This window comes from Ambystoma mexicanum, chromosome 1p, assembly GCF_040938575.1.
Source record: "Ambystoma mexicanum isolate Mex_15411 chromosome 1p, UKY_AmexF1_1, whole genome shotgun sequence".
In the NCBI taxonomy this organism is placed as follows: Eukaryota; Metazoa; Chordata; class Amphibia; order Caudata; family Ambystomatidae; genus Ambystoma; species Ambystoma mexicanum.
Window position 1 is genome coordinate 1,330,072,063 of NC_090921.1, and position 72,089 is coordinate 1,330,144,151.

At 46.5% G+C, this 72,089-nt stretch overlaps 1 protein-coding gene across 3 annotated transcripts; it reads left to right on the forward strand.

Moving 5' to 3' along the window:
- The first annotated feature begins 1,907 nt into the window (after positions 1-1,907).
- LOC138453710 (transmembrane protein 11, mitochondrial-like) lies at positions 1,908-50,346 on the forward strand. Of its 3 annotated transcripts, XM_069606836.1 has the most exons (3): positions 1,909-2,018; positions 46,550-46,881; positions 49,893-50,346. In XM_069606836.1, the coding sequence occupies exons 1-3, from the start codon at positions 1,987-1,989 to the stop codon at positions 50,063-50,065; spliced, it is 537 nt and encodes a 178-aa protein (XP_069462937.1). In that variant the 5' UTR covers positions 1,909-1,986; the 3' UTR covers positions 50,066-50,346. The 3 variants fall into 3 exon arrangements, with proteins under 3 accessions (XP_069462923.1, XP_069462937.1, XP_069462927.1); XM_069606822.1 differs by having other exon boundaries at positions 1,908-2,018; positions 46,550-50,346; XM_069606826.1 differs by having other exon boundaries at positions 1,947-2,012; positions 46,550-50,346.
- The last annotated feature ends 21,743 nt before the right edge of the window (positions 50,347-72,089 follow it).

The following is a 72,089-nucleotide window of genomic DNA, read 5'->3' on the forward strand; positions in this document are numbered from 1 at the left end:
GACTGAGAAGTGAAATCGTACGGAATGGAAAGCGGATGCGGAGCCCTATCTCCACCCGACGTACTACGAAGGACATACCTAAAAGAAAGAAGGGGAAAAAGGATACTAGGGGTGCTCAAGTTAATATTGCAGGTTTTTTTTTCAGGGGTTAAGAAGGTGGGTGATCAAAACCCTGTACATACATCCAACTGATTTCCTCAGCACCACACCCATCGCTAAGCAACAGCTATCACCCAACAACTACACCAGCTGCACACATATCCGGTGCACCCACGCACCATACGACACTCTCTCTCTACCGACTTGAACTACAGTTCCCGAGGGCGTTCAACCTACAAGCTCTTTGAGATCATACCAATGATACATAAGGCGCTATATAAATGCCAAGTAACATAACATAACATGTTTTGCAGGTTGTTTTCGCATGTGTAAAAGTGAGGAAAACCAAGGTAAGATGCATAGAAAAGTTTTTTACGATCGATCACTGTATGCTAAAAAACACATGCCCGAACGATCGGGACAATATTTTTGAGCGCACTATCCCTTTAATACTAAGGCTCCCACTGGCTGTGCGACACTCTTAATTCTGGTGCATGAAAATTAAACACACCTTTCCGAACAACAGACCGTCAGTACAACAGACAGTAATCCATATGTATGGAAATTAAACCAACTCTCAGCACAACGAAACATGGTAATTAAAAGATGAAAATGCTGCCGTGCGCCTTTTTTAGGAGATTTGCGATGCACAATGCATGTAACTTACACACGCTTTAGGCGCCACTCCCAAACTATTAACAGACGGGCATAGCAGCACATCACTAACACTATAAAAGACAAGTTCAAATTCAATCAAAGTATCCATCCTAGGGTGGCCAACTCTTTGATAGTCTTTCGCGGGACACTTGCCCACAAGGCGGTGATGACGTCCCAACGTCATTCACGTTTGGCCCGTGCTTAACATCTCTGCATACTTATCTCATTAAAAAAACTCACACAATCATCTCTCGCACAACAACCCGCACGCACTTCACAACACTGCAACAACACATAAGCCGCACCAACAGCACACGAAGACTGACATCGATCCAATACTCGCACCAAAGCTCAGCACCCGGTGTATACCGAGTTGAAGCTGCCAACAGAACACCACTCCTCTCACTATCCTACTCCCTCTTCACCTCACTAACCCATCCCACCTTCTCATTTGCAGATCCGCCAGAGCGCTCCTGGGGACCAACTCCGTTGGTGACGGTGCGCGGTACAAATACTTTTAACATTTAACCTGTAGGCTCATAAGGAGCAGGGGGCTAGACTAGCCGCCCAGAGAAAGAAACCAAGAGGGTGCAGCGCCATGCTGTATAAATGGCCACTTCATTTTGCAGAGTGGCTGTCCGCGCAGCCACTCTGCAAACTGCGGGACAGAGTCATTGCGGGACAATCCCTAAATTATCCATCCAGACGAAATATTAATGGCAGCATGAAAAGGACTACTACTCTAATCCTGTATTTTCCCATTGTAAATCTAGGACTACAAGTCAAGTGCCAAATGCAAAAATAAAACCGGAACTGGCCTGACAACTCCCGCCTGGAATTGCGCATCATAGCATGTACGTGGGAGGGTGATACCTCAAAAAGTATTGGTTGGAATCTGCTATTCCTCTATACCTATGAGGGAGATTCCAAAAGGTTTAAAAACAAATGTCGCTATTTTAATAGTTTTTTTTACTTTTACAATTGCCCTCAGCCCACCCGATGTCAAAGCGGAATCCAATAGTAAGCGGGAATTTCTATCATCAGTACTCTCGATATGTAATTTCTGAGATGGCTGCTAGGTTGGAAACGGCCACCATTCGTCTTTCACGGTGTGAGTCCCTCTTCTTTGTTACTGGCAAGGTAGTTCGAGGTTGGTCTCACGGTCTCCATGGGGACACATGACGGAGCATAGAACGGTACGTCAGTGATTGGAGGTCAGAGAGCGGAAAGATGGCGGCGCTGGAAGGAGCCGAGAGGTCAGGGTGTGTATCCCATAGCCGAGCTTCCATCTCTGCAAAACACTGTTGCTTTCTTGCCGACACTTCGCTGTTGTACTTAGCACAGTAATGCTTTCCTATTGAATTGTACGTTGAATGCCGTAATCTGGTTTCTCACGTAGTCTTTCGCAAAAAAGTTATTTAATATATTTCATTCACTAGAACAATCTCGTAAATATTCTATTTTAGGAATACAAATGTTTCAAAAATAGCAATACATAAATATTAAATGATGATGAAATGGGGAAAATCCCAAATTGCCTGCAAACGCAATGTAAAGAATAGTGTGTGTGTGTTTTTTTTTTTTATTTTGTCCTGTCGGACATGTTTACATAAGATTGAATACGTACTGTAAAATAATTCGGTTTCTGTAGAGTTTTCACTTGTTTTGTAATCTTGCTATTCACGTGGTATTCTTTTCACTGTTTGATAATTAGGCTTAGGAACATAGTAGGAGTGGTTTCGTAAGGGATGTTTTGTGAAACATTTTTCTTATCACATGCCTTGTCTTTGGAAGCAGGCTACAAAATAAAGCATTATCAATAAAATATACGTACCCTTGGTCATGTAAGTAACATTACAAACCTCAGATTTGTAATTACAAACTTGGAGAGACACTAACTCAAGCCCACGAATAAGAAGGTGGCCAAATAAGAAGCCAACGTCAGCGCCATGAGAACTGTTACTTAACTTAAAAATGCTGAAGTTCACCCTTTTAAGGTTCTTTTACAAAGTGCAGTTCACTAAAGCGCCACTGCTTACCCCTGATTAGGGTTTTGTGATTAACTGTGGTGATATGTTTACTTGAGACCTGAATTGGTGAAGTCAATGATCCTTGAGGTTTGGTTTCAACCCTCCTTCTTGTAAGTATTTTATATACATTTCAAGGGTTTGTAATGGACTACCAGGATTATACTTTTATAAAGCATTGGTGACATCTCTTATGTTATTTGTCTTTTGTACTGCGCACATTACCACCATAGTGGTGATGTACCAACTATTGTCCATGTAGAGGCAAATTGTGGAACTGCCCCCCCACCCTTGAGGGCAGCCAAACCTGTGATATGTGGCTGAAAAGGAAATGGAGCCAATGGGAGCATTAACGGGGAAGAATGGGATACGTCACAGAGACAATTTACAGACTCGGCTCATAACATGTAGGGAAATGTGTGAGTGATCATCATTGTTGAGGATGAATGTATAGCAGTTCTAGGAGTTTTGACCATAAGAAAATGTAATCAAACGAAGGGACAAGAGCTTCCATTATTGGCCAAAAGGACTTTAATCGAGGCCGGTACTGGTGTGATGGTGATAGTAAGGGGTGTATGCTCAAGAGTTCCTAGATGTTGTGCAGGCCACTAACCATATCATGATTTTGGATTTCTACCTGCTGATAGTGGGGTAGGAGAAGAACTCTGGTAAAACATAGCCTGCTGATGGAGGTGTCAGAGAGAGTAACTGGCTGTGTGCAGAATGAGTGCTAGTGGACACAAAAGAAGAGTTTGACAAAAAAGACCCCACCCCAGCAACCTAAAGCCTTACCAGATTGATCTTGGGTGGAGAACAGAGAACCAATGTTTCCTTTATGTGTAGTGAACTGGCAAATAAGACACTGGAATGTAGTATGAAAGAGAAGATTATAAAATAATATATGGCAGGATAGTTGGGTCAAAGGAGATATTCACTTTTAGGACACCACTAGGAAGGCAAATGTCCATTATAAGGCACCCATGCAATGGCTGGCACCTTAAGTACAGACTTTGAGTCCTTCCTGCACTGCCGAAATGTATTTAAGCAATGCCCAAAGGAGCAGGAGAGCACACGTTTACTTATTCCCTAGGTCACAGACGACTGGGGTGTATAGACAGGAAAGCTCAGAGGAACTACATCTACTCCCAAATGAAGGTGGGTTTTAATATGTAGCTCCACTGGGATCAAGGCCCTGTACCAGGCTGCCTGGATGTTTTTGGGACTGCTTGGATGTTTTTGGGACTGCTTGGAGAATTATGGGGATGGTAATCGTGGTGTGGGAGGTTGGGTTCCTCTTGGCCTGGTTGTTAATCTGCATAATCTAGCCTTACCTACCCTACTGAACCTTGCATGCAGTTACCTTGTCCTGTTCATAGTGGGCAGCAGGGTAATTGCTTCTTGTAATCACGATTATAGGACAGGTACGTAATTTGGCTATTTTATTGCTTAGAGCTGCAAGCATTATGGGATATGAAGGTCCTGGAACACTGGGAGGGTGTATACAGTGGTTAAGGTGTCATAATATCCCCTCTTGTCCAGAAGTGCTGAGACAGTAAGGCTATTGGCACCCAGCCACGGGTTGTGTGCAACTTGCAGACTTCAATTTGTGAGAGGAGAGTTAAAAAAAATAAAAGTACATTCACATGGCCTTCAACCAGTAAGCTCTGCGGCTTCTAGGTGGGAGACAGTTTGTCCTTAAGTGATCCAAGCACTAGAGAAGGGAGAAGAGTGCCCACAGCAAGGCTGCAGCCCAGGGCCCTCTAAAGGTGTTCTGAATGGAGGGATTGGACATTGCAGAAGGGGATGCACTGCAAGAGGAATGGGAAGGCAAGGCTGGTACATAGCGGCTGTAGGGTGGAAATGGGTGGAAATGGATTCCTTTGTGCCAAAGGAAACCGAAGCATACTGGTAATATCTGGCATTTATCGATTCTAATTGGCCCACAGGAATTCCATTGTTAATTGCTGATAAAGATAATTGGATACGTGCGTGGCTTACTTTGAATAGCTTAAACTGGATTTCAGCAAACCAAACTTTATATATGCATGGGCCTTATACAAAATTTGTGTTCATGCATATACAGCATGATATGCTGATGAAAGTGGTTTAATAACCAGTGGATCCCTTCATAATACTTCACTCTAGAGTTGGTGCCACAAGACATTCAGTTGTAGGCTATGGAGTGATAACTGATGGAGAGGAGAGATTTGTGCTGGTACATGGATATTTAAATGATCAGAAAATTACATGTATGCATCACAATTCTTTGGGCATACTAGATAGAATGTTAACCTTCACAGATTTGGCATGTCCAGAAAAATGCCCTCTAAGCCCTCTGCAATGCTAAACAAACTGAGTTTCTCACACCGTCTGATAATTGTTGAATTAAACATGGGAGAGAAAACCAACTATCCTTTGGCTTCTTGGTGCATGACCTCAGTGACACAGTGGACTACTCTAGTGACCCCAAATATCCTGCAGCAGATGTATTGTTAGATGTTTCCCAGAGCTCTCTTGGATATTTTGCCAGTTGAGATTGCTGATGTTGAGACCTCTTTGGAGGTTTGAATCTTAAGCACATTTTACTGATTTGGTTTTCTGCATGTCTCATCAAAAGAAGATTAGAGTCTTCGTTGGAGTGTAAGAAGTGGCTTAACAATCCTTTAGTGGTCTGGGAAACATTCTAAGTCTAGGGCTGGGTTATATGTGTTCAAGGTGTTTGGGGCTGTTCAGAATTCAGTTTGGCACTTAGAGAATATGTTGAAAACATTAGAATCGATGCAGTGCTAGAGAGCCATGGCCAAAAAGGCCATTTGAAAGAGGCTCTCTGGCTGAGCCCTGTTAAGAAAAACATCTCTTACAACTAATTTTCCTCTATGTTCGTGGATCCCCGCCAAATGTTTTGCTTTGGTTTCAGCAACCTGACCTGACTTTTGCCAGGGGAGCACAGCCTTCAGCTGCACTCCACTGAACTTTCGCTATTTGTTACGGGGAAACTGAAACATCCTTGAGGCTGCCAGTACTGAGTAACTTTGTTTCTCTTCGTTTTTCGACGACGTTGCCCCTTTTTGTAACATTCTATAATTTTGAAAAGTACATTGCTGTACCGTGCAATGGGCCCCTTCGTTTTCTGTCCCTAGTTATCCACTAAGAATTTTTGGTGACTGGACAATGTGCGTAGGAGCGGACTGTTGGCAGCAGAACCTTTTTTGTGTCATTTTATAACTTTTTACCGAGCCATATAGCGCTTACCGTGTCTGGCTCATGGCTGTGGCTACTGTCCGTCATGGCCATGCCGCGAGGTCTTTTGTCTACTCCTTGGCCATTTTGTCCGTTGGCCTTCCCCCTGCGCTTTGTGACCTGGGAATTCCTTATTTGGGCATGCAGTTGCCCACGAATGCCGCTTCTTTCGCAGGCTAATGCAGGTCACGTGTGTGGGTACCCAGGAAGTGGCCTGGGACTGTCAAGCCACACTACTGGTGCCAGGATGTCTGGTGTGGATGAGAGCCGCAGTTGTCCCTGATTGGACCACTGCTGGCGTGCATGAGTGGAGCAGATCTCCTCATTGGCCAGTTGGGTGCAAGCACTCTTCAGACTTGTGGATATGAGGAGGGCTCATGAATGCATCTTCCTCGTCTTCTAGTTCACCAGAACGGGTTATTGCCCCACTAAATCTAGTACACCGGCCCAGTGGGAAGAGTTTAGGCTCCGAATGTTAAGGGTTTTCGAGACCATGGCCTTGCCCCCCTTGACTACACCTAAAGGCGATGCTCCGGTCGAAAGACCTCGGAAGCACAAGAGCTGTGCATCCTCGGACCCAGCAGCGAAAGACTCCTCGAGGGCGATTCCCATCCCTCGAGTGGAGAAAGTCACCTCGAAGACTAAACCATCAACGCTGAAGGACTTGATTAAGACAGGACTGAAAAGTGCGTCATCGATGCCAGTGGCCCCGATAACTGTGGCCCCGATAACTGTGGAGAAGCCATCGATGCCTCGAGTGTCGACCTCCTCGACGCCACGTGTCGAAGCCATTGACGCAACCGTCAAAGCCATCGATGTCCATGTCGACAATTTCGGCACCTGTGACAACAAAAATGTCAACTGTGGTTGAGAAGACTTGAACTACTTTGCTATGCTCGGAATTCATAAATAGAAAAAGGGGATTTTAAGAAGAGAAATCCTCTGATGAAGGGAGGCCCTTTTGTTTACAATATGGAACACCACTGATATCAGAGAACTCACGGATGGAAAAACTTGCAAGAATGCCTTCATGAGGCTAGTGTAATAGACACCTCTATTGTAGCAGAGCAGACCCTGGTGACCAAGCTGAGGTAACATACAGGCAGCTAATGTCAAGGGTCATGGAATACATGGGGTGGTCAAGACTTGCACCTGTTTTTGAACAAGATAATCACACTGACCAATTGTCCCTCCTCATCAAGCCTTACAAAGGCGAGTGGCTTCTAATTGGGAGGCACCAGAGGTTATTCCAGCTGTAAATAAAAAGCTGATGGATAATTACAGGGTTTCTATCTCTGATCCTAGCTCTGACCCTTTTTACCTCTCCAAGCACCCAACACCAGAAAGCCTGGAAGTTCATACAGCCACACTACTACTAGGCAAAATGCCTATCCTACAATGCCTCGGGATACAGACGACAAACGTTATGACTCCATGGGCAAAAAGGTTTTTTCGGCCTTCAGTAGGGCTTTGAAGTCGGCCAATGCTACGTGCATGTTAGTGAGGTTCACACACATCCTTTAGGAGTGCATTTCTATGGCGGCTGACCAAATCCCCGAAGGGGAGGAACAAGACAGTGTCAAACACAATTTTGGAGGAAGGTGTGTCGACACTCTCCCCCGAACCACTGAAGTCGACCCTCCACCCGTGGTTGGCACAGATACCTGATATATATATATAAACACAGGATATCAGGTGGCAGTCAATGGGGGGGGGAGAGGGTTAGGAAGAGGTTGTGGACGGGGAAGGGAATGTTAGGAAAACCGGATAGAGGGTTAGGAAACGCCTAAGTTGGACAGGACGGGGGACGTAACGGGGAAAAAACCCTACACTGTGTAATATCTGATAGGGTACTATAGAACCAATATCTGATAGGGTACCATAGAACCTAACCTAAACTCAGGTGACCAATAATGTTAATACAGGCCACTACTGCGCCTTCCTATTGTCCCTGCGCCTCCTAGTACCCCCTTGATACAGGTACCAGTCATAATACAATTACATGGACTACATACATGCAAGCACAAAATGAAACAAACTCATTGGAGAATTTCCCACCATGAAGAACATAACACATGGTCCTATGGGCAAGCAGTAGCACATTGACACACCTAAAACATGTAGGACCAAGTGCTCTGAGTATCAACACCAAACATAGTACTGTGTTTCCGAGAACCCACACGGGGTGAATAGTTAACAGCCCTAACACTCAAATGCAGGCTGTACTTCTTGCCAGGTTTAGTGCCTGTTCACCATACAGACACCAAGTGTTCACTTCAAACCATTGCTAGTGACAGTCACAGAGTTCAGTTCTGCCCATATGCAATGCCCGATGAAAGCAAACAACAACAAAACCCAACCAGCACTTATCTGAGTGTCTGGGAAGCTTGCAAGCCTTCCCAGACGTAAACTGATGATGCCGTAATCGTAGCGCGGGTCAGTCCTCCGCTGCCTCGCGTTCCCTGTGCCAGTTTCAGAAAGGAATGCAGAGTGGCATGGGAACCACGCGTAGCCTCAGTGCGCTGCTATTCCCGTATTACAGATGCCTGCTTGGAACTGCAGGCGTGCATGACTCCGCTCGATCCTCCCGCATGGTTTTGCCTCGAACATCAAAATAAGCCACATAAGCCACACCTGCCATGCGCCGTTGGGCCCTTGATAAGCTGTTACTAATTAGACAGCTGGCTCAACGCACGCACGCACGCACGGCAAGAACTACACTACACTATACCCAGAGGCTGCTGGGAAAGGTAGTTTTCTTGTCATTATCAAGTTTTTATAAGCGTTCTGAAGACCCTCACACCTCTTCCGCCTCCACCACCCCAAATTCCTGACATTACCTCCTCTCCCAGGGCCCTTCCAAGGGCCTGGTTTATCCAGATGTTGCCGATGAAATTGTCTGACCAACCTTGGGGCATGTACCTCATCTGCGGGTTCCCAAGAACAGTCTTCTGGTCCATAACCTTTCCACTGAATCAAATACCAACATTTCCGATTCCTTTTCTTTACATCCAGAATACGCTGAACTTCATATTCTTCTTGGCCTGCTTTCATGATAGCTGGAGGTCGTTTCGTAGTCATGCCCGGAGCTGTAGGTTTAAGTAAAGAAATATGGAATACTGGGTGTATGTGCAAGGATGTAGGCAAACACAATTTCATAGCAGTTGCAGAGATGCATTTACTAATCTCATAGGGCCCAATGAACCGAGGTAGAAATGTTCGTGACCCTATTAAAGACAAATTTCGAGTAGACAACCAAACTCTGTCCCCCACTTTATATTGAGGACCTTTCTGTCGGTGCTTGTCAGCTTGCCCTTTGTACTGCCTCTTGGCGCTCTGCAGATTTTCTCGTGCCTTCCGTCTCCTCTCAAGAAGCAACTGTTTGCGCTCCTGTAATACTGGCATATTCCCCATTTCCGGCAAATGTTCCGGTATCATATTCAGTTCATGACCATATAAAAATTCATTGGGTGCCATTCCCAAGGAAGTGTGATAGGTGTTGTTATAGGTAAATTCTGCCAACCATAAAGCCTGCACCCATGAATCCCTGCCATCACTCAGATAACCACGTAAATATTGCTCAAGGATTTGATTCTGTCATGCCGCCGAGTTCCTGGCGTCTATGGAGCCGCTGGCGACACGGAACTTAGTCCCGTCCGCCAGCAGCTTTCAGTCACGCCCCCTATTTCCTGGTTGCACTTTCCTTCTGTTCTCATTGGTTGAGCGCTCCGCGACTCGGTGTTTTAACCAGCCACTTCCGGGTCACGGACGTGTCGCAACGCTTCCGGTTTCATCCCGTTAGCCCTGAGTTGCTTGCTCGCTGTTGCTCTCTCTACCTTGGTAACTCGTTTTCCGCCGGTTGGGTCCTCGTGCCCAGCCCCGCTCCCTCTCTGTTCATCCTTCGTTCCTCTGATGTTTCCATCTGCCCATCTCTCGCTCCCTTGGCTTTGCTTCACTCGCCCGCCTCCTCTGCCCTCCTTCCAACTTGCTTACCCTCCCTCCTTCCCATCTTCACTTACCGCTTTTCTTCCTCTTGACTGTTCCGCTTGCTCCGTCCTTCTGTATCCTTCTTCCTCTCGCGCTGCTCCGTTTCTTCTGTGTACCAGTTCCCTGCTTTGTCCATTGGATTTGCTCTCGCCTTCCACTCGGAGAAGTTTGCTGTGACCTTCCCGTGTACCAGTCTCCTGCCTGTTCCCCCAGACTGCCTCTGCTTAGTGTTTTGTTACCTCCACTTCTAGCCTCCCGTGTACCAGTTCCTCGGACCGCTTACTGGACTGCCTGTGTCCCAGGGGGGTTCACTCCCACGTGTTGCCTCCAGATACTTTTTACCAGCTCTAACCCTTCAAGGATTCCTGGTTCCACTCCTCCAAAGCACCCGGCGATAGCACAGGGGTTTTTTGTGCCAAGGGCTTTTTCCCCTCCTGGTCGTTCCCGGGGGAGGGGCCCTTGGTCTCCCTTCTTGGGGGGCACGATGGCCATCTCCCGGGGTCGTCCCTATCTACATTAAAAAAAAAAGGTGTGATCACGAAGAAAGGAAAAGAAGGGTTCTTGGAAGGAAGAAGAAGGTGAGGAGTCGGGGGAGATCTCGGAATTTACACTGTCAGACAAAGATATCACCGACCCCGGTGACAGATTCACTCTTTCTGTCTGTCCATCTGTCTGTGTCACGGAATTCCCCCTTTCTCACCTGGGAGCGATCCTTGTAGGATTTCCTGGGCGGTGTCTTACGCACGGACCTGGTCTTGTATAAGCCCGCGCAAGCCTCTTTTCTGGCTCCAGCGTGCCAGGATTCAGACACTCCGGGATCCAGGAACGAAGAGGGTAAGCACACAGCACACGAGTCCGGGAAGCAAGGAGGAAGGAAGAGGGTAATGGGAATGGAATTAGGAGGTCCAGGAATAAGGACAACAGTGTAGCGAACTACGGAGCACACGTCTAGTCGCTGCTTGCACTAGCATTGAGACGTGCGGGCCCGCAGGGGCGTGGCCTATTTGTAAATATGCTACGTCTGACGTAAGGACAAGGAAGATGTTAGATGGCCATGTTGGGAGTATCAAGGAGTGCAAGCCCCGTTGTGACAAGGACCATGAGGTCCAAAAGGGGCGTGTTCTGCGGATCATGACAGTCTGGGGGTGATAACTGGTGGAAAGAGCACAGTTAATTCCCAACATTTGACAAAAGGCACACCAAAATCTGAAGGTAAATTGTGAACCTCTATCCGAGACAATACTTTTTGGTAACCCATGCAGCCGTGCCACATGTTGTAGAAATAACTCAGCCAATCTACCTGCCACAGGTATTCCCTCACAAGGAATGAGTGGGCTTGTTTTGACAGAAAATCTACCACTATCCATATGGTATCACATTGCTTATCGGGCGGCAGATCAGTGATAAAATCCATAGAAATGTGTGTCCATGGTTGCTCAGGAGTGGGTAATGGCTGGAGTAAACCTCTTTTCTTAACATGCTCTGCTTTGCTACGTGCACAATTCTCACATAATTCCACATATCTTTCCATGTCCTGTTTTAAGGAAGGCTACCAAAAGTATTTTTTCAACATGGTCTGCATTTTTCTCAACCCTGCGTCTCCTGCTAAGGGAGACTGATGACACCAGAATAAAGCCTTGTCTTGTAGTTCTTTCGTTGGTAAATATAGTAGCCTCTGATGATACAGCAACCCTTCCCGTATAGTTTGTGCCAGATGACTGTTCCACCACTCTAACATTTGTTGGGAGTTCAAAGCTTTCTTGACTAAGTCAGTGACCTGTGTGGTAAGGGCCCCAACAATTTTATCTGGTGAAATAACAGTTTTAACTTCACCTACTGTATGATCCAAGTTTTGTTGTCTAGAAAGCGCATCTGCCTTTCCATTTTTGCTACCTGGCCTAAAAGTAACCACAAAATCAAATTCACTGAAGTATTCAGACCATCGCAATTGTCGAGGACTAAGTGTGTGAGCTGTTGTGAAATATTGCACATTTTTATGGTCAGTTACCACCACCACCTGATGTCTTGCTCCCAGTAAATAGTGTCGCCACTCAAGGAATGCAGACCGAATCGCCAACAACTCTTTATCCGTTATAGAATAATTTTGCTCACACCCTGACAATTTTCTGGAATAAAATGCTACTGGGTGCCATACCTCTTTCTCATCTTTTTGCGACAGAATGGCTCCTATCGCCACATTACTAGCATCTGTTTCAACTTGAAATACTGTGTGTGTTGGGATGTTTTAACACGGGAGCAGTAGTGAAGGCTACCTTCAACTCCTGAAAGGTGTTCTCCGCTTCAACACTCCGTAAATTTCACCGCTTTTTAGAGAAATTGCTGATAAATCGCCTATTAAAGTTAGCAAAGCCTAGAAAAGATTGTATGTCCTTGATGCATTGTGGCGAGGGCCAGTCTCTAACTGCCTGCACATTCTTAGGATCCATCACAATTCCTGTATTAGTCAAAATAAATCCCAAAAATTCCACCTGTGTCACATGAAATGCACATTTCTCCAATTTGACACACAGTTGACAATCCTGTAACCGGTTTAATACTGTCCTTACATGTTGTACATGCTGCTCCGGAGATTCAGAATAAATCAAGATATTGTCAATATAAACAATAACAAAAACATCAATGAATTCCTGCAAAACTTCCTGCATAAAGAACTGAAAAGCGGGGCATTGCATAAACCAAAAGGCATGACAAGATATTCAAACAAACCAAATTTAGTTCTAAAAGCTGTTTTCCACTCATCCCCTTCTTTGACCCGTATCAAATGATTCGCACCCCTCAAATCCAATTTGGTGTAAATCTGGGCGGACCTACTTGATCTAACAAAACTGAAATCAATAGCAATGGAAATGTGTTCTTGATAGTTACCTTATTTAAGTCCCTATAGTCAATGCAAGTGGGTAAGGTACCTTCTTTCTTGGGAACAAAAAATAACGGTGAGGAAACTGGGGACGTGGAATGTCGAATAAAACCCTTAGCCAACATCTCATCCAAATATTCTCGCAAATACTGATTCTTCTTTTCTGTAAGTGCATAGATTCTGCTGCAATTTTGCTCCTTCCTCCAAATCAATAACACAATCATAGGGTCTATGCGGAGGAAGTTGTTCAGCAATTCTTTTATCAAAAACTTCACGAAACTCTCTGTACTGTGCAGGAATTCCCTCCGTCACTGCTCCCACAATCTGATCTTCTGACCTCTTTTCAACTTAACAGGTCGCTGGTCCCGCTTCCGAAAAAAATATGCTCTTGACATCTCTGCTCCTCAAACCACACTCTTTACCTTTCCCAATCAATCCTGGGATTATGAAGCACCAACCAGGGCATTCCCAAAATTAATCCAAATTGAGGGGCTGCTATTAAGTCAAATGTGATTTCCTCTCTATGCCCAGGTCCATGAATCATTACCAATTTTTCTGTCTGCTTTCTTATAGGACCTGATACCAAAGGTGAACCATCCACTGATTGTACTCCTTCCACCTTGGTATTGTCACACAAAGGCAATCCTAACTTCTCTGCCAAAGTAATATCCACGAAATTAGCAGTAGCCCCTAAATCCACCATTGCCAGAACCTCCTGTTTAGTCAAAGCAAAACATAACGTCACCAATATGTATAAGTGTGAAGTCTTACCCCCCCACTGTGTTCGCAACCCATCTGGGGAACCTGATCTCCATCGGGCCTGTCACCTGTGTTCCCCTTAAGGCCGGCCCATCTCTTTTTCCGCTTTCTTCGTACTCTTATCACCTCCTTTCTGCGGAGTATTAGGACATGTACGTATGAAATGTCCTGCTTGTCCACAATAGAGACACAATTTGTTAGCCTTGCGCTGTTCCTTCTCTGCTGCTGACAAGGGTCCTCTTATACTACCAATTTGCATTGGTTCCACTTCACCTATCTGATCTCCTCTACTTCTGTCTAAACGCACAAAGGTCCCTGTTTCCGGCCTCTTTTTATTTCCTTTCCTTTCATTCATGCGATGATCCAACCTTAAGGCTAAATCAATCATGGCTGTGCAATTGCTTGGGTGCGGCTCCACTTGGGCTATTGCATCCTTCAGTTCCTCACGTAATCCCTGATAGAATAACACTGTTTGGTTAGCCACTGGCCACTCGGTCTCAATTAACAACCTGTTAAACCGGGTAACGTATGTGACTAAATCCCGACCGCCTTGTCTCAATCCCAACAACTCCATATCTTGAGCTAATGAAACCTCTCGGCGATAAAATAACCTACCAAATTCTCCTAGAAAGACATCGCAATTGTATAATAAAGGATCGTCTTTCTGCACCAACGGCATAGCCCATGCAGCTGCTGTTACGAACTTTTGCTTTCACAGGATTTCTCGCCACATTTCCTTATGGCGCCGTTGGCGTCACTTAGCAAACATTCAGAGTACTACCCCCAACATGGCTGCTACACTACCGGGCGTCCGTCTAGAGGTTCAGAATGAGATTGAACAGACTCTGCCCATTTGTCACGGAACAGTATTTCCGGCATCCGGAGCAGGACGGCTTTGCGTTGCTTCTGTTTTCAGAGCCTGCGCTCCGTGAGTATCGCAACTAGGTTATCCTAGAATTCTCTACCCCCCTCCCAGACTTATAATTTCTTTTTCCCACTCTTAGGAACACTTACACTTTGAGAATCCCTCCCGGGTCATTCCTTCAGGAGGTTTGTGCATCGGAACCCTTTCAAGCTCCTCGTAGCTTAGGTAAACATACTACCTTTTCCCTTACTTTTTCTCCTAACTTCGGTACTTCACATATACATTTTCACTTCCGTTTCTATCGTTTATTTAGCGATCCCGGTGGGCACGAACCTCAGCAAACCAATCGCCATTCATACCCAATCGCGGGACTATTTCCCGAATCTTTCTTTCCTCCAGCCAGCAAAGCTTCCGGTACGAGGATCTGCATCATATTTCTTTTTATCCTTTTAATTTCGGACCACAGCTTGTTTAAGAGTCTATCCTTTTCATATTAGTTTTCAGCCCTCTCCCTTCATTGGACTACTACCAACCATACATCCTACTTTACCTGAACTTCAAAGGTAGGATTTCCTCCAATATTCTCCTTACCTGTTTTGTCTTCTTTTCAGCGGACTAACGGTCCTTTCTCATTATAGTTGAATTCTGGGACCTGCACTCTTCCCATCCCAGGGACGCCTTGACTTGACCTGCTTTCCCCGGAAGACGTCCATCTGAGTGAGTCTCTACATCCGACTCTCCACGAACTCCATCTATGGGGTTTTCTTCCCCTCGAGGGTTTCCCCGGAGTTTTCACACAGTGCGAGATTCATCTGCACGGTGGAAAAGCGCCGGGTATACTTCTCTAATCTACAAGCAGTTACACTCGAAAAGGTAGGATTTTTTATCTTGACACTGGTGTATAGACTTGGAGGTGATTGGTGCTTATCTTTGCGAAACCCAAGGTTATAACAGCTGCATCCCCTGTCAGATATGAAATTACAAATGCTGTTCTAGCCTGAATGGATTCGAACGCAGTAGGTTTACACAAGAAATGAAGTCGGCATTGGGTCAAGAATGTCATGTACTTCCTAGGATCACCGAAAAAGCGCTCTGGCGCTGCCAATTGCACACTACTAGGCGATTGGACAATGACAGTGGGATTCTGATTCTGAAAACCTCTCGCCGCACTAGCCCCTTCCAACGGGTTTCGCTGAGCTACCAAACTCTGTACTTGGTTTTTTAAGGTATCAGATTCCTGTCTTGATTGTACTAACTCTACCTGAATATCCTGAAGCGCCTTAAGCACGTCTGCCAAGGCCATATTGGTCGCCTCCATTTGGCTCGGGTGGTTAAAAGTATCCCAATCTGGGGGTGGCTTATTATGTCAAACACAATTTTGAAGGAAGGTGTGTCGACACTCTCCCCCGAACCACAGAAGCCAAATTAAGTCGACCCTCCACCCGTGGTTGGCACAGATACCTGAGAGATTATATATATATATATATATATATATATATATATATATATATATATATACAGGAAATCACGTGGCAGCCAATGGGGGGAAGAGGGTTAGGAAGAGGTTGTGGACGGGGAAGGGAATGTTAGGAAAACCGGATAGAGGGTTAGGAAACACCTAAGTTGGACAGGACGGGGGACGTAACGGGGAAAAAACCCTACACTGTCTAATATCTGATAGGGTACCATAGAACCAATGTCTGATAGGGTACCATAGACCTTAACCTAAACTCAGGTCACCAAAAATGTCCTCTTAATACAGGCCACTACTGCGCCTTCCTATTGTCCCTGCATCTCCTAGTACGCCCTTGATACAGGTACCAGTCATAATACAATTACATGGACTACATATATGCAAGCACAAAATGAAATGAACTCATGGGAGAATTTCCCAACATGAAGAACATAACACATGGCCCTATGGGCAAGCAGTAGCACATTGACACACCTAAAACATTTAGGACCAAGTGGTCTGAGTATCAACACCAAACATAGTACTGTGTTTCCGAAAACCCACACGGGGTGAATAGTTAACAGCCCTAACACTCAAATGCAGGCTGTACTTCTTGCCAGGTTTAGTGCCTGTTAACCATACAGACACCAAGTTTTCACTTCAAACCATTGCTAGTGACAATCACAGAGTTCAGTTCTGCCCATATGCAATGCCCAATGAAAGCAAACGACAAGAAAACCCAACCAGCACTTATCTGCGTGTCTGGGAAGCTCGCAAGCCTTCCCAGATGTAAACTGATGACGCCGTAATCGTAGCGTGGGTCAGTCCTCCGCCGCCTCGCATTCCCCGTGCCAGTTTCAGAAAGGAATGCAGAGCGGCATGGGAACCGCGCGTAGCCTCGGTGCGCTGCTATTCCCGTATTACAGATGCCTGCTTGGAACTGCAGGTGTGCGTGACTCCGCTCGATCCTCCGGCATGGCTTCGCCTCGAACATCAAAATAAGCCACACCTGCTGTGCGCTGTTGGGCCCTTGATAATCTGTTACTAATTACAGACAGCTGGCTCAACGCGCGCACGGCAAGAACTACACAATACACAGAGGCTGCTGGGAAAGGTAGTTTTCTTGTCATTATCACGTTTTTTTTTTTTTAAGCGTTCTGAAGACCCTGACACCTCTTCCACCTCCACCACCCCAAATTCCTGACAGACAGATTTCCTTAACATTGTCAAGGATGGGAAAGATGCAATGTGCGAATCCCTCCGGACTGGTCTGGACTCGGTGGACCGTATCAGCAGAGCTATGGCGCTAGTACAGTGATGCGCAGATTTGCCTGGCTTCTCAACATGCCCTTTGACGGCAGCCCTTTATCTGGAAACAAAGCTAATGAGAGTATAGAGAAACTGCAAACTTCCAAGGTGGCGGGCGTATCCCTTGGAGCTGCAATAAGACCAACTCCAAACCGCCCCACAGGTACACCTTGGAGGGGTAGGTCCTTTCGTCATTACTCCACATTTGGATCTGGCAGAGGACGGCCAGCTCAAAGAGGCCAAAGGAGATTCCCCCGTGGTGGACTGGGAAGAAATAGCAAGACTGCAAAAGCAGTGGCTGCCTTACCTTCAGCCACTGCGTCAGCCGCTCCATAAACTCTCTGAGGTCTTCGTTCACAAGACTGCAGTAGGAGGCAGGTTGTCATAGCATCTGGCAGAATGGCAGGCTATTACTTCAGATACTTGGGCATTGGAAACAGTTGCCCAAGGTTACTGCTTACCTTTCCTGCAAAAACCTTAGTCATCCACTGGGGAACAACTCTTTGAAGGTTTCAGATCCATGCCTTATGCAGGAGATTTTAACCCTACTAGAGAAAAGTGCTATAGAACCAGTATTTGTAGCGGAGAGGAACAAGGGTTGGTACTCCCCATATTTTCTAATTCCCAAAAAGGACGGAGGATTGAGACCCATCTTGGACTTCAGAGACTCGAACAAGTTCCTCAGGAAGGACAAGTTCAAGATGGTAACCCTTTCTCAGATCCTTCAGGGCCTCCAGCTTCACGATTGGATGGTATCATTGGACCTCCAGGATGCTTACTTTCATGTGCCAATCCATCACAGGCACAGATAGTACCTGAGGTTTGCCATTTGCGGTTCTCATTATCAGTTTCGGGTTCTGCCAGGGCTGACCTCCACCCGAGTGTTTTCACCAAGCTGATGGCGGTTGTTGTTTTGAGTCTCGGGAGAGGGGGGATTCACGTCTACTCCTACCTAAATAATTGGCTGATCAGGGCCAGTTCCCCAGAACAGGCCATGGAACATCTCAGCTCCACCTGTCACTCCCTTCACAGGCTGGCCTTCTCCCTCAACTTCAAGAAGTCCCACATGATACCATCACAAAGACTCCCAATTAATCGGAGCAGTCCTGGATGCATCCCTGGGGAAAAGCCTCGCCACCAGAGGCGAGGGCTCAAGACATTCTGCAGATGATGACCAAATTCCAGAATGCCTAACATCAATGTTGCTCGGCCTAATGGGATCCTGCATTTATCTGGTGCCAGAGGCTCGCCTGAGAATGAGATCTCTCCAGTGGGCTCTTGGGACACAGTGTTCACAAATTTCAGGAAGAATGTCAGATCTCCTTCAACTCCCAAACAGTCTCACTGGAACTGTTTTGGCAACCATGGCTGGAAATAACAGTAGTGACGGACGCCTCAATCACAGGTTGGGGAGCCGATACCAACGATTTGGCCATCCGCGGTCGTTGGTCTCCATCAGAGTCCAAACTACATCAACCTTTTTGCGCTGAAGGCCTTCCTGTCATCCGTGCGGGGAAAGAATGTCCTGATAATGACAGACAACACAGTGGCCATGTACTACCTCAACAAAGAGGTTGTGTAGGGTCACTACCACTGTGCAGAGAGGCAATGCAGCTCTGGTTTTGTGCAATACAAGAAGGAATATCTCTGTCGGCAGTTCACCTAGCCGGAGAGAAGAACTCGACGGAGGACGCTCTGAGCAGGCAGAGAACAGTTTCCCACGAGTGGTAACTAGCTCAGGAAGTCCTTTTAGAGATCTTCACCCTTTGAAGAACCCCTCAAGTGGATCTGTTCACAACCAGTGCCAACCAGAAGTGCGAACTGTACTGCTTGAGGGAATTTCCCCCGACAGGAGCTGTAGGAGCCGCGTTTGTGGTGGACTGGGAGTTTCCACTCCTATGTGCGTTTCCTCAAGTTCCTGTCATTCCTCACGTAATCGGCAGTTTGAGAAGGTTCAGGAAATCATGATCCTAGTTGCCCCGGACTGGGCCAGGATGACGTGGTACCCTGACCTTCTGGACATGTCCATCTGCCCCCAGATACGTCTTCCACAAAGAGAGGATCTTCTCTCGTGAGAGGAGGGTCAGGTTCTCCATCCGGATATCGGGACGCTCAGCATGGTTTCTGAGAGGCTGAGATACAAGGATTGGTACCTCCCAGACAACGTAATGCAGATTTTGCTTTCGGCCAGAAGGCCAGCAACAAAATCTTTTTACCTCTGCCGTTGTTCTACAGCTGGTTTAGAGATAAGAATGTTGACACTTTTTCATGTAATACACTATTGGTGTTATCCTTTCTATTACATCTGGCAAATCTAGGGCTCCAGATTGGTACCATCAAGGGATATCTGGCAGCGCTTTCTATTTTTAAGCGCACTTCAGAGGAAGTCTCCTACTTTAAGATTCCTCTAATAGTACAATTCTTAAAGGGACTGACTAATATTTTCCCTCCAATCCCACTTCAAGTCCCACTCTGAGATCTCAACTTGGTGTTATTTTGATGGGAGCTCCTTTTCGAGCCTTTACACTCTTGTCTCTTAAGACCTTTAACTCTGAAAAACATATTTTTATTGGCAATTACATCAGTCCGAAGGATGAGTGAGCTACAGGCTTTATCCTGCAAGCCCCCTCATACTTCATACTTTCTTTTATAACGACAGAGTGGTACTAAAAGTGAAGCCTATCTTTCTCTCCGAAATATTCTGAGTTTCATATTACTGAGAGGATAACGTTTCCATCTTTTTATCCTCCTCCACAAAGACTTCACAGGCTTCACCTAGATTTGCACTGAGCTTTTACATCACAAATTGGGACTGGCCATTACCAAGCAAACTATATCCAGATGGACTATACTAACAATATCGGAATGCTACAAAATGGCAAGTAAATATCCTCCATAACACCCAAGAGCTCATTCGACCAGGGGCATTGCAACTTAGTCTGCCTTGCAGAGGGGAGTTCCGATAAAAGATATATGTGCAGCTGCCACATGGTCGTCTGTGCACACCCTTACTAAACATTGCAGTTTAGACTCTTCCTCAGGTCAAGATTCCACATTTGCAATACGTGGGAGGAACATCCAGTCGAAAGAACGTTACCAGGGGTAAGTAACTTGTTCTTTTCCATCGTGTGGGCCCTTAGGAAGCTGAGGCCCTACGTCTGTGGGACCCACGTCACTGTGCAGACTGACCATAAGCCCTTAAAGTGGCTGATGAAAATGAAACCTGAGAATCCTACGTTGCTCAGGTGGTCTATTAGCCTCCAAGGCTTTGACTTCACCATTGAGCATAGGCTAGCTGTCCGACATAGTAATGCTGAAGGGTTTTCCAGAATGTTTAACTGACCTGAACATGAGACTCATCCAGGGGTGGGTTAGTTCCTCCTTAGTCTGGTATGGGTGAGTGTTAGGGAAATATTCTCTTTAATTGGCCATGCCACAAGGTCTTTTGTTTACTTCTTTAGCCATTTATGTCAGTTTGCCTTTCCCCCTGGTCTCTGTGACCCGGGAATTGCTTATTTGGGCATGCAGTTGCCCAGGAAAGCTGCTTCTTTCGCTGCCTAATGCAGGTCATGTGTGTGGGTACCCAGGAAGTGGGATGGGACAGTCTGGTCCCAATCCACACTACTGGTGCCAGGATGTCTGGTGTGCACGAGAGCCACAGTGGTCCCTGATTGGACCACTGCTGGCGTGCATGAGTGGGGCAGACCTCTTCATTGCCCCGCTGGGTGCAAGCACTCACCGGACTTGTGGATATGAGGAAGGGTCCTGAATACAGACCCACATATTCAAATGTAGATGGAGCCAAGTATCCAGAAGAGCCAAGCTGACCGAAGGACTATCCGGAACCATGGAGAAGAAGGTTGGCACCCTGAGCCTGCTGTTGTCCCGTTTGGACAATCGCTCTCGATGCCTCCTGGTTCCTCTGCAAAAGAGCATGTTCGGAAGTGTTCCTGAGTGATCCAGTGCACTGTCCAGCTTGAACCTTGGCACCCGTGCAGGAGCGTTGCTGCATCAAGTTTTGCCTCGAAACTTTGGGGAGTCCTGGCTTGCACTGCAAAGCACCTATTTCGTCATCCCAGCTGCTTTGGGAGAGAAGCGTGCGCCAGATGGCGAGAGTTGGGTGCCCCAGCGTCACTGTGTGACTGTGGTGGTCGCTGAAAGCGGTTTTCCCACAGTCTTTCTCATGCCCTGAGACCAGTTGCATCAGTGTTTTCTTTGTTCTTCAAGAGAGACAAGAGATGCAGGCCTATTGTAAACCAGACCCGCATCTGCACCCACCGCGCCTGTGCACTTTGAAGCCAAATCAAGGGTCGGATATCAAACCTCTGGTGACCCCCTCCAGGCCTGCTAAATTGTGAGGAATAAGGGCTGGAAGCGCACAGGAGTCCGTTTTGTCTCTTAATCCTTTTTGGGCTAGTTTTGGAGGCAAAGACTACAATTCCCAGCAAGCCACGGGAGGTTGGTAGTTCTGTGCACAATCGGGAAGAAGGTCACGTGCGCGTTGCCAGCTGCAGTGATTACAAACAGCATAAAGAGCAACGGCGCGTGAAACAGGTGTGGCTTATTACGAATCCAGGAGCGGTAGGCGTATGTCGGCGAAACGCTGAGGAAACCATGGACGGCGAAGCTCTGCCCTAAAGCTACACGAGGTTTCGAGCGTTCTCTTGCACTGAACTGCATGTGGAACTGCGGCAGCATTTTCAGCGTGCTACTAATCCTCCGAGGAGTCCCGTGGGGCCCTCGGAGCTCAGGTAAGTGCAGAAGGCATTGCGGGGTGGGAGCTTGATGCATATGTTTTCTCTCGCATGAAGCTGATACTTGGCAATCACGGAAGGGCTGAATTTGGGGATAAAGCAATTGGTTTTGTGTAATAAGACACAAGGACATTACGGAACATTTTTGGGGCATGTTCTCTTGAATACAGCTCATTAAGGGTGACAAGAGTATTCACTCTCAAGGGGTGATGATGTGTATTAGTTTGTCTGGTTAAACCGCAAGGACATGCATTTATGTGTTTATGTATTGCAGTAGCAAGCTTGCCCTACGGGCCATGTGTTTCGTTCTTCATTGATGGGAAAAGTTCCATTGTCCTGTGTTCATCCCACTTGCTATTACATGTGCATGTTTTGTGCTCTGTTTGTTCTGAAGTCAGGGGCATACGTATTAAGGTGTGTCCTGATCTATGTTACTGGGTATTCATGTAGTCAATGTTACAGTGTGTCAGGAACTAGGATATACAGGTATATGAAAGGAAGGGTTTTTCCCAAGTGCTTCCCCCTACCTATCCAACTTAAGTTTTGTCCTAACCCTTTTCCCGGTTTCCCTAACTTCCCCTCCCCATCCCCAACCTCTCCCTAACTCCTCTTCCCCCCATTGGCTGCCACGTGGTGTCCTGTGTTACACTTCAGGCACCTGTGCCAACCACGGTGGGAGGGTCGAATTCATTCGGCTTCTGTGGTTCGGGGGAGAGTGTTGATTCTCTCCTCCAAGTAAGTGTGTGTTTTGACATAAGTCTGGACCCAAACCAAGCTAAGGGCAGTGAGTACTGAAACCACTTACCGGTGGCCCCTTGTTCATCCATTGTATTTTATGCACAGAGGATCCCTTGTGGTCCTTTCTTTGGCTTCGGTAGCCTCTGCTTCCTAAAGTCCCCTGAAAGTTGGGAATAGCTTTGTTCATAGCACTAGATCCTCCCCTGGCTCTTGGAACCTGTTTTCACCCTTCAGAATCCTGTCTCTAACTTTACCTGCTCCTTCGAATTTGTACTTTGTGACTTTACGCACGACATAACGGTTTTACGCGCACATCGAACATTGAGCACAAGGCTACATTCATCGTAGGGCTGGGCTCCTCGGAGACTTCAATATTCACCTTGACTCTCCTAATTCGGCCACTGGACTCTTCTGCAACCTCTGTGACTATCTTTCCCTTGCCATTCATGCTTCCGGTCTGACGCACTCAGCCGGACATACGTTGGATGCTTTAATCTCAGCAGACATCCCCATCTCCAACCCTCTCACTACACCTCTCCTTGTCTGACCATGCTCTCCTGTCCTCTCACCTGGATCTCTTAGGTCCCCCGGCTAAGCCTCTGCCTGCACTGCCAGTTTCCTTCTCCTTCAGTCGACCAATGAAGCGAGTGTCAGTTGCTGCTTTTGCTGCTACTTTCATTCCCCCTCCCCCAGACTGCCACACTGACTATGCCCTTTCTAATCTTCATATCTTTACCACCAACACCCTGGACATCCTTGCTCCTGTCATGAGGATCCGCATGAAGCCTGCCTCCAAGTGCAACACCTGGTATGACTCCAACCTAGCCTCTCTGAAACGCAAGTGCAGAGCTGCTGAGCAAAGTGGCGAGCATCAGGCACATCCTCTAACAGACTGGCCTGCCGCCTGCTCCAAAGGCAATACAGACCTCCAGCCGCTCGAAGAGGAGGGCCCATATCCAAGCCCACATCTCTGGTGCCACTAACATGGGCAAACTGTTTACAGTCTGCAAGGAACTCGCCAATCCTACTGCGCTCTCCACTGCCATCTCTGACCCTCTGTACTTCACTGGCCTCCCACTTCTTAATCAAAACTGAGGACTGTAAGCTCCAGGGATGGCAGCGTAATTGCTGTGCTGCTGTGCCCTATACGGATTCCCTGACTTTTAATGAAAATGTCAGTGCCAGGTACCCCTGAGGCAACACAGCCAGCCAAAAAACAGAAGGGAGCTGAGCAGGACAATGATGGAAGCAGAGAAGATAAACTTTTGGAATTGCTGAGTAAAATGACATTGGGCATTGCAGAGATAATGACAGCCCTTTTAAAATCAGAAGAGAAATTTGAGCCAGTTGTCAAGAGTGGATTCAACTGAGTCACATTTGACCATTGTAGATGAAAGAACTTTGAAGTTGATGGATCAGATTAGAGACTTGAAAATAATTAATGAGAAGATCACTTTGAAGCTATCAGAACAGGAGAACTTTTCCAGGAGAAATAACCTACGCTTTGTTGTCTTTCCTGAAAATGCAGAAAAGGGCAATCCAATTGGCATTCTACAAAAAACATTACCAAAACTATTGAATTTAGACTCGGCAATTAACTTGGAAATAGACAGCTCATTGGTCTCTTGGACTTGAGCCCTCCTTGGATGAGAGGCCAAGACATCTCATTGTCAAGTTTCTAAGATTCCCGGTGAAAGAACTTGTCTTGAAGAAAGCCCGTGAACTGAAGGACCTTGCTTGGGGATGTAATTGAATGATGGTATTTATAGACCTAAGTAAAGATGTAATGGAGAAGAGACATACTTTTGACAGGGCCAAGATGAAAGCCAGTGAAAAGGATTTAAAATACTATGATTTACCCAGCCATATTCAGGGTTGTGGTGGAGGGGCATCTTCATCCCTTCACCAAGAATAAAGGTACCAATAACAGGAATCTGCAGCTCACATCTGCTGCCCCGTCAGCTGGCATATTTCTCATAAAGCTTGGCAGGCGTCGCTCCATTGCTGCACTACGAAAGGAGTCACCGTTCCTGGTAACCTTGTCACATGAGATTAAGTGCACAGACGGGACAGAATTTTTGAACTAATTCTCCTGGGCCAGTGGCAGGATATGAATTCTGCAGAGGAGGCCTTTCCACCGTGTACCTTAAAGGGATGTTGCCTGTTTAAGCTGAACTGCATTTGTTGTCTACCCGGAGCAGATGACATAGGAGTGTACATTTCATGGAGCTACGAAAGTGAATGTTATCTGAGCTGAAATTTGAAATTTTAATGAATGCAGTCTGTAGAGATGTAGGAAGCAAATGTTTTGATATATTGCAGTATCCCGAAAAAATGTGTTTTTAAATTGCTGATATCTCAAACTGTTAAAAATGTATTGGAAGTTGGGTTGTAGTGTACAACCTCTGTTAGTTTGGTTCAGATGTGAACACTGTATATGTAGATGGCTAATAACTGAATGGGAAATTAATTGATGCATGCAGATTGGCTAGGGAATAGCTTGTTACATTTCATTATTTTTAAGCATCTTTTGAGTATTAACAAATTGAGGGGGTTAATGTGAAATAATAGGCAATCCTCTAATCTGACTTAAATCAAGGAGCAACTATGGAGAGTACGTGTCATAAATAGAAATTGTGCATTCAGTGGAATGCTCAAGCGATTGACCCCAGATGTTTTTTTAATGAAAGTTGAATATATAGGCGACTGAACAGGTAAAATAAGGGTCTAATGTTTCAGTAAGGTACTGGGTAAATTCTTAAAATATGTAGCAAATTATGAACGTGATAAGAAAACGCGGTTACCTAACAATGAGAAACGGCACTGAGTTCATGATTATTAAGGAATTTCAATTGAAGATCTTGATATGATTGGTTTTGAGAAAATGTCATTTAAAATCTCAAGTGCATTAGAATAATTATGGTTTACCATACCCCGTTGCACTAACAGTGGAATGCTACCAGTCACTGTGACCTGAAAAGAGTACAAGGGCTACGGTTGCAGCACAACATGATCAGATAATATATAGGGGGAAAATGACGAAGATCGAAAATTACACTGTTCAAAGTTATGGTATTATTACATTTTAAGTCGCTGCATAATTATATTAAAGGGGTTCAGTGAACTAGGGGTAGGGATGGTTATGGGATACGTAATGCGGTTTACTGTTGAAATATAAGGCTATACTGTGGGAGAAAATAGGGTCATGATTTATGCGATGCTTCTGGTCTGTGTTGTTTAGCACAATATGATACTTTGACATTACTAGAACCTTCAACAGGGAAGCCAAAGGTTCTGTATTGGTTAAGACACAAAATGATATGAATTGGACAGGTAAAAAGAGAGGAAAGACATTCAATACATTTGCAAAGAAGATAACATTGAGATTGGATTCATGATGACATTATTGTGAAAGACAAAATAGGTGATAATAGTGTCGTGCCGTTATTTCACCTATAAGGTTACATTGTCTGAAATATTTAAGGCTTGTGTCCCTACTGCTTTGTTGCTGGGATGTCATGTGCCATCAGGTTATATGTAATTTAATTTTAGATTCAACAAAAGTGATGTTTACTAAATTGATTCAAAATTTGAGTGGGTAAGGTCTAGGAGATATCTAATGGCGGTAGAAAAAATGGTAGATGGGAATTTATTTTGAGTTTTAGTTAGTAACTTGCTAAGGATAGATCTAAAAAAGAAAAAAACACTTAAGGAGCCTTCAATGAGGAGGAAGTAGATATGAGGTTATTGTAGTGATAATGGTCAGGCATACATAGTGCTTCAAATGATTACTTTATGAGAGATAGGGTCAGATTTAGGGTGAAATTGAGGGTAATAAACAAGGGGTTTTTAGAGGTAATATTGATTGATTAGGGTAAATGCTGATTTATTAAATTTAGATCTGTTAGGGCACAGGATTTCTGGTGGATATGGTTCAGAAAAATGTGTTAGATGTACATATTTATGCTTATTTTAAGTCTGATGCTTATCAGACTGAGGTAGTTAAACAAAATTCAGTATTTCCATTTGTTAGTCTTTGAGTCTTTTGTTGTCACGTGTTCCTCTTTTGGTACTTTTGTATCTTCAAACTCTTTCAAAATTACCTTGCTGAGTATAAATGTTATTATAAAAACGGGACTACCCAAAGTATAGAGGTATGGTTCCATTAAAATTTGTTTCGTGGAATGTCAAGGGGATTGGCAATACTTTAAAAAGGCGTAAGGTCTTGGCAAGGATATGGACGAATAGAGCTGATGTGCTCTTTGTTAGGCAGAAACCTGTGCAGTTCCCTTAGGGACCACTGCAAAAGATTTAGGACTACAGGTGGTTGGCAGTAAACCCAATTGGTAGCAGTCGGTACCACCCAGATTTACCTGGTAGCTGTGGCTGAGCAGTCAGACTTCTCTCAAGATGAGTTAGGCAGTATGCAGAATATACACAATGGGTACAGAGACACAGTAGTACAAGCAAACACTGACCAGAGCTTTGGTGTAAAAGTATATAATTATTTATTTAAAGACACATTTGTAATTTACACTAGCACAAAAAGAGGTAAGTAAATTCAACACACAGTCACTATTACTAGATGTACATCCCTTATTCCTTATTAGACAAGTCTTAGTTAACACCACTTATTTCCAAACAGAGGTGAGCGCTTAACTAAAGATGGCACTCCAATAAGTTAAGAAAAAAGGGGGGGAAAAGGCAAAAATTAGCAAAAGCACACAAGCACCCAGCAAGGCAGGAAAAGTCAAGTCTACTTGTGAGCAAAAAGTTCAGAGGCCACGCTCCCTCTTTGAGAGAACAGAGCACCAATGCGCCCAAGACCACACACTTTTAAAAGTCTTGCAGGGAGTTCAGAAAAGAATTAAGTCAGCTCAGAAAAGTTCAGTTAGCCAGCCTAGGGCCAACCCAAGTGGTAAGTGGAAGCTTTTAAGGGTCACCCGACACAGACCGTTGCGAGGGAGGCCAGGCGGACACAGTACCTTCAAAGTGGAGAGGATCCTCCAGCGGGGGCAGTTGTTCATGGCAGCAGGTGCAAGTCACGGCGTTGTCCAGAGGAAGAGATGGTCTCGACGTGGAGGAAAGCTGAAGGTCGTTGCACTGCCAGGGAAGAAACCAGCCGCAGAGTTCTCCGGTTAAAAGGTAAGACCCTTTTATTCGCGGTGGTGGAAAAACCTTGGTATTCCGGTTGCCGGGGTGCTTGGCACAGGCAAGGCGGCCACGAGATGATCCGGGAAGGCGAAAAGACAGGCAAACTGGTTATCCCCACCAGTCAAAGGAAGAAGACTCTCCGGACTGGAGATCTCTGTCGTCGGGGAAAAGTGGTGAGACGGTTCAGCAGGGCTCCACCGGTGGTGTCGTCGTTGCAGGTCGGCTCAGCTTCTCCTTCTTCGGATTCTTTAGGTCCTGTGGCGACCTCTGAAGTTCCAGTCCCCAAAGCCCTGCATTTATGCAGCAAACCCCCATTCATTCAGCCTAGCTGTCAATCAAACATGCAAAGTGGTGAGCCGGGCGGCTCGCCACTTGGGCCAATCACACAAGAGTGCGACTTGAGTTGCCAAGGCAACTCAGTCCAGGGTGCCTAAACCCCCTCCGACACCCCCTGTGGTACCCAGACAGAGTGACACCACTTTTGGAGGCTTCTGTGGAGAAGCCTGCCAAAAAGTGGAACAAAGGGCTCGGCTTGGGTTGGAGTCACAGAAGCGAACACAAACGCCATTTTGGAACCGAGTTTCGGCAAAAAATACCAACCGGTGATTTTATATTAATTTAATAAACCGCCGGTATGTTCGAGGCTATATTAAAAAGTGGTAGCCTCGAACAATGGGAAAATCCCATAGGAAAATATTTGCGGTCAAATATATAGTATCCACTGCCACCAGCCAAAACTCGATCAGGGGGGACAGAGACGTGCCCCCTCGAACAACCGACCCCGGGGCAATCGAATTGTCCCGACCAGTACGTCCACAATATGATGGTTTGTACTGGTTTCTGTTCATAATTTGGGACTAGTAAAGCCAATGGTGACTTTACATGCCCTTGGAGACAGTAGTCATTCCCAGGGTATGGAGTCTATGTTTGGGGGTCGCTACGACACCCCTGGGTTACGGCACAGAGGGTGCTGGGTAACCCACATACCAAAAACACATGAAGCCCTATGGGGTAAAGGATCCCATAACACCTCAAATCATGTCTAAGAGTGGGAGAAAAAGAGTCTCTCTCTTAGCAGGAGAAAAAAATAAACCCCAAAAATCCAGCAAAGCTGCTGGGGGACTCACTAGGTTTGGGAAATGAGCCTTTACTGAGAATTCTCCCTAACACTCTTCCTTCAGGAAACCCATTTGGATGAGCAAAGTGAACGTTTTTTGTCTAATCTGAAATATGCGCAAGTGATTTCAAATTATTATGATTCTAGGTCAAGAGGGGCGAGTATATTAATTAGGAAAGGTCTACCAATAAAAGTTGAAGAGACAGTTACAGATGGGGAGGTCGAATTTTGCTGCTTGATATACTCTATGATGGCAAGAAAATGACAATTGGAACAGTTTATGCGCAATGCTCGCCAAGCACCAAGTTTTTCAGTCAGATAGGTTAATTGCTAGATAATATGGAAGGTGAATTGGTGATTTTGGGCGGTGACTTTAAGATAGTAATAGATAGTAAACTGGATCGGAAGTCTGAGTGTAGATATACTAGTGGAAAGATTAGTGAGGAGTTACGAACTTTTGTGTTTAAATATGAGCAAAAAAAGATGTATGGAGGGTGCTTCATCATGATTAAGTGGAGTATTCATTTTATTCACCTGTCCATAATTTGTATTCAAGAATTGATTATTTTTTTGTAAGTAGCGCGTTAATTAGTCCGGTAGTAAGCTCAAATATTATGGAAAGGGAAATATCTGACCATGCATTATTAGATATGCAGATAAATTTAAAGAATTCGGGAGAGAAGTCGAAAAGATGGAGGATGCAAGCCAACATACTCTATGATAATTCAGTTACAACAGGTTTAGAAGAATTTATTACACATTATTTCGATGAAAATAAAGCTTCAGCTAGTGTTAGGGAGAGTTGATGAGCAGAGCTACGCATGCAAAAAAGAAAAACCAAGAAAAGGTAAAAAAAAAATAGAAGAGGAAGTTAAGGAGATGCAGAAGGCTTATGCAAATGGAGAATCGGCTCAAAATAAGTTACATTTAAAAAAACTAGAAGTTGAAATGAATAATCATGTGCAAACTTTGGCAGGTAAACGTATGTTTTATTCAAAACAGCGGTTTTGGGAATATGGTGATAGAAATGGTAGACTATTGGCTAACAAGCTTAGAGGAATGATAACGGACACATGTATTTCATCAATTCAAACAGCAGAAGTTTAGTACTTTGCATAAGAAAAAAGATATCTGTGATCATTTCCGATATTTTTATGAGACATTATATAGAGAACATCTCAAACCTAGCACAAATAGCTTGGAAGAATTTGTTGGTAAAAATCTTGCGTTCTAAATTAACTTTTGAAAAAAACACCCTACTTGATTCTGCAATTAATGTGGCTGAAGTATGTCCGGCCATCTCGAAAGATGGTGTCAAGATACACCAAAAGGGGAAGAGAGTTCGACACTCTCCCCCGAACCACAGAAGCCGAATGAAATCGACCCTCCCACCGTGGTTGGCACAGGTACCTGGTATAGTGAACAGGACACCACATGGCAGCCAGCGGGGGGAAGAGGGTTAGGGAGAGGTGTGGACAGGGTGGGGGATTTTAGGAACACCGGATAGAGGGTTAGGGGAAACCTAGTTTGGATAGGATTGGGAACATAATAGGAACAAACCCTACACTGCCTAATACCTTGTAACACCCTCAATGGTTGGCACTGTCTCTGACATGCCCTCCTTGAAACTTTTACCACATACTTAAGTAATACACCTTGATATATGTACCACATTCATCCTCTAGCAGGAACAATATGCATAGCAAGCAGGATGGAACATACGATTGGGAATAATCCCACTGTGAAAAAACATAACACAAACCCCATGGGCTGGCATAATCAACACTTATAAACACTGAACATGACCGGAAGAAGAACATAAACACATCAGCATTTTGACCATTCATCATTCCAGCCCAACGTCTTTTCTAAACCAAAACTCTTAATTGCAGCATTGTCCGCCCAAAACCCTGAGAGGAAGGGCCTTGTGCACACGTGCCCACATGCATGAATGTTTACACCTTAATTGTAGCTAAATCAATCTGTCCGCTGTGCAATTGTGCTCTTCAGCAAAGCGAAGTCTAGCGAATTGTAATACTGCCTTCATCGAACATGGCCCCTCCCAGTGCAAAAGACACCTGTTTATGCGCTCAAACAAATGCCGGAAACAGTTTACACATTTCCACTTTTTAAGTCCGGGAGGCTCTGAAGCCCTCCCGGATGCCGTATAGTGAGCCTTGTAGCAGTGGCAGCCTTTTCGCCATTCCCCTCCTGCTGCAACTCTCCGTCGCTTCCGCCGTCGCCGCTTCTCAGTACGAGTCTGTGAAGCTCCTTCGTACCGCTGACATGGGGGCTCCGCACACACAAAATAAGCCACACCTGCCATGCGTTGTGGGCCCTTAATAAGCAGTTACTCATCACAATCACTACACAATCCTCCCAAGTACTGCTGGGAATCGTAGTTTGTTCTCTAATTCCCTAGCTATCCAGTCTCTGGCGCCGCCTGGGTCCTTGACCACCACTCCTACCCTTATTCCTGACATTACTGTTACGCTCACCTGGCTCCCACAGGGGCGTCGATCGGAACTGGACAGCTGCGGTCTCCACCAATGTGACGCGTAGTGCCGAGATGACGGACTGGACTGGCCCAACTAGCTTCGTTTGCTTCGCCCGTAGGAGTATTCTTCTGCAAATGGAGAAAGGGAATTAACCACCCGTGGAGTTGAGCGTTAACCCCCCCTCTCCCGCTGTTCTCCCCACTGATCACCTTTGATGTCCCCTCTTATAGTCTCACCTGATGGTTTGGAAAGATGAGCTCTCCATCCTGCATAGAGCGCAGGGGCGCGTAGATAACCAGTTGCTTCACTGGCTCGAAGGAATTGGTGAGTTCCAGAACAATATTGACTCTGAGATTCCCAGCAAGACGCCGTAAGTATGTAGTTCGTAAGAGTTCAAATGTCTGACTTTCACTCTTGTCCGATTCCTTACAGGTTGCAGCTTGACCCTAGCGAAGTGTTCCTCGTGGCAACCGGTAATATTCAGGTAAGGATTTGTATTATCCAACACAGTTCAATAAAATAATATCAATATGTAACCTGTTGCTTTCTCCCTTATTCAGGCGCTGAGACAAAGTATGCAGTCTCGGGAAATAATGCCTCCGGCGGTAAAATCAGGTAAGTCTATTGTGGTGAGGAGGTTTTCCCTTGTTTGTCCCTTTTTCACCGTGCTGTCCTTTTGTTTCCCCTTAGGGGCCGGGGTTCGGCAAAGATGCAGTGGAAGCTGCGCCGACCCGTGAAGAGGAATAGTACCCCCGGTGGTAAAATCAGGTAAGTCTATGGGGGGGTAACTAATATTACCTCTGTTTATTACCTCTGTTTATTCGCTTGGCTCACCTTGCTGTTCTTGTCTTCCCCTTAGGTGCCGGAGTGCGGCGGGAACATGCAGGAGGATGCGGTGGAATGTGCAGATGCTGCGAAGGCCGGTGGGTTCAGCGCGGAGCTGCAGTAGGCGATGCGCATAAAATAACTTCTTTCTTCCAGCTCGAAGGCGCGATGGATCGGGAATTCGGGTAAGGATCAAAGGTATTGCTCTTGTTCTAACCTTTTCTCCTTCTTTCTCCCTTTTTCTAGGAGCTCCAGACTCGAGGCGGGCGTGGCAGAAGACTGGATGCAGACTTGCAGGCATGGTGAGCGTTACGCTGCTGGATGCAGAATAACGCGAAGCGTGTGCTGCTCTTCGGGTGTGGTTTAAATAGCATCCAAAGTAGTCCCAGGTAAGTATTCCTCCCCAGCCTCACCCGAGTAAAAAATAGTCCCTAGGTAAAGTAGTCCCTTCCAAGCCTCTTTTGGCTTGGAGCTCTTGCAGCATGGTCTGCATCAGGTAAGTTTGCAGCATGGTCTGCATCAGGTAAGTTTGCAGCATGGTCTGCATCAGGTAAGTTTAATCTATGAGCCTGGCGCCTATGGACTGCACCCAAATAGCCCCTAGCAGGGGTTGTTGGGCTTGCTTGGGATAACTTGATGCCTGCTTCCGGGGTTGCTGGACTTGGTCTGGGTCCCCGGGGGTAGGCATCATGACAATGACCTCCTCTCCCAGGGGCCTTCCCAGGACCTGGTTTACCCGGATGTCGCCGGTGAGAGGGGTTTAACCAACCTTGGGGCATGTATCGCTTCCACTGGTTCCCAAGAACAATCCTCCGGCCCATAGCCTTTCCATTGAATCAAATACCTTAATCGGTTATTCCTTTTCTTGGCGTCCAAAATACTTTTAACTTCATACTACGTCTGCCCATCTTTCATGATCGCCGGTGGCCTCTTAGCAGTCATTCCCAGAGCTGCGGGTTTAAGTAAAGACACATGCAACAACGGATGGATAGGTAATGTTTTAGGCAAACGCAATTTCATAGCAGTTGCAGACACACATTTAATTATCTCGTAAGGCCCAATGAAACGAGGTAAACATTTCTGTGATCTTATCAAGGCTAAATTCTCCCACTTCAAATTTAGGACCTTCTTGTTGATGTTTATCAGCCTGAATTTTATATTGTCTTTTTGCTCATTCCAAATTTGCCCGTGCCTTTTGCCTGACCTCCAGAAGCAACTGCTTGTGCTCTTGTAACACTGGCATGTGTCCCACTTCTGGCAAATGTTCTGGTATCATATTCTGCACTTGACCATATAAACATTCCCAGTCAAGTGTGGTATTTATTATTATAGGTGAACTCCGCCAACCATAAGGCCTGTACCCAGGAATCTCTGCCATCTCCCAAATACCCTCTTAAGTATTGTTCCAATGTCTGGTTCACTCGCTCTGTCTGACCATCAGTTTGAGGGTGATAACTAGTGGAGAGCGCTCAATTGATTCCCAGCATCGGGCAAAAGGCACGCCAAAATCTGGTGGTAAATTGCGAGCCTATATCTGAGACGATACACTTGGTAACCCATGCAATCTTAACACATGTTGCAAAAATAACTCTGCCAGCTTTCCTGATCCCGGTATTCCTACACATGGAACAAAGTGGGCTTGCTTAGACACGAAGTCCACCACTACCCAAATTGTATCAAATCCATTATCAGGAGGCAAATCCGTAATGAAATCCATAGAAATGGAAGTCCATGGTTGACCAGGGGTTGGTAACGGTTGTAACAACCCTCTTTTCTTCACATGCTCTGCCTTGTTAAGTGCACAGTTCTCACACAACCCCAGATAAATCTCCATATCTTGTCTTAATGTGGGCCATCAAAAATATTTTTCTAACATATCTTGCATTTTTCTCAAACCAGCATGCCCCGCTAATGGAGAATTATGGCACCAGTATATGCTTTTTCCTGTAATTCCTTAGTGGGTAAATACAATCTACCCTGATGATGGGGCAAACCTTCCCGTACTGTACGTGCTGGATGACTTTTCCGCCATTCTTGCAACTGTCTGACTGATAACGCCTTCTTGGCCTGCTCAATGACCTGCTTTGTAATAGCCCCAATAATTCTTTCTGGCGAAATGATGGTCTTAATTTCACCTACTGCATTGTTCACATTTTGTTGCCTGGATAAAGCATCCGCTTTTCCATTCTTACTGCCTGGTCTGAATGTAACAACAAAATCAAATTCATTAAAATACTGGGACCAACGTAACTGTTTAGGGCTCAGGGATTATGTCATTTTGGAAGTACTGTAAACTCTTGTGGTCAGTTACCACCACCACCACCTGATGCCTTGCACCCATTAAATAATGTCTCCACTCCACAAATGCTAACCTAATTGACAACAATTCTTTATCAGTGATGGAATAATTTTGTTCACACCCCGACAATTTCTTAGAATAAAAGGCTATGGGGTGCCATATTCCCTTCTCATCCTTCTGTGATAAAATAGCTCCTACTGCCACATTACTAGCATCTGTCTCCACCTGAAACTCTCTCTGTATTAGGATGTCTTAACACAGGGGCGGTAGTGAAGGCTATCTTCAATTGCTGGGAAGCTTTCTCTGCCTCCACACTCCACGTAAACCACATCGCCTTTTTTAGTAGTTGCGTAATGGGATTGACAATCTTAGAGAAGTTGCTGATAAAGCGTATGTAGAAATTGGCAAACCCTAAGAAGGATTGTATGTCTTTTATGCATTGTGGGGAAGAACAGTCCATCACCGCCTGAACCTTTTTTGGATCCATCACAATCCCTGTGTTGGTCAGTATAAACCCCAAAAACTCCACTTGGCTCACATGAAAAGCACATTTCTCTAATTTCACACACAATTGATATTCCTGTAACCTCTTCAACAGTGCTCTTACATGTTTTACATGTTGCTCTTGGGAATCTGAATGAATCAAGATGTTTTCAATGTACACAATGACAAAAAAATCAATAAACTCATGCAATACATCTTGCATAAAAAACTGAAAAACTGCTTCTTGGTTCTGAATGCCATCTTCCACTCATCTCCCTCTTTTACCCATATCAGATGGTAGGCTCCCCTTAGATCCAACTTAGTATAGATTTTTACATTCTTTACTAGATCTAATAGAACCGAAATCAATGGCAAAGGGAATCAGTTCTGATGGTTACCTTGTTTAGTGCACGATAGTCTATGCATGTGCGTAATGTCCCTTCCTTCTTGGGAACAAAAAATAACGGTGAAGAAACTGGAGAAGTAGAGTGCCTAATAAATCCCTTAGACAACATTGCATCAAGTTACTCTCGTAAGTGTTCATTTTCCTTTTCCGTGAGGGCGTAAATTCTACTACAGGGTAATTGCGCTCCTTTAACTCGATAACACAATCATAGGTCCTATGAGGGGGCAACTGCTCAGCCACTCTCGTCAAACACTTTCTCAAACTCCATGCGTTAGGGAATTCTCTCTCCCACTGCTCCCACCACCTGGGCCCCTGCTCCTTTCTCAGTTAACAATGCTGCAGGGCCTACTTCTGCTAGTATGTGTTCCTGGCACCTTTGCTCATCAACCCTCACTGTCTGCTGTTCCCAATTAATTCGAGGGTTATACAATTTCAACCATGGCATCCCCAGAATCAACCCGAACTGTGGTGCTGCTATTAGATCGAATGTAATTTCCTCTTGATGACCTCCTACACAGATCATAATTTCTCAGTCTGCTTCCGTATGGGTCCTGATATTAATGGTGAACCATCTACTGACTGGACTCCTTCTGCCTGTTGCTTATCCACTAAAGGTAGTCCTAACTGGGTAGCCAATGTAATATCCATGAAATTACCTGTAGCCCCTGAATCCACCATGGTCATAACCTCATGTTTCGTCAGAGCAAAACATAACGCCACCAGAATGTATAAATTAGAAGTTTTACCCCCCACCGTATTTGCAATCCATCTGGGAAATCTTAACTCAAATGGGCCTGACACCTGTGTTCCCCCTAAGGCCGGCCCAACTCTTTTCTCGCCTCCTTCGCACTCTTCTCGCCATTCTTCTGAGGGGTATTTGGACATGTACGTATAAAATGCCCTTCTTGCCCACAATAGAAACACAACTTATTGACCTTGCGTTGTTCCCTCTCTGCTGCCGACAATGGTCCTCTTACTCTCCCAATCTGCATTGGTTCCATTTCACTTGTCCTTCCTCCTCTACTTCTGTCTAATCGCACAAAAGGCGCTGCTTCCGGTCTCTTTTTATCACCTTTCCTCTGGTTCATGCAATGATCCAACCTCAAGGCTAAATCTATCATGGCAGTACATGTTCTTGGTTGGGGTTCCACTTGCGCAATTGCATGTTTCCTCACGTAGTCCCTGGTAAAATAATACAGTTTGCTTGGCCATCGGCCACTCAGTCTCTATGATTAGCCTGTTAAACTGGGTTACATAAATTACTAAATCCCGTGCTCCCTGTTTTAATCCCAACAATTCCTTATCCTGAGCTAAAGACACCTCTCTTTGATCAAATAGCCTGCCAAATTCCGCCAAAAACCCATCCCAATTATATAACCGAGGATCATCTTTCTGTACCAAGGGCATCGCCCATGCTGCGGTGTCTCCTGTCAAATAGGAAATTACAAAAGCTGTCCTAGCCTGGATTGTCTCAAATGCCGTGGTTTTCATTGTGTAATGAACATCATGTATTTTCTAGGGTCCCCTGAAAAGCGTTCTGGCGCTGCCAAGGGTACACTACTAGGAGGTTGGACAATTACCGTAGAATTCTGACTTGAGGAGGCGGCTCCCATTGCGCTAGCCCCATCTAAGGGAGTCCTCTGAGCAACCAAACTTTGTACTTGTGTCTTTAAATGATCAGATTCTTGTCTAGCATGAGCTAATTCTACCTGAATGTCTTGGAACGCCTTTAGCACGTCAGCTAAAGGAGAAGTCGCTTCCATTTGGCTTGGGTGGTTGTAAGTATCCCAATATGGGGGTGGCTTATTATGTCAAGATACACCAAAAGGGCAAGAGAGAGGTCGACCCTCTACCCCCAACCACAGAAGCCGAATGAAGTCAACCCTTCCACCGTGGTTGGCACAGGTACCGGGTATAGTGAACAGGACACCACGTGGCAGCCAGTGGGGGGGAAGAGGGTTAGGGAGAGGTTGTGGACAGGGTGAGGTATTTTAGGAACACCGGATAGAGGGTTAGGGGAAACCTAGTTTGGATAGGACTGGGAACGTAACGGGAACAAACCCTACACTGCCTAATACCTTGTAACACCCTCAATGGTTGGCACTGTCTCTGACATGCCCTCCTTGAAACTTTTACCACATAATTAAGTAATACACCTTGATACATGTACCACATTCATCCTCTAGCAGGAACAATATGTATAGCAAGCAGGATGGAACATACAATTGGGAATAATCCCACTGTGAAAAAACATAACACATGGCCACAGGGGCTGGCATAAGCAACACTTATAAACACTGAACATGACAGGAAGAAGAACATAAACACATCAGCATTTTGACCATTCATCATTTCAGCCCAAAGTCTTTTCTAAACCAAAACTCTTAATTGCAGCATTGTCCGCCGAAACCCCTGCGAAGAAGGGCCTTGTGCACACGTGCCCACATGCATGAATGTTTACACCTTAATTGTAGCTAAATCAATCTGTCCGCTGTGCAATTGTGCTCTTCAGCAAAGCGAAGTCTAGCGAATTGTAATACTGCCTTCATCGAACATGGCCCCTCCCAGTGCAAAAGACACCCGTTCATGCGCTCAAACAAATGCCGGGAACAGTTTACACATTTCCACTTATCTTAAGTCCGGGAGGCTCTGAAGCCCTCCCGGACGGCATATAGTGAGGCTCGTAGCAGCGGAAGCCTTTTCGCCATTCCCCTCCTGCTGCAACTCTCCGTCGCTTCGGCCGCCGCCGCTTCTCAATAAAGAGTCTGTGAAGCTCCTTCGTTCTGCCGACATGGGGCTCCGCACACACACAAAATAAGCCACACCTGCTGTGGGCCTTTAATAAGCAGTTACTCATCACAATCAGCTGGCAACATGCACGCACGGCGGATGACTACAAAATCCTCCCAAGTACTGCTGGGAATCGTAGTTTGTTCCCTAATTCCCTATCTATCCAGTCTCTGGTGCCGCCTGGGTCCTTGACCTCCACACCTACCCTTATTCCTGACAGATGGTAAATCACTGGGACCAGATGGTATAGTCTCAGAGTTCAATAGGAAGTTTGATGCTCAATTGGCACCAATTTTATGTGAAGTATATAACAAATTTATAAGAACAGGAGTAATGTGTGATTCGATGAAGGAGGCACTGATAATTTTGATTCTGAAGCCTAACAAAGATTATAAGAAGTGTGAAAATTACAACCCAATTTCATTGTTGAATGTGGACCTAAAAATATTTACTAAAATATGGTCTAATAGATTAATGTCATGTATGGGAGATCTGATTGATGAGTTCCAAGTGGATTTCATTCCAGGACGGTTTGGGTACAACAATATAAGGACTGTATTAAATGTGATTGGGAGAGCATTATGGGAAAGAATCAAATGGTGGTATTAGGTTTTTTGATGCTGAAAAGTCCTTTGACAGGGTCAATTGGAAATTTATGGAACATACATTAAAGAAAATGGGTTTTGGACCAGTAATTATGAAGAGTATAGTGTATACATCATGATGTTAGGGCTCAGGTACTGGTTAATGGAGTGATTTTCAAGAACATTTCCATTGTCGAAAGGCACACGACAAGGTTGCCCATTGTCACCATTTTTGTTTAATTTGGCATTGGAGCCGCTTGCTGCATACATTAGACAATGCAAAGTAATAAAGGGAATTGTTGTTGGGAATACTGTGGTCAAAATCTTGTCATAAGTGGATGATATGCTGCTCTTGTTGTCAAACCCCGGGGTGTGTGAAAGAAATGTTTGAGGAAGTAGGTAAAATATCAGGGCATAAGGTAAATTGGGATAAAACAGAGATTTTTCCATTATCTAGAAGAATTTTGCAATCTTGGAATTGTAGATGGACGCCAGGGGGTGTTACATATTTGGGAATACATATAATTGGAGATTTGAATAAAATAATACAATATAATCTAGATCAAGTAATCACAAAAATATTGTTATTAATAAAAAGATAGGAGAGATTAACGTTGAATCTATGGGGAAAAAATGAATGCAATTAAAATGGTTCTATTGCCTAAGTTATTGTATGTTATTCAATCGATTACATTAGTGTTCTATAAAAAGTAATTGTTAAAGATTGATAAGCTCTTTCAAACCTTTTTGTGGGGAATTAATAAAAAACATTGTGTTCCAAAATACATACTATTGCAAAAAGTTGAAGGTGGATTTGGATATCCGGACCTAATGAAATACTACAGAGCCTTCTTACTTAAAGAGTTCATATTATTTTAGAGAAAAAAGTACTACAGAGCCAATCTGGCTGCGTATGGAAAGAGAGGTTTGTGCACCATATCAACTAGAAAATATTTATAGTATGGGTAAATTGCCAGGTAAACAGTTAAAACAAATAGTGGCAACCATACAGGTTATAGAGTTATGGTTTAAGGAAAATGGACAGAGTTATGGCTTCAGCCCTGATGCTTCAATTTGGCATAATGAAACATTGCAAATTAATAATAGATGTTTGAGCTGGAAAAGTTGGATAAAAAGGGAAATTCTGAAGCTGAGGGATGTAATGGATGGCAACAGATTGTTACCTTTTGAGGAATTACAGGGTAAATATGACTTAGGACAAGGAGAAATGAATAGATATTTAATTTTGGCTTCCCTAATTAATCAAAGGAAGGATATGGTGGGTGGCTCACTTAGAATGAAACCAGAGATTAGTAGGTCAGGAATACAGTGTACGACCATCCATGGAAATGGGGCATATTTTAGCTTGGAATGGATTGAGAGAGGCTTGGATGAATGATGTCAACAGGGTTATTTCTGAAAAGGATTGGAAGGATATTTTAAGGGTGAGCATGAATTTGGGAGCAGATATGAGTTTGTTTAATCCGGCAGAAAATTATAGGAAGAACATACTGGACACCAGAAAAGATGTTTAAATTGAAGCTAAAATTAGATGTTATGCTGGAGTTGTAGTACTGGTAGAAGTACTCTCTTACATTTACTGTGGGAATGCCTGAGAGTGCAAACATTTTGGGAAAAATGTAATTGACAGACTTGATTTAGAGGCTGATTCATGGAATTATGTGCGCCAAAAAACGGGCTTTGTGCTCCATTCTGCTCGCAAATCCCCATTTGTGAAACGGGGATTTGCGAGCAGAATGGCGCACAAAGCCCGTTTTTCGGCGCGCATAATTCCATGAATCGGCCCATTAATCTTTGGGATAAGGTTACAAAGATCTGCAGCAAACATAGTTTTGCTCTCACATAAAGACAGATGTGTGCGCTCTAGAAAACAGTTTCTGGATTGACAGAGCGATAATGTTAACGATTAAACTAATCCTCAGGATATGGAAGACAAGGAAAACGCCTAATATTGAAGAGTGGTTGACAGAATTGCAGATTTTATCAAAATATGATAGTCTCATTGAAAAATAAAGGTAAAGAGGAGGAGTACAGAGTTATGGGGACCATTTGAGGCTCTTTATGATTGATGTAGATGTGTGAATGTGAAGAAATAGTAGGGTGATTAATACATTATTTTTTTCTTTTTGTTTTCTTTCTCTTCTTTTCTATTCTTTTTCCTTTTCTCTTCTCTTTCCCATTTATGTTGTCCTATGTGGTGGTTTGTGTGTGTAAGGGAGTTCATTTGGAGAAGATGACTCTTATGTTTCACATGGAATGGCTATCTTAATGGAATCTATAGTGAAAGTTATGTAAGATACTTTGAAACTTTGTATCTTATTGCTTATTGTGCAATCTTGTTAAATCTATGTAAAATCGTTATAGTTTGCTGAAAATCTAATAGATTTTTAAAAAAAAATAACTCGGGACATCCTGTCCTCACTCTCCTCTACTCCCAGCCCAGCTCTCAGGCCTTCATTGGACGCCCTCTCACATTCCCTCCTACTCACTTCTTTCTCGCCCAGAGCACCGGATGAGGTCTCTAGACAAGTCCTCTCTATGAAACTCTCCTCCAAACAGGTGCTCCCCTGCTCTTCGAGAACTGTCAAGGACAACATCGCCTCCCTTGTGCCAGTCCTGGCCAATTTCTGTAATCACTCTTTTGTCACTGGCTCCTTCACGCTGCCCCTCAAGCACTCCCTTGTGTAGCCTATCCTCAAAAAGCCATTTGCCGACCTCTCCTGCCCAGCTAAATACTGGCCTAACTCCATTACCCCCTTCCTGGGCAAACTCCTGGAGAAGCTGGTCATCTCCCAACTGATCCAACACACTGAATCTGGTGTCTCCACGACCACCAGTCTGGCTTCAGAGCAGCCAGAGGCACGGAAACTGCTCTACTGACCACCCGTGAAGACTTGCTCTCAAATATCTATTCCAACCACCCATCTGTTCTTATCCTTCTGGATCTTTCGTCTGTCTTAGATATGGTCAATCATGCCACCCTGACAAATCGACTCCTTGACACCCTTGGCATCACAGGCCTGGCACTGGACTGGTTCACCACCTTCCTCTGCGACCGTCCTTCCCAGGTTCAACTGGGCCCTTTTCTCTCCCCTATCTCGCAATCCACCTGCGGCATTGCTCGAGGTTCTATCCTCTCTGTGGCTCTTCAACATAAACCTTGGCCCTCTGATCCCTCCCCCTTGCTTTTCTCCTCACTTCCAGTGTTATGCCGACGACGCGCATCTCTCCTTCAAGCTTCCCTCTACTGCCTCCTCTTCCTCCTCTCCCTGACTGTCTGACTGCTATTCAGTCATGGTCCAATGATCTCTGCCTTAATGCCAGTTACACTGAGATCCTTCTCATTGCGACTCCTGCTCCCTCCTTCCCTCCTACACTCTGGCCGCCCTCTATGGGCTACCCTTCCCTCATCCACTTGTGAGGCAAAAAGCCTTGGTGTCATCTTTGGCTCCTCTCTCCTTCTCGCCTCACATTGCGGACCTCAAGATCCGCAATCAGCTGCACATCCTCTGAGGATTTCTCCCTTTCCTCACCTTCCCCCAGAAACTCAATGTCTCCAGAGCTCTGGTCCTCTCTAGGCTGGACTACTGCAACAGCCTCTTCCTCAATATTCCTTTATCCTCCCTTCGCCCCTTCAACTAATCCAGAATAAGACTGCGAGACTTATCCTTGGCCTAAAGCCCGGGGATCGCATCTCTCCAGCCCTAAAATCTCTCCACTGGCTCCCAGTTGTTGCTAGGATCAAGTTCAAGACCCTCTGCATCATCCACAAGGCTTTCTGGGGCTGGGCCCTGCTACATCCAACTCTCTCTTCCTAAAACGTCCCTGATACAGTCCTTTTGGTCTTCAAGCTTCAATTCTCTGCTGATCAGACGCTTCTCTAAGCAGAGAGTGGGGGGGGGGCGGGGAGTAGATCTCTCTCTCCTCTGCAAGAGCCTCCCTCTGGAATGGTCTCCCAGACCCTCTGTCTTGAGCCGGATTGCCTTAAATTCCGGAAGCTCCTCAAGACCCTCCTTTTCTCTTATTCCTTCCCTCTCCCATGCTAACACCCCTGTCTGCCGCAGTGACTGGCTGCCTGGTTCCCCCCGGGTTCTACAGGGCACCAGGCACGCCCCCTCCCGGACCGCCCGTGACCCGCTGCACCCCATGCAATACCTAGCACTTACCCTCCTCGCCTCCCCTTAACACCCTCCCAGCCCCTGTGACTCTGTTCCACCCCCCCCTCCACCCGTCATTTCCCTTGCACTCTTATCCTCTTTACCCTGCACTTCCCTTCCCACCGTAGCACTTAGCATTTTGTGCAGACCAGCATTCCCTGCGCACTTCTTGTCATTGCACTTGCACAATCCAACTGTCACAAGGCCTAGTAGGACCGTTATTGTTATCTTTGTCCTTTGCCCCCCCACCCCCCCATTTGTCTTGTGGCGCCTTGAAACACCATTTGTTGCATGACCGCCTTACAAATATCCAATCAGTGATACAAATCCTTCTTACACAGCAGCACAATCCCGAAGATTTCATTAAATCACTTGAAAACTGATGCTGCAGGTTTTCTAGAGTGTGTACATAGGCGGAGCAATCACTATACCACTGTAGACGGCAACATCTCTTCAATGCTCACCAAAACGTTGCGCTACCGGCTACCTGCAGGGATTTTCTAAACTTGTAGCAAAGCAGGAGTCCACCAAAAATTGGCCTTTGGTAAATTGAGTATGCTGGAATTATGCAAAGATAAGCATAAAACAGTATTGTGAACATACTAAATTTAGGCATACTGAGATAGTGAGCTCAATAACATGCAAGGATTGTGAAACGACTTGTTTTTCGGTCAATCGGCAAACTAGAAAGACACCAGGTTTGGTAAAACTAGAACCATAATGTCCTATGAAAAATGGAAATATTCGTGGGTTGCCCATCTAGAAGTATTCTCAGGCTGTAAAAACTTGAATTATACGTGGATGGGCAACCTTCGAACATACTAATATTGTCAACCTGGGAAAGAAATTAGATTATGCAAACTAGGAATAATAAGGTTGTGAACCTGGGAGTTAAATGCCATTGTCGCATCAAAAATGTACTGGGGTTGAATACAATGGTTAAACAGTGCGCAGGCAGGTATTGGGCAAACTGGCAATATGCAAGGTATACTGGAGCTAATTCATGTATTGTTTATTTATTTCATACTGGGTTTTTTAAACTGGGAGCATTATGGAATTGTCAATCTGGGACTGTGCACACTGAGTATAAACTGGGATTTTGGAGCTTTACATTTGGGACTGTACTTGCAGGATGCATACGTACGTTTCTGTTTGTACCACTAGCTCAAACACCAAATTCGTACTGGTCTTAGTAGTGATTAAAAGAAAAGATGTTCACAACGCTTGGGACTGACGCAATGCCCACACTACACTGGTGCACTGTTGTCATTTCACCAAAGCTAGGCCTATTTGCAAACGGCGTTACGGTTATCTTTAGCAATGCAGGTGCAATGACCACGTTTATGCTGTCTCATAGCAGATTCTAAAGAATAAAGTGTGTGTGACAGATGGAGCGATAGAGGCACTAAAACCAGCTTTGTCTAGTGCTTAGCATCAGTGATCACTGTGCAGTGCCACCACTTGTGCAAATCCGGACCTTGCACTACGCTCAAAAGTAGCACAATATAGTCCTGTTGTGGACAGTAAGACTAGTGTAAATGTGGTCAATATTCCAGCACAAATGTAATCCTTGCCCTGGGGGTGCACGGCAACCAGTAATTTGCATGTGCCAAAAAGGACTTTCCAAAGAGTGATGTGATGGGCTCCACCTAGATGTGTGTATTGGCTTAGAGGCTGGCTGTGACAGGCTGTGCTTGGCTTTCAAGCCCATGCCAGCCAGGTTGAGCCAGTACTGGACACTGCCTAGGGGCGGAGTCATTGCTTCAGTATCCACTTTAGGAAACGGCCATGGTGGAAATCTGCTAAATTGACATAATGTAATTTAATACATGGGTATATAATAAACGTGTTATGATGTGCTCACTGGGTTTGCTGGAAATTGCCGAATGTTTTAAACAGGCATAATGTAAATTGGCAATGCATTAGCATTATTGGAAAAACGTGGATACTTGTTAATTAAAATATTCGACACCAGATAGTGGCATCAACACCTTGATTTAAACCGTCTGATTCACCGTTTTATCTGCACAATCTGAATTGACGTGATTTGTGCTACATCATGTTGATTTGTACAAAACTTAACGTATGGCAGCTTTACAAATGTTCCCCATATCAAGTAATTGCATCAGTCTGTTCCCTTGAAACTAACATTATTTCAGATTCAGTCAAATTTGAGAAGGAAAAATGTGGTTTTGTTGCAATTTTAGGGCTCTGGGCCTCCTTGCGAGTTCGACGGTGTGGTCAAAAACAGTGGTAATCCCACTACATTACCGCCACATTAGCACACCGTCGAACTACAAGTTTGGAGGTAAGGCAGCTGACTCCTGCATTCTGCTGGAGGTTATTCCTCTGCCTTACTGCCCAGAAACTGCCATTGGCGGTAATACCTCTGAAATCCCCATTGAGTCCTATGAATTCCAATTGATGGGGGGCTAACACTGCCTGCCACCACTTGTAATCTGGTGTTAATACTGCCGGAACAAGTGGCGGTAACGGTAATACCGTTTGGTATCTCAGTGGTATTACCGCAGAGATACGACCATACTCGTAATGAGGCTGAATTTGTTTCGTGTTTGAATCATTGTAGTTTAATCCCTGTGTTCTTTTGCCGCTGAGATACAAACTAAGTAATTTGCTCTGAGTGGAATACAGACTCGTTAGCAGCTTTCACATGTTAAGGCTTCAATGCCAAAATCTTAATTTAAACACAATTATTAGATATTGAAACATTACTCCTCTTTATCAAATGGTTTTGGCATGTCTTGTTGCACACGGGAAACATATATTGAAGTTACGTACCTACAGGTATCGTTCACCACTATTGGTATCTTTTTATAGAATCACATATGATGCACCCTACCGCCCTGGGGATTGGTAAAAACTACATGCTAGAAACACTGGAGGGATGCGGCAACAGGGGTGGAGCTCTTAGTTGAGCTGGTCTGTTGAGCTAAAGCAAGCCATACTGACTATAACAAAAACGCCTCGTTAACATGCACATGATGTAGGCGTCATATATGTATTGCTATGGGGAGTATGTATTTTTAAACCAAGGATTCCCTCCTCAAAGTGGGGTGACAGTCAACCAGTGAATCTATAAAAGATCCAATGCTAGAGAAGTGACCCAAAAGAGATTTCTTAAAGGTTTAATATGTCTAACTTGAATAAACGATACTGAATTCTTATTCATTTTTATCGAAAAGAAATAGTATATGGTTAAGTTTTTGCTTCAGTTCAGTTTTCACCCCAATGGATTTGTTGTCCCATCCATTAAGTGTAGTTCGCCACAGGGATGCACCCTAACCCAAGGTTGATAATAATAATAATAATAATAATTTGGCATTTATATAGCGCTACAAACCCTCAGGTATCTGAGCGCTGCTTATTATTACCCACGGTGTGTGGTGCTCTGAATGTATGTTGCTAATTGCTCTTTCTGTTTGTTTCTAGGGCTCCTGCGCCACCCTTAGACTTCTTTGTAATCCATGAAATTTATGATGGCGACTTCACGCAAGCAGAATTTGAGGCACAACTTGAAGCAGCGCTGGAGCACCAGTACCGCTACATTGTGATTGAGCCTGCCCGACTTGGCGATGAGACTGCTCGGTGGATTGCTGTGGGGAACTGCCTACACCGTACTTCTATGCTTACCGGTGCTGTATGCCTTCTCTCTCCACTGAGCCTGCCTCCTGACTTCTCGCACTACTTGGGTCTGCCTGCCGGGGCTGTCAGTGTGGCCTGTGCTGCTCTTTATGGTGTCTCCTGGCAGTTTGACCCCTGCTGTAAGTACCAGGTGGATCGAAGTGGGAGGCAACTTGCCCTTATACCCCCAGGGGCACTAAGGACTACCTCGCCTGTGGTGCTGGTCCGTCGAGATGACACACAGCGCAAGCGCCTCCATAATGTCATTGCCATGACTGCCCTGGTTTACTGCGCCCAGAAGCTGTTCGAACTTTGTACCGACTAACAGTCTTGCGGGATAACTATTTGCACATTACTGAATGGATCAGCTATGCAGGAGGAGGAGACCTTGTGCTAGAAACTGAGATCAGGAACTGACCAGACTGCCAACGTTCACACAATAGCTCCAGCATCATAGTCGTAATGTTATGGCAGGGTGGCACCAGACTGTTTTAATATCATAGGTAGCCTCTCTGAATGCAATATGTGAAAAGTGTCTGATCCCTGTGGCCAACAAGAAACCAATGTCATCATTGGGCAAGCGTTTTAGTGCTGTTTCACCTGCTAAGTATGTAAATTTTGCTCCCTCTTGGCACATGCAAAAAGCTAGATCAAACTTTAGGAAGAGTGGCAGGCGTTTTTTAGTGATCTTGTATTAAGATGTTACATGCATCACAGGGAGTATGTATAAGAACAAGGTTTAGAAAAAAAATGTCCTCAAGAGTCCCATCCTATTTGCTTCCTGTGGAAGCAAACCCTGTTACAAGTTGAACAGCTGCTTCTTTAGAGCAGTCTTATCCAAAACTGCCACCTGATCCTTCCTGCGGAAGATTGTCTGTCTTAAAAATCCTCATCTGAGTTTTTTTTTCATGCTTGGGTACCTTGTATAAAGGTATATTTCAGTATAAGTTATAGCAGTATTGATTTGGAGGTCTGATATTGTTTGCTAACCACGTTGCCTCGGATGAGGTGCCTCCTTTGCGCCCAGGTTTTCCCCACACTGAAATTTTACTGTGCCTCCACTATGCTTAAAAGGGACCATCTCTTGTGGGTGTTGGGGTGGCCAGATTCCATGCTTCTGGCCACCCAAGGAACGACCAACACTTGTTGGCAGCCCAGTAGTTAAGTGTTTCTCTTCCTGTAGTGCAGAATGCGTTAACGCCACAGTCTCTGCAAGGGTGGTGTTTTTCATTTTTTCTGCTACATGTTTCATTGAAAGTGGGCACAACAGATTTGAGCCCAAATTGAATCGGGCAGTAGTTGTTTGCAGTTGACCCCTTGCACATCCTCAAAAATCAAACCTACTGATTTGTTGAGGTGTCGGTTGGCGTAGGGCAAGATAACGTTCCACATGAATGAAGACCGCAAGAAAAGCTTGTTTTTCTGGTGGACGGGGCATGTGCTCTTTTGGGCCTCCATTGAGGCCTTAATTAGGTTGTTAAAATGCCCTACCTTTAAGTGTATTCAATCCAGATAAAACCCCTATTTGCAGAAACATATGAAGAATGTTTCACTGCTTGTATGTAAAGATCTGATGAGTGATTTGACAAATACATTCTTGTCAGTTTCCTCATTCTGAGACGATCTGCTCCCGTTAAACGCAGATAATTTGCTAGCTTCACCAATGCCCGACACCAGGTAATATAGTGACTAACATACCGTAGCAACGTGCGAGCTTCCCTAATTAGATGCTTTAAGCACTCTGACACTATGGCTAAAACGCTTTAGTATTCCATCTCTGCCACCAGTTTGTTGTGAAAGTTCGCCTAGTTTTCTGGTATTTGCATTATAAAATGTGGGATGCGTGCATATTATTTAATTGGGTTTTTGCTACTGCATGAGTCGCATGGATTTCTCACCATCAGTGCTGTTACTACGCGAGAGTCCATTCGATCGCTTGGTAACCTGTTGAATTGATGCAAGTTGTGCTTAGCCAGGACAATATTAAGTCTTAGTTCCTCTGTGACAGTGGTAGAAGGGGCTGAAGGAGGAGACCAAGACTGCGATTTAGGATTCAGTTGCTAAGGGGGGTAGGGGGGGTATGCCGAGGCACGTGATAGTCCTGGGATATTATACCTTTCCTATGCAGGGGCTCTCAAAATACAGAGACCGTGATAAGGGAGAATCCTTTGAAGCCAAATACACACTTAAAATTAAATTTAAAAAAGAGAACCTGAAGAATAATGCTCTTAAGTAAAAAAAAAAAAAATGAAAAAAGAAATTTTTAAAAAAAAGAACACTATTACCAATGAGTCACATCATACCTCTAAAATTGGGCAGCGGTGCGAAAATAGGTAGTCTTCCAAGAGGCAATGACAGAGCAGCTTGCATAAGCATGTGTGCGCCCCCTACACGATTACCCTCTAGGCACCGTGTACGTGTACTGAATTGCCAGCTATAATCTATCCTAGGCGCGTTCTGTTGTATAGCCACGAAAGACTGACGTTGAATAATAACTGTTTATAATTGGGTTACTGATATGTGAGGCATAGGTAATGGCGTTCCATGTAAAGATGCAGCACTTTATTTTGGAAATGATTGTACATTTGTGAATTAACACCGGTAAGGAAATCTGATTTTAAAGTCTGGTTTACATGAATTGACAGACTTATGTGACTGTACGTGTATCTGCCTCCACCGACCCCCCCCCCCCCCCACCTCCGCAATACCCCCCCCCCTCCCACCCGCAACGCACTGTATTGCTGTGGACTGTAGGCAGGTAATGTAGAGTATTAAACTGTGAAACAATAGCTTTGTTCTTTACGTTTATATAAGTGATATGTGTAGATCCCAGGCATAACCATATTCCCTATGGGGAACAAACACCATTTGTAAACCTAAGGAAGAGTAGTGGCTATACCGTGTTCTCTATGGTTCATTTCATGCCTGGACATAAATTAGTCTGTTAAGCATTAGGCAGGCGAACCACCTAATAACACAGAATACAAACAATCCATTGTAAAGGTTTGTTATTTAAATGAGTCCATATAGCATGATGCAAATGCTTCAGCTAGCACTTCTTAGCTCCCCTAATATCTCGGAGCAGCCCCCCCTAATATCTCGGAGCAGCATTTCCATAAATTCTTAGCTCATGTCATTTTTTTTTTAATAGGCTTCTGCATACGAGAATCAGACCAGCAAAGTGCGAACATCGGCAGTCTGGCCAAAACCACTGTGCCACACGCTCTATATGACTTAACAATCCACTCAAGGGATGTGCAATCCTTATTAAGCTACACATCACTACGGAGGCCTAAGTCACTAAAGACTGCAAGCAAGTGTTGATGCCTTAACATAAAATCCCCTTTTAAGAGATTCCGCAGAGAACAGAAAATGTGAGAGAAATGCTCGAGAAATTGAAAGGAAACTTACTTTCGAATGCCATAACATTTTGTTCAGAACTACTTTCCAAGATACAGATATTGTGCTGTTCCATGTATTCTGCATAAAGCATAAGTCTTGCCATGTTGATTGGGTACCTGTTTTTACATTGTCAATAAAAGATGCTCCATTTGAAGATTGTAGGCGAATGCCACATCTCTTCGACATGTTGACAACACAATGCGTATCGATGTCCAAGATTGATCTCTTCAACTTGTTGAATGATGTATATTAATGGAGTATGAACTTTACACCAGTGGAATAGTAATTACTGCAGAAGTTACCTTATGCTAACGTTCAGGAGGGACTGCTTAGATACAGGTTTGGAATGGACCCACTAAGTACATATATTCGGTCCTCTTTCCTCTAGTCCAGACTTCTGTAGAGGGAATTGCTGCAAGAAGATACCACACCATACTGCTAAGAACTTCAAATGTTGAGTCTGGTACTTTTGCCAAGTCAACGGCAGTACCCACTGCAGCACCTTTAATTCCTTTTTGTTTTGCTACTTTGTCATGCATGTTCTTTTTCCACCTTGGTTTTTAGCTTGTATTGTTATTCAAAATTCTGAACCGTGGTTCTCCAGCATGGGGTCTGGCATGGATTCACATGCTCATGAATATTCCCCGTCGTCAGGCTGGGAATCCTCGGTAAAGAAAAAACCAGTATCAGTTTCGTTTCTGATCTGTCTTTCGTAGTAATAACCAATCACTGGTCTCTGCGTCATACTGACCACAGCCAATGACTGCCCTCTACCTAAGCACCGCCTCTGGCAGCCATCTTCAGATTTTTGCTGCACGTTCATGTGTTGGGATCCTCGTGCTATTGCTCTCGAGCGTTAGTGCTATTTTTTCACGTTTTTTCTCAAAAACTTATTTTTTTTTTTCGGTCAAAAGAGCCTCAAGCTCCACCGACTCTCCATCCGATCAACGGGGACCCGTGTCGGATTCGTCTGCGCCCCTCAAGGGTGAAGATTTCGTCGAGCTACGCTTTTGGAGGATTCCAGAAGCTTCTCAGGCCCGGACATGGCCCAGGAGAAGGGAAGCTCGACGCCCGGAAAGCTGTTCAGGGTCTGCCCTGGATGCCAGCTGCAGAACGTCTTTAAGGAGGACGAACACTCCTTTTGTCTCTACTGCTTACATGAGGACAAGACGCACGTGGAGAAGGACTGTGCGTTTTGCGGCAATATGTCGGAGCGGACCATGAAGGACCGCCATCAACGTCTCGCCAACTGGCTGGAAGGGAAGAGCCCGTCAGGCGAGAAGAAGAGGAAGAAATCCGAGCGGTCTTCTAAGACCTTTGAGGACGCCCCTGCGACGGGGGTCCAACACAAGGCCAAGCACCGCGAGTCCGCTGGCACCGGGAGCGCCGAACGGTCGGGCTCTATGGGCGCCAGGCAAGGCGCACCCTCCCCGGCACCTTCAGCCACGAGCCAACGCTCTGGGTCGGGTAAGAGGAAGGGCGAGCACCCGGCGAAGCTCCTGGAGAGGCCCCGGTCGAGCTCGAAGGCCCCATCGGAGGGGGAGCGAGGCAGTGTCCCCCCCCCCCTCAAGGATAAGGCGGTGAGCGCACCTAAGGTGGTGAAGGCCTTAATCCATCCGGCCAAGCCCTCTATCGATACTGTCGCGGCGGCCCTGGCTCAGCCTGTGGAGGCTACACCAGTGGTGGCGACCTCGGGGCTCAGAGTCTCCCTGCCACCGCGGAGGGAGTCCTCTTTTGTGCCCATCGATAGGACCCCCGTGAAATCCCCGGCGGGGAAGAAAAAGGGGGGGCAGGGCGTCGTCGTAGATTCGGCTTCAACCTCGGAGGAAGAGCTGATCGAGGTCTTAAGCCACGGCCTTGGCGTGGAAGAAGACCGGCCCGTCGGAATGGATCCCGACGCAGGTGACGACGACATCGTCGAGGGTGCCGACGGGGCCCCTGATCGCCTGTCGGATTCCCCTCTGCCAGCGCCGCAAGACAACTCGGCGGCCATTTTGTTGGCTATACAGTCCTTATGCTCAGAGATAAGGACGAGACTACCGTTGCCGACGGAGGAACCTCTCCCGTCGGGGGATCCTGAACCGGGACCTTCTGGTGTTCCCCCGCCCAAGAGAAGAAGGATTCACCCTCCACCTCCTTTTCAGCCGTCGCGCCCCGTCCAGCCCTCCTCCCCGTCCACCCGAGGGGATGATACGGGGACTGACACGGCAGCGAGGGGTACGGACGACGAGGTATAGGACGAGGATCTACCGTCGTCACCTCCCACCAGGCCTTCTCCGCCCGACGAGATTGGATCGTTCCACTCCATGATCGCCAGGGCATCCGAGCTTTTCCAACTCTGCCCTGAGGAGAAGAAAAAGGAAGGATTCCTTTATCAACGGCGCGAGGCCAAGAGGAAGACGGTCCTCGCGGAGCCTCTACTGGACGACATTTGGGATGAGGGCCTCGCCCTCCTCAAGAACCCTTCCACGACGCCAGCTAGAAGAGACCGGTACGAGAAGAAGTACCGGGTCCCGGACGCGGCCCCCCTGTGCCTCCGGGCGCAGCTTACCCCGGACTCCGTCGTCTCCGCGGCGGCCAGGAAGAAAGCGTGGGGGGTGCGGCCTCCACATCGACTTCCCCACCGGACGGCGAGGGAAAGAAATTGGACGCTATGGGACGCAGGGTCATCTCGTCTGCAGCGACGACGATTAAAGCGGCCAACGCCTTGGCTATCGTGGCCCGCTACGACAGGGAGCTATGGTACAAACTGGCTCCCCTGCTGGACTTCCTACCGGACGACAAGAGGGCGGATGCCCTGGAGATCCTACAGGAAGGTGAGGTGGCGTCGGACCACGCCATCACTATTGCGACGGACATCGCCGACACTGGGTTTCGCCAGTTGGGCAACGGCGTGTGCCTTAGGCGGCGTGGATGGCTCAAGGCTACGGACTTCCGTCAAGACGTACAGACCAGAGTCCTGGACATGCCGTTCGATGGGAACAACCTGTTTGGGAAAACAGTGGACGATTCCCTTCAGGCCATTAAAGCGGACACTGAGACGGCCCGGGCCCTTGGGGTTCTGCAGCAACGACAGACGCCCTTTCGGAGCAGCGGAGGCAAGGGCGCCTCCAAAGGTTCTGGCGGCGGTTTCTCCACCTACCGTCAAGCGGCCCGCTCGTCGTCTCAGGAGGCCTACAGAGGACGAGGCAAGTCGGGCGGACCCCGCCGTCGTCGCCAAGGAGGTCAAGGCGGCAAAGCCTCGTCGAAACAGGATTGTACCGGCCGTGGGGTCGGGCCCCCACCGAAGCACCCCGGTGGGAGGCCGGCTGGCGAGCTTCGTCAGCATGTAGGAGTCCATCTCCACCGACCGTTGGGTGCTGGACGCCTTAGCCCGGGGCCACGCGCTCGAGTTTCAAAGAAGGTGCCCGCGCGTCCCCCCCGTGGCCAGGAAAGAGCTTCACGTCCCTCAGCTTCTCCTGGAGGTAAAGGCGATGCTCAGGAAGGGCGCCATCGAACTCGTCCCAAAGAGGCTTCGGGGCTCCGGAGTTTACTCGAGATACTTCCTCGTGAAGAAGAAGACGGGAGGATGGCGCCCCATCCTAGACCTGCGACGTCTGAACAAGTTCATCAAGGCGCAGAAGTTCCGGATGGTCACCCTCCAGCACGTCCTGGGTCAGCTGGAGGAAGGAGACTTCCTGTCGTCGTTGGATTTGGAGGATGCCTACTTCCATATTCCCATCCTAAAGGGGCACCGAAAATTCCTCAGGTTTGTGGTCCAAGGGCGTCACTACCAGTTCAAAGCCCTCCCCTCCGGACTACGGTCGGCACCCAGGGTATTCACCAAGTGCCTTGCACCGGTGGCGGCGCAGCTGCGCCGCGAGGGGATCCACGTCTACCCCTACCTGGACGACTGGCTCATCCGAGCCAAGACGAGGGAGCTCGCCGTGGAGCACACGGCCAGGACCGTCCAACTTCTCACGGACCTGGGATTCTCCGTGAACTACGCCAAGTCCCACCTGGTACCCGCGCAAAACGCACTGTTTCTGGGAGCGAAGCTCGACACAGTGTCCCTTCTGGCCTCCCCGTCGGAGGAAAGGACCAGGTCCATCCTGGGCAAGGTACAGCGGATGTTGGTTTCCGACGCGGCCAAGGTGAGGTCCATCAAGTCCCTCCTCGGAATGATGTCTTCTTGCATCTACCTCATTCCCATGTGCAGGCTCCGGATGCGCCCGTTGCAGGAGTTCCTGGACGCGCGCTGGATCCAAACGACGGGCGGCTTCGAGGAGAGGATCACACTCGACGAGAGTTTCCGCCGAGCGGTCCGGTGGTGGGGCACCCGCGCGCATCTGACGGCGGGCATGGACTTCCAGACCCCAGACCACCAGGAGACAGTGACCACGGATGCCTCCCTGGAAGGGTGGGAAGCGCACACCGAAAATCTGCACGCGAGAGGCCTTTGGCTCCCGACGGAGAAGTCCCTCCATATCAACGTCCTGGAGCTCCGTGCAGTGTTCTGGGCCCTCAGGTCCTTCCTTCCGTCCCTCAAGGGCAAGGTGGTGAGGATCTTCACCGACAACACCACCACCATGTTTTACATCAGGAAACAGGGCGGAACCAGGTCCCCAGCACTGTCCAAGGAGGCGCAGGACCTGTGGCATTGGGCCGTCGCCCAAAGGATGTTTCTGGTGCCGTTTCATCTGGCCGGGATAAAAAACACCATCGCCGACTCACTCAGCAGGGAGCTGCGCTCGTGCCACGAGTGGGAACTACGGCAGGATCTAGTGGATCGCCTCTTCCGACGGTGGGGCACACCCCAGATCGACCTGTTCGCGACGGCGACGAACTCCAAGTGCCGGAGGTTCGCCAGCAGGTTTCCCCAGGTGAGGAGCATGGGCGATGCTTTCTCGTTCCCCTGGGAGGGCCTGTTCCTCTACGCGTTCCCTCCTTTGCCACTGCTAATCCGGCTCGTCAACCAGCTCAGGAGATCACGGTGCAGGTTGATCCTCGTCGCACCTGCGTGGCCGAGGCAGATATGGTTCCCGGACCTTCTGGACTTGTCAGCGTCCCCGCCAATCAAGCTGCCGGTGGACGCGGATCTACTCTCCAGGGAAGGAGGCGCCATCCTCCACCACGACCCGAAATCGCTGAACTTGCAGGCCTGGCTCCTACAGCGCTAGTGTTTGGAGGATACGACATACCGGCCGACTGCAGAGAGGTTCTTGCAAAGGCCAGGGCGTCCTCGACTCTTAAATGCTACGGACACAAATGGAAGAGGTTCTCTGTCTGGTGCCACGCACAGAAGATTAACCCTCTACGGATTACGGCTCCCCATCTACTGCCGTACCTGCTGACGCTGGCCAAAGCTGGACTGGCACACGCGTCCATCAAGATTCATCTTGCTGCGATCTCCCGATACACCAGAGCCACGGGCCGGACGTCCTTGTGGTCTCATCGTCTGGTGAAAGAGTTCATGAAGGGACTGTTCAGATCGTTCCCGCCGGTGAAGGCTCCGGCACCGGCGTGGGAGCTCAACGTGGTGCTGACCAAGCTCATGGGACCTCCGTTCGAGCCTCTGCACTCGGCCCCGTTGAAGTTTCTGTCGTGGAAAACAGCGTTTCTTGTGGCCATCACCTCCGCACGACGGGTGGGAGAGATCCAGGCCCTTTCCTGCAAGGCCCCGTACTTGACTTTTCACGACACGAGGGTAGTGCTCAGTACGCACCCCTCCTTCATGCCCAAGGTACAGTCGGACTTCCATCTCAACGAACCCTTGGTGTTGCCTGTGTTCTTCCCGTCGCCTTCGTCGCCGGCTGAGAGGACTTTGGACTCGCTGGATGTGGCTAGAGCGCTGAAGTTCTACGTGGACCGCACGAAGTGTTTTCGGAAGACGTCACAACTCTTTTTGTGAACTTTGGACCTGTCAATCGGGGGAAGGCTCTCTCGAAGGCTTCCATTTCCAGATGGCTCTCCGGCTGTATCATGTACTGTCATCGGTTGGCAAACCGACCGCTGCCTGGCCGTCCGAGAGCCCATTCCACCAGAGCGATCGCAGCTACCACGGCGTTCCTTTCTGGTGTGCCCCTGCTGGACATATGCAGGGCTGCTACGTGGAGGTCGACGCACACCTTCACGAAATTCTACTGCGTCGATCGGGATTCCAGGGAGGAGTCCAGGGTCGGCCAAGCAGTGCTGCGCAACCTGTTCGCCTGAGGTGAGCCTGGTGAGGAGGTAAGATGCTTAATGTTGAGTTTGATGTAATGCTTAATGTTGAGCCTTTGCCACCTCCCGTGGTTGTGCATGTGTGTACTGCTATGTATTCTTTATTCATGAGCATGTGAATCCATGCCAGACCCCATGCTGGAGAAGGAACAAGTTACTTACCTGTAACTGTTGTTCTCCAGCATGGGTCTGGCATGGATTCACATGCGAACCCTCCCGCCTACCCCTCTGCGGCTCTTCACTGGGTCATACTGCCACTTCACGTGCTTCCAAAAATCTGAAGATGGCTGCCAGAGGCGGTGCTTAGGTAGAGTGCAGTCATTGGCTGTGGTCAGTATGACACAGAGACCAGTGATTGGTTATTACTACGAAAGACAGATCAGAAACGAAACTGATACTGGTTTTTTCTTTACCGAGGATTCCCAGCCTGACGACGGGGAATATTCATGAGCATGTGAATCCATGCCAGACCCATGCTGGAGAACAACAGTTACAGGTAAGTAACTTGTTCCATATCAACTATCGGGTTCATCTCCTTGCCACTTACTGGTTTGAAGCAAGACATTTTCTCTAAAGCATCCTGTTAAAATGTGTTTTCAGTGCATTCATTTGAGCATCCCTGGGCTGCCTGCACCCTATGCGATTTGCTGTCCTATGTATCAATGATAAACTGGCTTCTTTGTTGCCCCCCCACGACCCTTGCTTTTAAGGGGAATTCCGAAAGCTCAGATGAGAAAGTGTTTTTGCAGGTCCACATAAACCCTCCTCTTCAGGCCAGGTGATTTTTTTTTCGTTTTTTTTTTGTTTTTTATTTTGTTTTTTATTTTGTTCTCCGAACAACTTGCCCCACCAACCACGAAATCAATCTTGCAGCTGCAGATCCTATTTCTGTACTCCAATGTGACTTACATTGAGGTCCCTTCAAGATCCAAATCTATCATTGTGCTCACAAAAAAGCCTGCCTCTAAAGGGTGCTCTGAGATATCCATAAGTATTGGGATTAAACAGAAAAGCCCTAGCACAGTCCTAAGGCTCTCTAAAATGGGTGACTCCTCCAAAGCATTAAGAGGGTTGGAAGCGCATCTCTCCCAGTGGGTTAGACTAGCTCCACTCTGCAAGTTGCTACAGACTAGGTTTTAATACAGTTTATTCAGTCTTCCGTGGATAAGACCATAGCACTTGCCCATTTCTCCTGGTGTTTTTTTTTTTTTAATGTACAAGCTTGAGTGAGTGCTGTACACTGCAATCCGTACCGATTTCTACTCTATTGAAAGTGAAAAAAATATGGTCTCAGCTTTGTAGTGCGTACTGTAGAGCAGCCCCTCGGTGCTCGCACCAGAACAAATACAACCCACTAGGGAAAAAGACCCAGCACACCTCTTGCAAGGAGAACAAGGTTTATTCTCATAAAAAGTCACATACACAATAGCAAAGAACTATGCTGCCACGGAGCGCTCGAACGAAACCAACATGGACGGCAGCTTACAAGGATGAAAACGGTCACAACTGACGTATATCACTTGGGGTACAGATCCATGTAGCTGGTTGTTGTGACCCTATTGTGACCCTATATATGGGCGTTGTGCTCCCTATGAGATGCCATGTCATTGGTCCCAGCTCCTCCTGTCCATCTTCTTCCACTTGTGGCTCTTCTCACTGTGTTATCAGTTGCCAGGCTCGATAATTAGCAATTAAGTGTGCAATTCAGAATTGCAAACGCTATCAGCAGCCTAATCTACACCTTGTACTGCAGACATGGGCGCAACACCTTCATTCAAGGTCATGTTATCTTTGCAAACCCCAACTCTATCCCATATGCGTCGGTGCCTTTCCAGGCCTTCCCACCTTGAACGTTAAATTTGTTACGTTGCCTGCCGGGCACCTCGCTGCACAAATCACCGGGTCCTTCAATATTCTGTTGTGATCTTTAGAACAAATGGGTGTTCAAACAGTTTTATGGTCTGGGGTCTTGGGCTGGCTGGTATCCTGGAATGTTGGGGTCTTGGGATGGAGGCATCTGGGGACTATAATTTGGGGTTTTGGCCCGAATTAGGTCAGAGGCTCGTGCCCTCCTTCTCGTGGGATAACTGCCTTGCCGGGTGTATTCCTTCTTGGTTACATGTGCAATATACAACCAAGGTTTGTGGATCCTTGTGAATTTGCACAATCTTCTATTACCTCTAAGCCTCGGCCTTTGAACTCATCAAACTTTGCTCTTTTGAGCTGTCTTTTGAAGCAGTAACCTGTGAAAAATGCAACCATGTAGTAATGTTAGAAAACACCATGGGGGGAAAACAGTGGTATAACCAGTTCTGTGAATTTGCTAATTTGTTCTCTGGTGTAATTTGTGTGACCAAGAAATGCATTGATTTCATCAGTTTGTCCATGTGGTGTAGGCATAATAGTCTTATTAGGATATCATGGGGACTGTTTGGCAGAAAAACGAGCAGTATTAGTAATGTTCCCCTGACCCCTGCTCCTTTTATATGACCTCCCCAAATAAACATTGACAGAGCAAATAATCCAGCAATACACTGCATAACACACATGCACGTTCACGAAAATGTAGACATTATAGAGTGGTCATTTGACCGTAAATGTTGCTCTCTTCCAAAAAAATGCACACAATAGTTCATTTTTTAAAACGCACAAGAAAAATAGAAGGCAAAGAACGAGAGAGGAGTGCAAACTGTACTTAGTAGCGTTTATATTTTGTAAATGGTGTACAAATAAATCGACACATGAAAATACTGGTTCCCTCGGCCACAAATGGTTGCGCTTATAGAATACGTACAGACCATATTATGGGTATTTCCATCAACTTTTTGTTAGCAGGTACTCAATCTGTATGGGGCGGTGGTGCAGCATTGGCCGCCTTGCAGACGTCCGAAAGGTGTATCCAATACTGCAACTCCCTTACCTTTACAGCCAAGGCAGTAGCATAGACAATGGTGAATGGACTGTTGTACCTAGGCTCGCTCCACCAACAGACAACATTTCTGACATAAACCAAGTTGCTGTGAGCAGCTGAAGCGGTGGTGCCGTCACTGAGGTAGTTGCAGCGCTTGATGTGTCTATAGATCCTGGCAGTGCAATCTGTTGAGAAATACATTTGATTGCTTTTGTTAAGGCAGAAAGTTAGTCCTTGTACTCGTCCTCCAGAACGGATGCAGCCTGGTGAGCATTAGATGCTTTCCTTATGGGATGTAGGGGTGTGTGCGCTGAAGCTAATTTACCACCTCATGTGGTGATAAATGATGATCCTTGCAGGGCTGCGTGCATAAACTAAACAGTGCTAGAGGCAAACAATGCACCAAATGTTTCTTTGATGTGGTGCATAGTTTGGACAATTTCCCCTTCAACAGACCGTTGACCCTCTCCACGACTTAGTTGTCCTGGGGGAGGTAAATTGTGCACATCCAATGCCCAGTAGTACTGTTATCTCTTTTACCAGCTCATTGAAAAAGTGAGTGCCGTTGTCGGATCCTAACTCATCACACACTTCCAATCGAGGAAAGACCTCCCTAACCAAAAATGTAGCGGCGCATTTAGCATCAGGATGAGCACGACCTACCTCCACCCATCGGAAGAAGGGACACACCCCCACTATTGGGTAACGATATCCATTACATCTTTCCCCCATGGTCGCGCAATGAATATGTAACTTGTGAAATGGCCAATTTGGGCGGGGCAAGGTACCTCTGATTGTTCTCAAAGTATGTCCAGTGCTGTAAGACTGGCACGTAGTACGTTTAATCACCATTTTTGACAACAAATCTGTCAGGGGCTGTTTGTATCCTCTTTTCACTCACAGATTCTTTTATTCCTGAGGGGCCTGTCCTTGTAGTTTGATAATTTGAGCAAGTGGTAGTGCATTATAGGATTCTGGTAGTTGAGTTCGGCCTTGTGCTATTATAGGATATGCTGACACATTGGGTACAGGGAGATATGCTGCCTATTTGACAGCCACATCTGCGGCGGCGTTACCGAGTGAGACCTTATCTGCGTCATTGGTATGGGCGGTGCATTTTACCACTGCCACCATGGAAGGCTGTGAAAGTGAATCTATTAGTTGATATAGTAATGCGGCCTGCTGTACTGTGGATGCAGCAGCTCCCATAAACACCCCTCCGCTTCCACCGTGCTAAGCCAAAGTGCACTGTGGTGGTAACGTAGGCAGAGTCAGAATAGACGGTCACACAACACCCATGGGACCCTAGGAGTGCCTTCATGAGCGCTATAAGCTCTGCTGCTTGGTCCGAATAATGCATAGGCAGTCTTTTGTACAATCGATTCATACTCTCCGTCCACTAGGCGGACAACTAACGCACCAGTGTGCCTTAGGCCTGGTCAATGGTTGCTGACCCGTCAACGAAGAGGATCTCTCCCCGCCCGAGTGGGCTGTCCTTTGCTTTGGGGTTGTCCTCCCCCTCAAATGTCATGCACTCCTGCATTGTGAGTTCCTTGTTGGTGCACATTTTCATCAGAACTGTGGCAGGGTTTACAGTCTTGCACCTTTCTATGTATATGTGTGGGCTGGACCTCGTAGGTGGATGCCCGTTGTTTGATCAATGTTGATTTGGATCGCTCAAGCATGGTAACCACTGCATGCTCCACGTTACAGCATTACTGAACACCCCATGACAATAGTGGCACTTTTCTCATTTGCAAAAAGTGCCTGTTCGCAAGGGAACTGGCCCTTCATCACCAAATCTAGTACACCATTGTAAAACGCCAATGGCTTATGACCCATAGAGCTTTTCTGTGTGAGTATTGCAGTCATCATTTGGCCATAGACATGTGAAAATATATAGAATTCTTGCGTGTAATCGGGGGTTGCTAGTACTGGTGCGGTGCAAATAACTTCCTTAAGGTAATTGAAACCATTTCCTTTGTCCACACAATCATTTTGTCTGTTTTCTGTGCCTCTTTAAGGCCTTGCAGTAGGGGGCTGGTGTATGAAGCGCAGTTTAGAATCCAAGCCCTTCAATAGTTAAAGGGAACCAAGAACTGCTGCTTGTCTTTAACTGTCCTGGGCTGCGGGGCACTGCCCACTGATGCAGCACGCTCTTGTATAATCTTTTTCCCATGAACTGAGATCATCTGTCCCAGATAAAGTACTTCTTTGAGGCAGTACTATAATTTAGCCTGGTCTACTATGTTCCCCTTGTATGCTAATAGCTGCAAGAAGGTGATCGATCTGCACTGCTGTTCACTGTCACTGCACAATAGCAGACCATCCACATACTGAATGATGGTACTAGGCACATGGATGTTCCCCAAATCAAAATGTAATATTCAATTAAAGATGCTGGGGGATTCAGAGTACCCTTGTGGCTGTCTAGTGTATTCAAAGCGCATTCCACTATGCGTAAACCCAGTGAGATATTGTGAGTCTGGATGCAGGGGTATGGAGAAGAAAGAGTTCTTTAAATCCACCACAGTGAAATGTGTGTTTGGGGACGGTGTACACAATGGTCACAGGGTTACAATGTCATTTAGGGGGCCAAGATCCTGAATCATTCTCAAACTACCCCCGCCACCTTCGCCTTTTCTATTGGGTATATGGCCGTGTTGCATGGGGAGGTGGAGGGCACAATAATTCCTTGGTTAAGCAGTACAGTAATGGTGTCTAGTACTCCTTCCTCTGCTTCTTTTGACGGGGGATATGGCTTTACTTGGGGCAGCACTGTGCCTGGCTTTAGTGTTATTCTTATGTTATGTTAATAGTTCTTATGAAGCGCACAGTCGCCCAAAGGCACCATGGCGCTAAAAGGAGATGGAAACAGCCCCATGAAGATTCAAAATAAGTATGTTTTGACCCGCCTTCTAAACTCTAAGAAGTTGGGGATTTTCTTGATGACAAGTGGGAGATTATTCCACAGAACTGCTGCAGCAATGGAAAAAGCCCTGCCGCCAACCCGACCCCTTTTGTGCCTTTGCACAACCAGTTGTTCGGCAGTGGCTGAGCAGAGGTTGCGGGCAGGGTGATAGCGCATAAACTTGGCTTGGAGGTATTCCGCTCCCTGATTATGGAGGGCACGATGTACAATACACAGAGCCTTAAATTCTACCTGTTGGGCCACCGGTAGCCAGTGCAGAGTCTGTAGCACAGGCGAGATGTGAGCTCCAAAAGGAGTGCCCATAGCTACCCCAGTGGCCAAATTCTGCAGCCGCTGCAATCATTTGATCAAGCGCTTAGGTTGGGCTAGATGCAAGGAGTTGCAGTAGTCTATCCGTGATAGAACCATGGCTGCTACCACTGGAGGGTGCAATTGGGCCGGGATCAGTGGTAGTACCCTCCTCAGAATTTTCAGTTGGAAATGACCAGCCTGACAGGCCGCAGAGACTTGTTGGTCCATAGACAATGATGCAGATAGCACCACACCCAAGTTTTTCACTTTCTTAACCGGGATTGGCAGGGGTCCCAGGGAAGAGAGCCAAATAGAGGACACCCAGAGTGTGGGATTAGGGGAATAGCCCACCACCATCACCTTAGTCTTATCACCATTCAATTTGAGCCAATTGTGGTTCATCCAATCTCCAGCAGCTGTCGGGCATTCCCGCAGGCACGACGACCCTTCAGACTGATCTAATCTAATCTAATCTGATCAGTATCTGGGTCTCGGCTGCGTAGGAGTAGCAACTGATGCCGAAGGAGCGGATGAGAAACACAAGGGCCCAATTGTAGATGTTAAACAAAATAGGCAACAGGGAGGAGCCCTGTGGTACTCCACAGCTGAGCTGACAAGGAGCAGAAAGAAAAGGGGGCATGGAGAGGGTTTGAGTACGATCTGCAAGGAACGATCTGAACCATGCTAGTACCTGCCCTCATATACCAAACTGGGCAAGACGAGGTAGCCGGATGCAGCGGTCGACCGTGTCGAAAGCCGCTGGTAGATATAACAAAATCAGGGCACCGACTCCACCCGCATCCACCAGCCTGGTCATGTCATCCAGGACGGCGACCAGAACACACTCCGTGCCTCGACCAGGACGGAACCTGGACTGAACCGGGTCCAGGAGGTTAGTAGGTTCTAAAAAGGTAGATGATAGAGGCGACACCAGTGACTAGAAGTTTAGCCAGAAAGCGGAGAAGTGAAATAGGGTGAAAATTAGATAGGGTGGTAGGGAAAAGGTAGGTTTCTCACAAGAGAGGGATCACCATAGCAGATGTCAGTTCCTGTGGGACAGACCCTGTTTGAAGAGAGTCACTCGTAGCTTTAGTAATCTCCAATAACAAATTAGGAGCAATATCTTTCATAACCCGTAAGAGGATAGCATCTGAGGGGGAACATGACTTAATTTTTTTGATAGCCATCAGGATAGTTTCCTCTGTATAAATCGGGAAGGTGGACCAAATGTTAGTAGTAGTAGGATCGGAAGCAGCGAGAGAAAGGATGGTGTTGTCTATAGGCCCAAACCCTGTCAATGTCCAAAAGATATTTTGCCTAATAGTAGCAATCGTAGAAATAAAGAAATAAGATGGGGCATCACTGAGTTCTTGGGTAGGTGTGACAGTAGGGGTAAGTCTCTCCACCGACGCAAGATCCTTGATAGCCGTGAACAAGGCCCTTGGCTGAGAGAGGGAGGATTCAAGATCGATGGTGAAATGTGCAATTGTAGCAGCTTTGATTTTGGCCAAGTAGGTAGCAGAGTGTATTTTATATTAGATTTTAAGAGCGGGATCATATGTTCTACGTCACTTACGTTCCGACTGATGTAGTTTGAGGTGTTCTCTTTTCAAGAGATCAGTGAACCACGGTTTAGGTGGCAGTCTGCGTGATTGGATCAATCCAAGAGGGGCAACCGTGTTAGCCCCCTCGAGAAATGCCTCGGATAGAGAGGACAGTGACACTGCTGACTCATAGCTGCATTTAGCTTAGATCAAAGCAGCCAAGCTTGAGGTGCAAACAGCACACCAGGAACGCTGCCAGATTTTCGCTAAAGGAATTTTAACGGGCTTGCATATACCTTCCAGTCTACAGGAGATCAGGAAGTGGTCAGACCAAAGGATGGGTTCGATAGACTGAAGCGTTAAAAGGGATTTTTGTGCAAATATCAAGTCCAGCATATTGCCCAATTTATGGATAGGGCTGTTAACATGTTGATGCAATTGGAGATCAACCAGACCTTCGGCAAATAGATCAAGGGCCAGAGGCCTGGGAAGACTTACGGATGTTAGTCTCTGCAAGAGCCCTACATTGTGGGTGCTGGTTATCCATAGTTGCTCGGGCACCTGCTCTAGGTCTTTGTCAGTGAAAGTAGACAGGGCAACAAGGCCAACAAAGAATATTGCACCTTATGATACTGCACCATGATTTCACAAGGAATGCAAATTGCTAGCACAATCTCTCCATCTTCAACCGATCCTCGAACAGCTCTGCATCTCTCACTTCTTTTAGGGGCACGGTGGGGTCAATACAGAACACAGTGCGCCACTTGCACTCATCCGAATCAGTTCAGATGACAATTCTTTTTGCAGATACCATTAGGCCTTGCAAATCCAATAGGAGCATAGTCCCTGCTACAAGCGGTGGGGGTCACAATAGGCCTAAAGATGAAATTGGATGGTACTCTGCAACATGCTTTACCAATTTGGAGCACTGTGTCAAGTAAAATTGTGATCCTGTACACAAACATATCGGGGTTAACCAGGATGCCGTGGACCAACACCTCCCTTACTCTCTCGTGCATTATCACCATTGCTCTTATATGCACATTCCTGGAGTTATGTTATTTTGCACTTATATAGCGCCTTATATACCATTGGTATGGTCTGAAGGCGCTGGTAGGTTGAACGCCCTTGGGAACCGAAGTTCATATCAGTAGAGAGAGTCAAAAAGGTGCGTGTGAGCACCGGGTATGTGTACAGCTCGTGTGGTATCGGTGTAATAGCTGCTTTCTAGCGGTAGGTGTGGTGGTTGAGCGGTCAGGAGTATGTGTTCGTTCTGGCAGGATTTATCCAGATCGGATGTGGCTGTGTTAGGCCTGAGGAGAACGCCTCGCTGGGGGGTGCGTAACTGTCACAACTTTTACGCAATTTTGGAAAAGGATACAGATTGTTAAAGGATACAAGGTCAGCATCCGCTTTTGGAACCCCTTCACTCTGGGACGTCCTGGACGATCACCAAGATGATACTGGGATATCTTGAACGCGATGTTTGCACAAGACTTTCCCCCCAAGAGCGCAGCCTGTAGAAAGTATACCAACTAACAGGCCAGGGGCTTAAGTGGAAAGGCAGGAGCAGCGACAACAGAGCTAAGGGAACAAAGAAAAGGATAGTTCAAGATAGCAGCCAAAGAGGTACGAAAATACAGCACTTGTTCCTTCCCCCCGTACTTGCCCCCTCTTACCTGCTTAGCAAGATAGGAAGTCCCGTAACCTTAGAGAGTGTAGTAGGAAGTTGACGTGATGATAGAAAATGGAAGTTCCAGTTGAAGGAAGTCTGTGCAAAGGTCCACCTAACCGAAACGGCAAGTGTCCAAAATAATCCCCAAGTGTATTCAGCAGAGCGTCCCCAAGTGTAACCAATCCAGGGAGTGACCACCAGAAACAGCAGAGCATCCGTTTGGTCACTTCAGTATGTAAAGCGTTGTCTTCTTGTGAGGCGGGCAGCGCCGTGGATCTGTCTTTGTATATTTTCTGTGTAATAGTTGAAAGGGAAGGGAAGCAGGAAACTTGTGCAATAGTGATAGCACAATAGAGGGAAGGAAACGTGCGTGGAAGTCTTCAACAGAGAGTAGCACTGAAGGTCTTTTATTCTTGTATAAATCCGAATACCATAACATACGGGAGCAGGCGGAGAACAAATCCAAAATGGGAGCCAGGGGTTCGTTAACCAGGGGAAACAACCGAGGGAGCCAGGAGCCAGGAGCCAGAAATTGAAGGGAAAGACGTTCAGAATAGTCCTTGATACAAAGCCGGGTCAGGAATAAAACAGGAATCAGAGTAACAGTAGATCGAGTACTCGAACTGAATAGTCAGTTTTAGGAGCACCCGTTACAGGGACACGCCACACTAAGTACTGGAATCTGTTTCAGAACGCGAGGCACGTTGCGGGCGTTTCACGTGACCGCGAGCAGATGGAATTCTGGACCTTGTAGTGCAGCGGATTCCGTGAGCTGTTAACAGTCTCCAGGGCAGTTTCCACCGGGAAGTAAATACCTGCAAGTGTCCAGAAACAGGAATGCGGGGCATGACAGTAACCAGCAGTGATTACTTAGAGTGATGTGGGGTGAGCGGCAAATGTTGATATGAGAACAGTTATACCAAATGGTGTCATAGTATCTCTGTGTTCTATTTGAGTGATGTAAGGAGAGAGTAAGCGTGTTGGTGAGATATGATGGGTTACATGCCCTTTCAGAGACTTCTAAATTCACAGAGAGGTTATTGGGTACACTTCTATATTCAACTTTCCACGGGAGGCTATTGGGCGTACTTCTTAATTCACAGAGAGGCTACAGGGCACACTTCTAAATTCAGCGGGGCTTTTGGGCACATTTCTAGAATCACAGAGAGGCTATTGGACACGCATCTAAATTCAACTTTCTAAATATACTTCTAAATTAAACTTTCCACAGAGAGGCTATTGGGCACACTTTTAAATGCAATTCTAAATTCAACTTTTCACAGAGAGGCTGTTGGGTACACTTCTAAGTTCACTTTCACGGAGAGGCTATTCGGTATGCTTCTAAATTCACTTTCCACAGAGAGGCTATTGGGTACGCTTCTAAATTCACTTTCATAGAGAGGCTATTGGGTATACTTCTAAATGCTGCCTCTAAATGCACTTTCAATTCAACTTTCTAAATGTACTTCTAAATGCAACTTTCCACAGAGAGGCTAGGTTATTGGGCACACTTCTAAATGCCGTCTAAATGCAATTCTAAATTGAACTTTCACAGAGTGGGTACACTTCTAAATTTAACTTTCACAGAGAGGCTGTTGGGTACACTTCTAATTCCCTTTTCACAGAGAGGCAATTGGGTATACTTCTAAGTTCACTATTCACAGTTCTATCTAAGTGTGGGCATGCTGATATTCATAATTCCATCTAAGAGTGGACATGCTAACTCGCACAACTCCATCTAAGAGTGGACATGCTAACTTTCACAATTCCATCTAAGAGTGGACATGCTAACTTTCACAGTTCTAACTAAGTGTGGGCATGCTAATATTCACAATTCCATCTAGGAGTGGACATGCTAACATTCACAATTCCATCTGGGAGTGGACATGCTAACTTTCACAATTCCATCTAAGAGTGGACATGCTAACTTTCACAATTCCATCTAAGAGTGGACATGCTAACTTTCACAGTTCTAACTAAGTGTGGGCATGCTAATATTCACAATTCCATCTAGGAGTGGACATGCTAACATTCACAATTCCATCTAGGAGTGGACATGCTAACTTTCACAATTCCATCTAAGAGTGGACATGCTAACTTTCACAATTCCATCTAAGAGTGGACATGCTAACTTTCACAGTTTTAACTAATTGTGGGCATGCTAATATTCACAATTCCATCTAGGAGTGGACATGCTAACTTTCACAATTCCATCTAAGAGTGGACATGCTAACTTTCACAATTCCATCTAAGAGTGGACATGCTAACTTTCACAGTTTTAACTAATTGTGGGCATGCTAATATTCACAATTCCATCTAGGAGTGGACATGCTAACATTCACAATTCCATCTAAGAGTGGACATGCTAACTTTCACAGTTCTAACTAAGTGTGGACATGCTAACATTCACAATTCCATCTAAGGGTGGACATGCAAACATTATGGCAGTCTATGTTATTTGGATGTAAAATAGTGGCAATGGCTTTCAGGAGTGGAGTGATTGCTCCACTCCCCACCCACACCACACTCATGGTTTTTGGTGGTGTCTGTTAGTTGCTGGCTTCATTGGCTTCTCCTGCGGACACCTGCAGACACATCTTGGAGCCGCCCTTGGCCTTGGGGCCCTTAGCCGCTGGGGGCTGCCGGTCAGAGGGCTGCCCTGGGAGGACCAGTGATAAAGGTCAAGGGGCCTATCAGAGGGGGGGTGGGCGGGAGGGATGGGATCAGGAAGAGGTTTTAGAGGAGGGGAAGTGGGGACTGACTCACTTGCTCCTAGGATGGGAAATAGGTGCAGGAAGCAGTTCGGAACACCGACGCTGCCTCGCCGCAACAACCAATCAGGGGCGGGGGGCGGGATGGGAGGCGGGAGGAAGGGGAGAGACCAGGAAATGGTGGCTGGGCCACGAGAGGCACACGGGGAATCTAAACACTTTTACAGTGTTTTCTTTAAAAAAAAAAAGGGATCGCGCGCTGCTGCTCCACTCACCTTCCTTCTTGATAAGTGTAGTGTGATGGGGAGATACCTGGAAATAGGGATTGGGACACCAAGAAAAAGGCAATTCTAGAATAAGTGCGATACACGTGAGAGAAATGGGAGCAGTCTCGGCTTTGGAGGCGATGGCTCCGCCAAGCATCCACCAGATTTAGGTCAGCTACTGCCCTCTTAAGAGGGACCACCTTTGCTGACTCAGCCAAGGACTCTGGGCCTGATCTATCTATGCCGGCCTTCAATACCAAATTAAAAATCACCCCTTCGCTGCAGTTCTTCTTGCTGAAATTGTGTAATTTGAGGAAAGAAATCAGTGCGAAACTGCTTGTTGTTGGTTAGGGCCATATACTGATACCACTATGGTACTCTCCCCATGTGCAATACAGCCACTACATATTTCCCCTTGGTGTCTTACCACCTTTAACCGCCCAAACTGTAGAGATTTCGCCATTAGTATAGCCACCCCTGCTTTCTTGGTAGCTGAGGCAAAGTATTGATGCGGGAAGCAATGTGATAATCTCATCCCTGCTGAATAAGTGGGTCTCTTGAAGAACAATGTCCGATTTAATCTCTATTAATTTCGTATGGACTCCCTTTCTCTTCCTCAGTGAGTTAAGCCCCTGAACATGTGTAAACACTACTTTCACATCAACCATAGTCTATAGCCTTACAGTGTCTGCTTAACAAATTATTCCGATACATAGAGGATGTTAGCGCATGTAGGACCAATTTGAGTCAAGCTCCTCCTCCCTGGGTGTTGAACTATATTCCCACTCTCAATGAAGTGAACCTTCCCATCGCTTTTCTGATCGCATGGCCACATAGTAAACATTTTCAAAAAAGGATGGAAAAAACGACTCAAAACCAGAGCGCCCCCAACCATGGTTGACATCAAGCACTTTGCTTGAATAAGGGCATGTGTCCCCATCACCCTTTTAAATATTAACACTGCAAAATAAGCAACCTATTGCTGCCGTTCAAATGAGTACGATTGGTGCACAGCTTCTTTGGCACCACAGTTGCAAAGTTACCTGGATCCCCAAATAACCTATGCTGCCCCTAGGGAAGCAACTGTCAATTAACTCGCCCATTTTACCACTCAGTCTGGCGCTTCTTTGCCCTGGCTGCTCTCTTGTCACAACGTCTGCTTTTCCTCGACTGTCCGTGGAGGTGCTGATGCCTGGTCATCTGGCACATCCATCTCCGCTTCCGGAATCTTCCAGAGTTTCCACCGCCGCCTTAAGAGGAACGAACTGATGCTGAACAGGATTTGCAATGAATAGCCCCATTTGTAAGGGATCCCCTTTTCAGAGAGCCATGTGGTCAGCGGCTTCATTTGCCAGCGGTGTTGTATTGTCCCCTGAGAGGGGTCTTGGACCAGCTTGTCGATCCACGAAACAGGATTTCACCTGGACTTTTGAAAGAGAAGATCCTTCGTTTTAAAGAAACTGACCCATACCAGAACATCCAGGATGAGATTTTGCCTTGTCTGAAAGTTGGGGAAAAAAACACTCTGTATAGTCCAGCGTAAGATCCACTGGTGTTGCATCCTTTCCCCGATCTGTGAAGGCGATGGTCATATTCAGTTTGCTCAGGTGGTCACACCCGAGAAAATTCACTGGGGAGGTTTCTGAATATAGTAAAGGTGCATGCACCACTTTACCTCCTATTTTGATTGCTACCCCTTCTGTGTATGGAACCATGGCGACAGCCCCAGAGAATCCCTGTGTGGCAAGAGTTTCAACTGATAGTTGAACATTTCCATCACTGATGCATGATTTAGACAGCTGTGCTGACAAGAATGTTTACCTATCTCTGCGCCCATCAAGGTTTCCTCATCAGGGTGGGTAGTCGTGGACATGACTGGGCACGCAAGAGCTTTCTGTGGGCTGTCCTAGTCAGGACATGTGTTTGTACCCAGGAATGTGAAAGGATTTCCTCCCATCACACTGACCCCCCCCCCCCCTGTATGGGGCCACTGTCCCATTTGGGACCGCGTTGGCTGTAGGCACGGGTCTTCTGTACGATTGATGTTGTGGGGTTGCTTGCATTTGGCGCTGGGCAGGGCAGACCGCTCTGCTTGTGGGGGCCTTGGAGGTAGTTGTGTGTATGCCTGGTGTATTCTGTATGGCCTAGATGTAGCCATCAAGGGCAGGAATTGAAATGGTGGTGGTTGCTGCACTTCTCCTACAGGGGTGTATGGATTGTATCATGTGTCCATCATGTTCCTGCATTCCCTTGCAAAATGACACCACTTCCCCCGCACTCCCAACACTGTACTGGCCTTGGCCCCCGCTCTCGAACCCATGCCTCCAAACCCACCTCTTCCCTGCTGCTGACTTCCTTGGTACCACTCGGGCGGTGGGGAGAGGGGAGTATTGCAGACTGTTCCCCCACTGTCCTTGTCCCCCTATTGGCCAAAACGCTGCTATCCTCCCGCCCGTCTGCGCTGCTGCCTGTTCTGCGGAGTCCGTCTCTGTCACTGCTGTTACTGCCCCTTCAACTGCTATTTTAGCTAGTTTTTTTGTACCAGTTTCACTTCCTCAGCCTGCAGTCTGAGTGCTGTTTCCTTTCCCTCTTTAAATCTTTTACAATGTTGAATAATTATAGTCTGTATTTGGGCCCACCCCTTTGCCTAGATACCCACTATCTTTTCGATCGCCTTCTGTACCTCTTTGGGCAATCCCCTTTTGATCACAAAATGGAAAAGAGGAATTGATCAGTCCTGCTGGTCTCTAGTCTCCGCTCTCCACATCTCCTGCACTTTCAAAATGTACTGCGCAGGGTCTTCATCATCCCCCATGGTATATTGCATGATGGACTGCAAGCCCAACGTGACGGGGGATGTTTGCTGCAAGGTATCCCACACCTGTGCTCTGTTGTTAAAGGGTTCCCAGTCATGTGCATCATCTAGTTTAATTTCTGGGATACCCAGCATTAACCCAAACATAGCCAGCCTGATCTCCTACAATAGCTGCAAGCACGTGTTTTGTCTCCCACTGCTAACTGGATCCCTGCGGTGTGCTTTTCAAATGTGTATATCCATTTCCCAGCCCCCGAAGTAAGAGGAAGGAGCGCATTTATTAGGTTGTTCTTGTTCATCTGATCCCACGGCACATACTGCGCCCTCCCGGGGCCTTTCTGTAGCAGCGGCAGTTGCATGCTCGTTCCCCACCTTACTCTGTCACTTCTCTGTTTCCAAACCATTGCTATCTGTCCAAACCTGTTCCTCACCTGTTTGGGCCACAGGATCTCCACCAATGGAGTGATTCCTGGCGCCTCCTTTTTGTCATTGAACTCCTCCATGGTGTCCCATTCTGCATCCAATAAATTCCTGCATGCATCCCTGTCTGACCTTACTGTCCTCTAACTTACACTCTCTGTTCCTCGATCACTACCGTTA

Coding starts and splice junctions, on each gene's coding strand:
- LOC138453710 (XM_069606822.1), top strand. CDS start 1,987: ATGGCGGCGCTGGAAGGAGCCGAGAGGTCAGG. Junction 2,019..46,549: donor GAAGGAGCCGAGAGGTCAGG/GTGTGTATCCCA, acceptor GTTTGTTTCTAG/GGCTCCTGCGCCACCCTTAG.